The 67677-nt window shown below is 32.5% G+C and overlaps 6 protein-coding genes across 6 annotated transcripts; 4 read left to right on the forward strand and 2 right to left on the reverse strand.

Annotated features, from left to right (window-relative positions):
* Positions 1 to 6133: 6133 nt before the first annotated feature.
* Positions 6134 to 8358, forward strand: LOC141703376 (uncharacterized). Its single transcript, XM_074506906.1, has 5 exons — positions 6134 to 6511; positions 6619 to 6853; positions 7043 to 7344; positions 7452 to 8030; positions 8170 to 8358. Exons 1-5 carry the CDS (start codon positions 6134 to 6136, stop codon positions 8356 to 8358), a joined length of 1683 nt encoding a protein of 560 aa, XP_074363007.1.
* Positions 8359 to 12435: 4077 nt separating this feature from the next.
* LOC141703377 (uncharacterized) lies at positions 12436 to 13908 on the forward strand. Its single transcript, XM_074506907.1, has one exon. The coding sequence runs from the start codon at positions 12436 to 12438 to the stop codon at positions 13906 to 13908; it is 1473 nt and encodes a 490-aa protein (XP_074363008.1).
* Positions 13909 to 40901: 26993 nt separating this feature from the next.
* LOC141703378 (putative F-box protein PP2-B12) lies at positions 40902 to 44510 on the reverse strand. Its single transcript, XM_074506908.1, has 4 exons — positions 44259 to 44510; positions 43103 to 43209; positions 41274 to 41345; positions 40902 to 41184 (listed from the first exon to the last, which is right to left on the reverse strand). Exons 1-4 carry the CDS (start codon positions 44508 to 44510, stop codon positions 40902 to 40904), a joined length of 714 nt encoding a protein of 237 aa, XP_074363009.1.
* A 5255-nt stretch (positions 44511 to 49765) lies between these two features.
* LOC141703379 (F-box protein PP2-B15-like) lies at positions 49766 to 50230 on the reverse strand. The gene has a single exon (XM_074506909.1). The coding sequence runs from the start codon at positions 50228 to 50230 to the stop codon at positions 49766 to 49768; it is 465 nt and encodes a 154-aa protein (XP_074363010.1).
* An 8136-nt stretch (positions 50231 to 58366) lies between these two features.
* LOC141703380 (uncharacterized) lies at positions 58367 to 60673 on the forward strand. The gene is made up of 5 exons (XM_074506910.1): positions 58367 to 58859; positions 59052 to 59168; positions 59358 to 59659; positions 59767 to 60345; positions 60485 to 60673. The coding sequence occupies exons 1-5, from the start codon at positions 58367 to 58369 to the stop codon at positions 60671 to 60673; spliced, it is 1680 nt and encodes a 559-aa protein (XP_074363011.1).
* A 4077-nt stretch (positions 60674 to 64750) lies between these two features.
* LOC141703381 (uncharacterized) lies at positions 64751 to 66223 on the forward strand. Its single transcript, XM_074506911.1, has one exon. The coding sequence runs from the start codon at positions 64751 to 64753 to the stop codon at positions 66221 to 66223; it is 1473 nt and encodes a 490-aa protein (XP_074363012.1).
* The last annotated feature ends 1454 nt before the right edge of the window (positions 66224 to 67677 follow it).

Raw genomic sequence — 67677 nt, forward strand, 5'->3', positions numbered from 1 at the left:
TAATTTTTTTAATGGAGAAATTGAAGAAAATATGTCAATTTAGAACATTAATTACAAATAAAGAAATATTTAAATTTTTATGTCCTTACATTAATCAGGGTACATCTATAATATGTAAAATGCAAAAATGACAGGGAATAAATTTAAATATATGAGAAAATTTAAATATATGGAGTAATACACATGGTAAACTTTGGTCATCCCATCCCAGTCTTAAAAAGAATAATCTTAGCTTTCATTCAGTTGTTTCTATATATTATTTTCCAACTTTGACATATGATAAGCACTTAATTAAATACCAATAATGGAATCTCAAATAAATATTAAAGAAAATAATATTTTATATTTTAAAACTAATTTTCACGGGGAACAATTATTTTATAATCATATTTTAATTAAAATATGTATAAGTATCTTAATGTTAATTAAACACATATTTAATTTTTATTTATAATCTTTTCTAACAGTAATACATCTTTAAATCTTTAGTATACCTATTTTATTTTTAAAAACCTTATTACAAAACTTTACATTAATGAAATAATTATTGAAATTATATTTAATAATTATTATTATTTTACATACATATAAAATAAACACATATAACTATTTTAATTAAAACTTATATTAAGAGAAAAAATACTGGATCTAATATTTAAAAAAAAACTATCTTAATTGAAATACAATTAATAGACAAGGATATAAAAACATAAAAATATATCAAAATGTTAAATATTAAATATTAAAAACAATACACCAAAATAAAGTTAGTAAACAAATAATAAAATCGAGAAATAATTGAGAGAATTACCACATTGCCATAGTCGAGGAGGATAGCATAGTCACAGAGAAAAAAATAAAGTTGTTTTTTAGTGGTGTAAGTCAAGGTGGAGATTGATCTCCTGAGAATTTGATTAATATCAGGTGGTAAAAATTTGTTCCATAACTCATCCCAATCACTGGCAGCCCTCAATTTTGAAACACCTGAAGCTCTACATGTATCCTTGGGTGATGTGAATGATAATATATCATTAACGATAGGTAATTCTCCTTAAGGTGCTCAATCTTAGTTCTTTTGTGATTTATGATTTTCTTCCCCAAATCTGTCCTAAAGTTCATTGTAATGAAATAATTTGTTTTTTATTATCTTTACTCTACCTACCAGAAAGGTTTAGATGTTTCTAGATTTAAGCTAAACGGGCCGATACCTAAACTAGGTGACCAGATATGGTCCAAAAGGAGGGATAATAAAAAGTGTGACCCCCTCAAGGTCCATATAAGTGACTTCTCTTGACCCATATTTTTTAAGGTCCAAAATTTTGATGACCTTTCTACACAGCTCATTCGAAAATAAAATGTTCACAAATTATTTTAACTAGTAATCTTCCCGTGCTTCGCACATGTAAATTTCTTGCAATAATCAAAAGTATTAAAAACTATTGATTTTTCAAATAATGATTTTGCAATATACAAAAATATGAAAAATAATGATTTTCTGTAAATTTAAAAAAATTATAAGAAATTTAAAATTTGTATGATTTATTAAAAAAAGAAATATTATTATAAAATGCAAAATTTATTTGTGAAAATTTTATACCGAAAATATATCATTTCGTAATTGTATCTCGTACTTAAATTTCGATTAAGAAAAACTTTTATGTTAGTTGAATTAACAAAGTCGATGTTACATTTTTGAAATTTTTTGAAACTTATGATTCTAAAAAATGTTAAACTATTATACATAAACTGCTTGGAGAGTTTTTTAAAAATCATTATAAAATAATGCTTGGAGAAAAAATTTAGGTTAAAAAATCATTAAATAATAAAATAATAGTTGTGTCATGGTTAATATTAAAATAAATAGTTGACTATTTATGATATAAACATTATTGTAAAAACGACACGCCCCTTACATTGTAAGATAATGTTTTTCTTTTGCTCTAGAAGTTTTACTTTTTTAAAAAATTACTTTGAAAATTATAATTTAATAGATGTAAAATATTAAAGAAAAATACAATATTTAAAATCCGTGCAGTGTGCAAATGTTCTTCAATTAAAAAAACAATGACTATATGTTTAGTCCAAACCTAACCACATAATTAATTTTAAATATTACTATGTTTTAATTTGAACTCTATTAATATTTATATGCAACAATCTCAAGTTTATTTTTTTAGATCTTAGTTATAAGATTTAATAAATATACACATATGTATGTTTATCTAAAAAATATTTACAAATATGTATATTTGATCTAGTAATTTTATGTTTATTGTAATAAGATAGAAAAAACTTGTTAAGTGTAATTTCTACAAATTTGTGAGTTTATTTTCTCTAATTATAATATTTTATATTTACTTGTATTTGTCTATAGATTATTATTTATAATATCTCTTTTTGCACCATTTTTTTAACCTAATGATAAACATCAAATCATAAAACAATTCTACCAATTAAAATTTAGTACACACTATATACTTACAAGTATAACAACATGGCAAATTATTTTTTTTAAACTTAGATTAATAGAGCAAAAACACTATTATGCCGGATTCGATTGATCTTACATTTTCCAATTTTTTAATTTCAATAACAGCTTACTCTGGACGATCACGATTAACAACTTGAACAAAAAATGTCTTCTCTCTCAAAGATTAACAGCTATGGGGTTGCTGCCAACGGGAAAAAAATTTCAAAATGAGGGGACTAAGGAAGGTGAGTTGAAGGTAGCTAAGAAGGGGTTTAGTGCTGAGACAAGCAAGAAGGTTAAGCTGGAGAGCAGATTCTTAAGCATTTCATTTGGGCATACAAGGATATTCTAGACAAGGAAACAAGTAAGAGTTTTTTTGAAAGCGATAAACAGGCAATAACGGAAGCTTTAAATCAGATCCATTGGAGAAGCTTGAAAGCTAGGGGAGGGTTGGAATGGAAGGAGAAGAGTAGAAGTGAAGGAAAAATTCAAGGGGAAAGGGGAAATGTCAAGACTTATGCGCAAGCATTAAAGAATGAGATAGACAAGATGGTGGATGTCAAAAGAGTTGTGGATGAGGGGGAGTGGCAAATGGTGCAAAGGAAGAAAAAGGCAGGGAAAGCAAGAATGGAGTCAAGTTTCACGATTTTTCCGTATAATATCCCGGGAGAGTGCAAAGCTAGGGAAATTTGGAATTGCTTGAGGGTTTCAGGGGTTATTTTGGATATAATTCTGCCTAGAAAAAGGGACAAAAGAGGGAAAAAATATGGTTTTGTCAAGACAACTTCGGAGCTTGAAGCCGCTACAATTATTCTTAATGTGAAGGGAAAGGGGGTTTAGGATCTAATATTCGTATGAGTCTTAATGAAAAAAGGTTAGTAGAGATCAAGGAAAAGGAGGTTTTAGGGTGTACAAAAATAATGTGGTTGGGTCAAATCAGAAAAGAAATAGGGATGACTATAATAATATTAAGAAGGATGTGGTCAAAGTGAATGTTGAGGTTGGAAATAAGCATGAAAATGGAAATCAGGAGAAGGAGTTGGGGGTTGAAATGTTTGAATATATTGAAGCAGTAGTAGATAAAGATGTTGAGGAGGGTTTATATGATACCAAAGTGACTTTCTCAAGAACTGATGAATCAGCGAGCTCGTTGCAAAATAATTTATGAGGAGAAGGGATATAACAGGTCAATGTAATGGGATTAACTTCTCGAAAGTTCTTATTAGCTAGTATGCATGACAAGGGGTGGGAAGAATATGCAGATAAGCTTTTTGAGAAATAGTTTAGGAGTCTGAGAAAATTTAAAGATGAGGATCTGGTTGTTCCCAGGACAGTATGGTTACAAAGCTATGGGATCGCAATGAATGTGTGGTTAGAAGAAAATTTGAAGGGCTATACGAGATGGTTGGGGATTGGATTAGTTGGTTCTATCAGAAAGATAATGAGAGTGAGTTTTTTAATCCAGTCATTTGTATATCTACTACAAGAAGGGAAAAGATTGAAGAGTCCATGAATATATTAGTGAAGGGAAAGCTTTATCTAATTAAATTTGTTGAAATTGAAAATGGGAAGGAGCTGAAGAATAAAATGGGTTCAATTAGTTTATCTGAAGGAGGGATTATATCAAAAGTTATGAAGGAGGATGGTGGAATAGAGTCAAAAGATAAGGACTTAAAAGTAGATAGGGAAGTGAGTACTAGTCAGACTGTGGAATCCAAAGCTGTAGCAGTAAGTAAGGGGAGTCAAGGCTACTCGAAAGGAAATATAGGTGTTCTTCAGGAACTTGCATTGGGTAAAAGGGTGGAGGTGTTGGAGGTGGATGGAAAAGTGCATGAGGGGATGTTGGTTTTGTTAAATAGTCAAGCTACAGAAGAAGTGGTTAGAACAAACTCTAAATGAACTAGTAAGGATTCTTTAAGTGAGCTGAAGTCTTGAGAGACAAAGAACATAGTGGAAAAGTCTAATAGTTTAGAGTATGCTGTTTTTACTGGTACTTCACAAGGTACTTGTGTAATGAAATTGTTAAGCTCAAAGTCAAAGGAGTGGGTAGAGCTAAAAAGAAAGGTAAAAAATTTAACAATCCTTTTGACTTGAAAGGAGGTGTTAATTTAGGATGTAGGAAGTATCTTGGGAGAAATAATAGGTTAGGCCCTTATTTAGGGTTTGGAGGTAGTTTTGTGACTTTGTCAGGAAACAAAGAGGTAAAAAAGAAAGAAGCTGCTAGAGAAATAATAGATTGTGCTGAACAAATGGGGCTAAAGGTGTAAGGGGATAGAGAGAAAGTTATTATTGGGATAGCAGAGCAGCTGCAAAAAGGAGAATTGTAAGATTGAAGTAATAAAGAAGTTGTACTGTAGTAAAAGTAAACCATTATGTCAGTAAAAGATATAAGAATAATATCTTGGAATTGTAGAGGGTTGTGTAATGGTGTGAAGAGAAGAATGGTTAAAGATATAATCAGATCTAGAAGAGTTAATATACTGTGTTTGCAGGAAACAAAATGTATGGAATGGAAGAAATTTTGGGAGAAATCCATTTGGGACAGTGGTCAGGTAGGATGGCTTATACAGAATTCAGAAGGTTTGTCAGGGGGATTGATTTTAGCATTGGATAATTTGTGTTATAAAAATTTAGGCTCGGCTTTAGGAAAAACTTGGCAGTTGGTTCAGCTCAATGCATCTTAACAGATGAAGTTTTTCATATAGTCAATGTGCATGGTCCTTTAACTTAAAAGGTAAGAGGCAATTTTGGGATGAGATATCAAAAATCTTACTTATCACAGAAAATGATTTGGTGTGTGTGCTTGGGGACTTTAATAGTATTATGGACGAAAAATAGAGTGTCAATTGCATATATAGAAGATTATATGTGCAGGGTTTTAAAGATTTTATTAAGAATAATAATTTGCGTGAGATTCAGTTGATAAATGAAAGTTTTAATTGGTTTGGTCCTTTTGGAAGGTGTAGTAAGTTAGACAAAGTTCTGGTTAATGATAATTGGTATGCTCGAGATAACTGGGAAGTTATGGTAATTAATAGGATGATATCGGATCATAGACCTTTGTTGATGAATGCTTGTAAAATTCTGAATGATCCAGTGTCTTTTAGGGTGTTTAATTGGTGGTTGTATGATGAAGAGGTTAGGGTCAAAATGGAAATTTTTTGGAAGCTAGGTAAAGAAGCTAGAATGCAAGTGAATATTCAAGTTATGTTAAAGAAATTTAAGTTGGGAATGAAACAATGGTGCAAAGGAGCTAAGGATAAGCTAGAGATTAAGATTAAAGAGCTAGAAAACAGAATGGAATGCTAGATGGTAGTCATGTTGGAGGGGAGGAAGTTGTTAGGTGCCAAGTAGAATTAGCTGATAGTTATAGGAAAAGGGATTCAATGCTAAGGCAGAAAGAAAGGAATAATTAGAATCTGCAGGGGGACAAAAATACAAAATTTTTAATAAAGTGATTCAGAAAAGGAGATGCAGAAATAAAATTGATAGAATTGTTGTAGATGGAAAGGTTGTAACTGAAGCTCAGGAGGTCAGAATGATTTTTTACAAGTACTTTACAGCTATATTCAATTCAAAAAGATGGAATGTTTGGAGGTGGGGTCACTTATAGAGTAAGAGGTTAAATAAGGAAGAAGTTTTGTTTTGGAGAGAGATTTCTGTATGGAGGAGATAATAATTGCATTGAAATCATTCAATAGTGATAAAGCTCCTGGGCCAGATGGATTAAACATGAAGTATATTAAGGAGTTTTGGCCTTTTCTGAAGGATAAAGTGTTGGAAGGGTTTAATTGGTTTGCTAATACTGGATGTCTTCCTAAAGGCTTTAATTCTTCATTCATAGCTCTGGTTCCTAAGGTCAGGGTACCAAATAAGCCAAGTGAGTTTAGACCTATAAGCTTAATAAATAGTGTTGCTAAAATTTTAACTAAGGTGTTGGCAAATAGGCTAAGTACAGTTTATGATAAGTTAGTAGGGGTAAATCAGTTTGGTTTTGTAAAGGGTAGGCGGGCTGCTGAAAGCATCTTCATAGTAAATGAGGTCTACCACAGTATGAAGAAGTCAAAGAATAAAGGTTTGATCTTAAAATTGGATTTTGAGAAGGCTTTTGACTCAGTGAATTGGAGTTTTTTGTTCAAACTCTAAAGTGTTTGGGCCTGGGGATCAGATGGATTAAGTGGATGGAGGATTTTTTTAAGTCAATAAGGATATCTGTGCTGGTTAATGGTACACCTACTAAAGAATTCAGCATGTCTAATGGTATTAGACAAGGGGACCCTCTTTCTCCCATGCTTTTCAATTTAACGGGAGAGGTACTAAGCAGTATGTTAAATACAGCAAGTGAGCAAGGAATCATTGAGGGCTTACAGTTGGGAAAGGAAGGTAAGAAAATTACTCATCTGCAGTATGCTGATGATACATTAGTATTTTTACAAGGAAATGAGAAATCCATTCTGGGAATAAAAAAAGTATTACAATATTTTCAGTTGCTATCAGGTTTGAAGAAGAACTTCCAAAAAAGTAGCATATACTCCTGTCACATTCAAAATTCATAACTTAATTTTATGGCAGAAAGGTTGGGTTGCAAATTAGGATCTTGGCCTTTGGTTTATTTAGGGAGTCAAATTGGTGTTAGCTCAAGAAAGAAAGTTTTTTGGAAACCATTGGTGGAGAAGTTTAGGAGTAAATTAGCCAACTGGAAGAGAGATAGTTTGAACCAAGCTGGGAGGTTATCTTTGGTTAAGTCTACTTTGGATAGTTTACCTATCTATTGGTTTACATTACACAAAGTACCGGTAGGAGTATGTAATCAACTAGAAAGAATTGGAAGGGAATTTTTTGGGGAAACTCTTCAGGGGATGGAGAAGAGAAAGGTAAAAAGATGCATTTAGTAGCTTGGAGCTCAGTATGCAAATCAAGGAAACAAGGAGGATTAGGCCCGAGTTCATTGCAGATTAGGAACTCATTATTGCTTTGTAAGTGGTGGTTTAAATGGCAAGCTGAGAGAAAGATGGCATGGAATGTATGGTTAAGAGGCATGTATGGTTGTGGTCAGAGTGAGGGGTTAGAGTTGCTAGGAAAACAGAAATCATGCTTAATAATGGTACAGGGCATAATAAAGGCAGTTGCTAAACACTCTGAATCTGGTTTTTTTGGACCTAGATCTATGAGATGGGAAGTTGCTGATCGGGATTCAGCTCTTTTTTGGGAAGATCTTTGGTACAAAGATATAACCATAATGGAAAGATTCCCTAGGTTGTACAGTCTTTCTAAGTTACAACAGAAAGAAGTAAACATTTTTAAGACCTTATGGGATTGTTATGATAGGAGTGGTGAGGTATTTTGGAAAAGGAAGTTGACAATTTGGGAATTAGAGGATCTGAAGGAGCTTGAAGATATAGTAAATGCAGTGAGCTTCTTTGCTAAAAAGGACAGAATTATTTGGGTACCAGTTAAGGATACATACAATACTAGAGTAACTTATGAACTACTGATCAACAGTGAAGTAGAGAAAGGCAATGAATGGGAACAAATTTGGAAATACAAGGTGCCTGAAAAGGTAAAATTATTTTTATGGAAGGTAAAATCAAAAATTGTTCCAACAAAGGTTTGGTTAGCTCACAGAATGCCTGACTACAGTAAATGTATGGTTTGTTTAAAACCAATAATTATTTAGAAACCTAGTTGCTGGAAAGCAGGTTTCGGACTATCTTGACTACACAACTGCGAATGGGAAACAAGCCGGAAAAACAGCGAACCAAGGCGGCAACCTGAACACCGGAGAGGCGGCCGGAAAAATGAAACAGGAGCGGCGAACAGAGAGGACGGGGAGGGGCAAAATAGAGGAAAGAAAAACAGGAGAGAGAAGGGATTTAAGAGAGAGATGAGATTGTAGAGAGAAAGAGAGACAGGCGAGATAGATTGAGTGAGGAAAGAGATGAGGATGTTTATCATTTACCAGTTCTGTTTCTATTTTTTTATATGCCAACACTCAATTGTAAACACGTATAAAAATGAGAGACACGCAGCCTGAAAATCAAACACGTGTCCTTCTTGCCTGATTTTTTGACCCGTATTCGTAATTTTAACGAACCAAGTTGCACAAAAATAAACTCAGAAAATTATAAAAATAGTTTTAAAATTTTATAAAAAATCCCGAAACTAAAAAAATAAAATTTCCATAATTTTTAAAGCACTTTTGAAACTCAACTCGTACCCGTATTTCACAATTAACGAACCGAGCTGCACTTAAAACAAATTCAGAAAATCACGAAAATATTCTTAAAATGTTATAAATATTCCAAATTTAATAAAAACATAAATTTCGAAATTTTAAAATAATTTCTAAAATGTAATTTATACCCGCTTTTATCAATTAAACGAATCAACGCGCGAGTGAAACTAACTCCAAAAATTCCCGAAATAATTTTAAAATTCTCGGAATATTTCAAACTTACATAAATATGAATTTCATAATTTTTTAAAGAATTCTAGAATTTAATACAGATTTTTACAAAATAAATACAATCAGAAAATCATACAAGGTTAAATAATTGATACAATATTGATATCTAAATTTTGTAAAATCCCAAAAATAAGTATTGAAATTATAAAATCATAAAACTAATTTTAGAGACAATTCAAATATTTATGAGTTTTAAAACTCTAATAAAATCACCTTTAAAAATAAAACAGAACAATATAACTCAATTTTTAACTACACATTCCAATCCTTTATACTAACAAATCACAGACAAATAGTATATATCAACATACTGCTGCCAAAACCAAGACACATATTTTACTTAATTAATATCCCACAATTACTTATTTAAATAATTAAAAAATACATGAGTCGTTATAATATAACCCTGGAGTATTTTTTTTAATAAAATAATAAAATTATTGAAATTATATATTTATAATATTTAATTATAATTCTAATGCAAATAATGTATTTAACACATGTATATTATAATTTTTTATACTTTTTCTTAAATAATTGTAAATAAAAAATAAAATTAACAATGACTTTAATTCCTGTTTTGCTCTCACCTTTATTTTACCTTTAGTTTTATATGGTTTGTCCAATTCTAAATTGTTTTTCGATAAATTAATAGGATTATTAGAATTATATTGTAATTCCCTTATTTTTTTAATAATCAATTATACTATAATAGATAACATATATACATAATAATGGTGATGTAGAATGAGAACACGTACTATGCTACTTTTAAAACCGGATTTCCGAAAATACATATTACCCTAGAGTGAAGGTTAAATACCGGCCAACTTATGCGTACTAATATTTTGTTTTAACTATACACATGTTTTATGCGTGATCACCACAACTAAAATTTTGAGTTTATTGAATACAAATGTGTTCAACATGTGTATTCTATATTAAGAAAACAATTATAAAAACATGCATGTTTGGCATATTTATGCATAATATATACAAAATATATATCTTAATGATATACATTCAGTACACGTATTACACATATTCGTGTTACTGGGTATATTGGGCGGTCCTTCCCACCACTAGACAGTTTGGGTTGAGTTTTTTGAGTAAAAATTAGAAATTTTGACATAACACACATATTATTATGATATGTAAAAATTATCTAAACAAATTAACCTGGCATGGGTGATCAACTTGTATATAATAATTAATACATAGTTGACTTCTTATTCAACTTTTGGAAATTTTGGTACTATACACTATACGGTAATAATCTCAACTTATATGTATATAATAAACGTTACAACTTCTTATCCAACTTTTTTTTATCATAGCTAACCCGCACCCACTACCCTTTGGGTGCGCAGTGGATAAACCCTACGGGCTCACGCAATAGCCTGCAAACCACGTGAACCAAGGTAAACCGCATTTAAGCGACATGAGGCATAATTATAAATTCTCCTCATATCAGATTCGAACATGTGACCAAGATCCTCTCTTTAACCAGCTGAACCAAATTTTATTACTATCATCAAAACAATCTCAACCATTAAAAATATATATTTAAAAAAAGACGATATTATATATTGTAGAATAAGTGATACAATAATATCCTTATTCAATTATAAATAGAATAGAAAAAAATTACATTATTCTACTATTATTTAAACTAGCATTTTACCCTTGCTACACACCTAACCACAACCGACCTACAATTATCAATTGTCTTTGCAAAAAATAAGGATTTGGAGGCTAGTCTCGAGATCTTTTTCATGAAATTATGAAAAAATCATGTAAAAACTCAATCTTCACATTTATTTACTATCCTTTTTTTATTTTAAAATTAAGAAATTTAATATTTAGATGTTTAATAAAATAAACACATAAGTCAATGACTACCTTAACTTTTCTTAAACTCTACATCTAGATCTTTAAATTCACATTAATAGAAAAAATATTATTAATTTTAAAAAATTAATGAAAAAAATTAAAATACGGTGTTTTTTTTCATTATTACACTTTCTCTATCCTTTTTTTTTCAACAATATGATCCTCCGTCTTTTCTCTCATTATCCACACCCATCGTGTCTCTATCATCCTTCACCGTCATCATCATCTTTCATCATTTACAATTTGATATGCTAATTATTTTGCTTTTTGGTTGATTAATGAATCATGAAATTGCTTTTTTGTTAATTTAATTCACCTATTTCCGTTGATATTAACATTTTGACAAAATGGTATCATAAAAAAATATAATTTATTTTTTATTGATTCAGATTTCTCAGATACCGGATTGATACCGGATTGAAATTGATTTTCTTTGTAATATATGCAACCAAAATCAAATCAAAAAATAATGTAACAAATGCTACACTACAAGAAAATAAGGTTAAATACAACTGCACAAATACAACCGGAATCAAATACAACCATATCTGGTTGAATTTAATAGGGCCCGACTAAATTCAATCGCACACAGTCATATTTAAAAACTGGTTGTATTTAGGCGGTTGAATTTAGAAACAATTACAACCGACTAAATACAACCGCAATCAATTACAACCGGAAACGGTTGTATTTAGCCGCGCGGCTAAATTCAACCTCTTGCAGTTGAATTTAGCCTCTCCTAAATTCAACCGAACAATTACAACCGGAACCTTTTACAATGGCAAACGGTTGAATTTAGCCGCTCTAGAAAAATTGGAGGGAAATTATGCCGCCAATGAAATTTTCCCGCCAAAACAGTTAGAGGGAAAAATTGGAGCCAAATATCAGCTCAAAATTTTAAAAATAATTTTCTAAAAAAAATCAGAAAAATAAAATTAATATTTTCAATATTGTTAAAATATGTAAATAGACAATAATATATTAATTCTAGATCTTGTAATTAGTTTTTAATATTTTTACATTAGTTTAACGATTTTTGATTATTTTTACAAAACTTTATTGTTTTGTAATTTATTTTGCTAAATTCAACCGCAAGTGGTTGGTTGTCTATAATAAATACAACCGCTTTTAGTTGAACATTAAATACAACCACTTTCGGTTAAATTTCTAAATACAACCGCTTTCAATTAAATTTAGCCGCCTGTTTATCACAACTTAATTCGGTTGAATTTAGGATATCCATTTTAGCAACCCTACTGCCTCTTTCATTCCAGCAGCCGCAATTCTTCATCCTCTCCCTTCTTTCACCCCATTTTGCATTCATGTAATCATCCATTATCATCAAGTAAGTAAAATTATCGATTATTTTTTGTTGTATTTTATGAATTTTATAAGTCATTGTTTTTTTCATAATTGCATACCTTTAACATATGTAGAAATGATTTGATTAATTTGAATTTGTTCATAAATATCAAATAATTGTTGTGTACTAACTTTATTGATAGGATGATGATACATAGTGTAATATGTTGATATTATTTTATTTGACAAACAATATATTGATATTGTTAGTGGTAAATAATTACGTATATGTCTGCATTTGTAGATGGCATTCGATCGTAGTTGGATTGGTCGTAATCGATTTAATGAGGCAAAATATATAACGGAAGAATATAAGGCTGGAGTGGATCGTTTCATTAAATTTGCTATAGAACATGGTGAAGAAGAAGATAATGTTCTTATAAGATGTCCGTGCCAAGATTGTCGAAATAGGTATTTTAAGTTGCCTAATACCGTGAAAATTGATTTGTATCGACATGGTATCATGCAATGGTATACTATATGGGATTGTCACGGGGAGAAAGATATATCACAAGTCGAGGTTGGAACGAGTTCTAGATACAGAGACGACGACATGTATGATGCACATGATGATAACGATTTTGAGGATTGCGAGAATTCTGAAGAACCAAACGAAACAGCAAAATCATTTTACAGGATGGTGAATATTGCTTTTGAACCAATTTATCCAAACAATGTCAATTTTACAACATTGGAGTTCTCAATGAAGTTACTTGAGTGGAAAAATAAGCATAATTGTAGTAATAATGGCTTTGATGATTTGCTTCATCTTATTGGATTAGTATTGCCTAGTGATCATAAATTGCCCCAAAAGTACTACACCATGCGAAAGATGATTAAAGGATTGCATATGCAATATGAGAAGATTGATGCTTGCGAGAATGATTGCATGTTATTTTACAAGGAACATGGTGACAAGACAAAGTGTGATATATGCAATGGAGACAGATACCAGAAGCAGAAAGATCCTAAAAAACAGAAGATTCCACGAAAAATCTTGCGTTACTTTCCTATTACCATGAGATTGCAGCGTCTATTCATGGCCGAGACTACTGCAAAATGTATGAGATGGCACCATGATAGAATTGCAATTGGAGGTGAATTAAGTCACCCATCGGATGGAGATGAATGGAAACAATTTGATCGGAGATTTCAAAAATTTTCAAAAGAGATTCGAAATGTAAGACTCGGGCTCTCTACAGATGGATTTGACCCTTTTCGCGACAAGCACGCGAAGGAGTATACGGTATGGCCCGTGGTAGTTGTTGTGTACAACCTTCCTCCCTCTATGTGTACAAAGGCTCCATATATGTTCATGCCTCTTCTTATTCCTGGGCCGACAGATCCAACCAAAGACTTGCATGTTTATCTTAGGCCATTGATTGATGAATTGAAAGTGCTGTGGAATACTGGAGTTGAAACATATGACATGTTCTCACGTACAAATTTTATCATGAAGGCGGTACTTTTGTGGACTATTAGTGACTTCCCTGGACTTTCCATGCTTAGCGGATGGTCCACCAAAGGTAAGTTATCGTGTCCAGTTTGTATGGGAGAAGTACAAGGTAAACAACTCAAATATGGTGGGAAAATAAGTTTTTATGGCACTGCTCAATATTTTTTAGATGCAGATGATCCTCTAAGAAGGAGTACTAAATTTGGAAGTGTAGAGAGGCGATCAGTTTGTGCTCGACATTCAGGGGGCGTGCAAAGGTGATGTGTGAGCAAATACAGTTTCCCCCTCCGAGAAAGTCACATAAGAAAAAACCAAGAGATTATGGGGCAAATACAGTTTCCCCCTCCGCTTCCTGCCATTTCTGTTTATTATGATAGCCTTATAACTATCGACAAAGCTAGAAGTGTAAAGTATAATGCTAAAACAAAGAGACACATCCAAGTTAGACTAAAGTCTATAAGGGGTCTTGTGTCTGATAGGATTATTGCTATAGAGTTCATAGGACCTCTTGATAATATAACTGATCCACTGACTAAAGGGCTTGAGCATGCTGTAGTCCTTAAGTCGAGGTTGGGGATGGGACTGATAACCCATCATAATTCATCAATAGCGGGAACCCAATACACCCGAGAGGAGATCCCTCGAAGTGTATTCAATGTGGTAATAACAAATTATAAGGTTGAATTGGTAGTACATCTACCATATACTTTTAGATACTTATGTATCTGAGTCTATCCCCTATAAACCTTAAGAGGTACTTGGACCGCTAGTTAGCAAGAGTTTTAACAAATTCTGATTGTAACAGTTTTGGATCAGGATTTGATAAATTCTGATGGACCAAATAGTGTGTCAGAATTTGTAAACTCTGAATGGGGTCAAGTTGAAAGACGAGATGTTAGCATTACATCTTTGGAGATGCCCAGCTAAGCGAATGCAATTGTGTGGTCGCAATTAGAGGAAATCGTTATTCCTTGAAGCATTCAACGAACAGGATCGAGACAAGACCATATCGTCTCAAAGCCGTAGATCTGCACCATAGCCTTTTGACTTGTCGTCGTCTATGGAGTGTGGTTACACCAAACGGATAGAGATTCAAGGTGAAACATTCCATCTATATACGGTAGCCATCGAAGTAGGGGACTTATGAGGGTTCAAACTCGGAAGGGTACCGACTCTGAAAAACAAGTCATGATAAAATCTGATATGCATTTTTGTATGAATTTGTGGGGGATTGTTAGAAAATGGAAATTTGAAGACATATGTAATATGTCTTCTTGACGTAATTTCTGGTTAATAACAAGTGGAGGTTGTTCCTTGCTATAAGGACATAAACTTTCATATTTGGATCTAAGATATTTTCTTAGTGAAATCCATGTAGAATTAAGAGCAAGAATGCTTATTTGTACAAGAGTTGTTTCGATTTTAGTTGAGAAGCATATTTTGAAATTTATGCAATGTTCAGGACCTGAGGCTAGAGGTTTAAGACCTGATGATGTTCTGAGATAAGTTTCTGCAATGTTCAGGGCTTGAGGTTGGAAGCTCAGGACCTGATGGTATGCTGAAAACAATTCTGGAATGTTCAGGGCCCGAGGCTAGATGTTCAGGTCCTGAGGTGCTGAAAAGTTTTGGTTTATTTAGGGCCCGAGGCTTATGCTCAGGGGCTGAACTGGAAGCCAATTGCTAAAACTATATAAACATGTTTTGTATAAATAAGTATATTAAATATTAATATTTGAGTGAAGATTATTATTATTTTAATAATAATTAGACTCTTATACAATATATAATAGATCAGATTACATACGTTACTTTTGTAGAGAAGAGCAAAAGTTGAAGTGTTTGAAAATCTGAGAGGGAGATAGATTGGGGAAAATAAATAGAAACCCTTGAACATCATCTCTCTGGCTCTCTCCCACATATATATACATATATTCATTGATTTTATTGGTGAATTGAGGTGCTGATCGTTGTTGAGCCTTCTCGTATCTGTGAACGGATCGCTCTGAGCTGTTTTATCCTGTAAGTCATATTGTGGCAACCCATCACAATATAAGTGGGGCAATAATATCTTCAAGAACAGTCAAGTCTTCTTGAGGGCTTGGCGACTCAGTTGATTCTCTAATTCTAATAAAGCTTCATAGGGCTAAGTCATTTTCTCTAATTTCTTGTCAATTCGGTCTCTAATTATATATTGTTTGTGCCTTTGTGTTTGTTTCGTTACTTGGTTGAATTTGCCTGTTCATGTTAATTTGTTATATATAACTGTCCCATTGTTGCGCCTATAGTAATATTCCCAACAATATATACCATGTTTATGTCTCTTTCTTTTAGTCACAACCAGGGGTGGATCTGAAAATATTTACTTCGTGGTGCACCGAGTAAATTTTGGATGACACCCTCTTGTTTTATTTATTTTAATGTGGGCACTTTAATATGTTCTTAAAATTTTAAATGGTTAAGAAACGTAAAAGAATTCTTTAGGGAGGACGCATGTTCTTCGATGGCCCTTTACTAGAATCTCCCCCGATCAGAACTCTCTAGTGAGTCTTAAGATTTTGTTTGAGAACAAAATGCTGCAGTTTTGGAAATGTCTCAGGAAACTATAATCCATTTTTAATCGTTCACATGATTTTGTGTTAAATTTTGCACAGTAACATTTAAATTGAGCTTACTAATAAAATTAATTTTAGAATTTTCGTTGATTGAGATTTGTTTAATAGACAAACCAGAAAAACATAAAAATTTATTTTGCTAAAGTGAGGTGCTGCTGAGATGCTCATGCTCTTATCATATGGCCAAATTCCTTGCTACCTTTATACTGGATGAATGCACTTCATTTACAGTAATTATGGACTACTTTTGTAATCCTGCCTTTGTTTGAAGAATGAAACATATATTAAAGAAGGGTTCGTTCCATAACAAATATTGTTAATAGTTGCTGTTGGCACAATGTAAGCAATATACTATATATATATACGTGTGTGTTTGTGTATGACTGGAGAAAACAAGTATTTTGCCGAACTACTATTTTTTATTATGTTAAAGCAATTACAATATATAATGAAAAATAATAAGAAAGTGACTCCTACAAACTAAGATCTGGAAAATTGAAAGTCCTAAACAAACTCAAACATTAACATCTTATTTTGTAATGCTCCTATTTTATCTCGTTATGCTCACCAGAAACTGAAGACTCGGACAACATTAAGCACACACTAAACTAACAACTATCAACTAGAGTTCATGAATAAGGACAAGTTAAAATTAAATTCCAACAAACTCCCTCTTAATCTAAACTTTTCTGAATGCATTTCTTTACTCCAAGCAGATTCCTCATAATTTCAAAATTAACATAGGTCAGGGCTTTGGTGAGAGAATCTGCCCTTTGTTCTTCAGTACACGTGTGCTTCACAATTATTTCCCCATTCTCCACGCATTCACGTATAAAATGATACCAAATATTTATGTGTTTGCTTCTACCGTGAAACACCGGATTTTTAGCCTATTGCAGACTTATTGTCAATAAACAACGTAACTGGACCAATGTCTTGTTCAGTAACTCGAGACAACAGCTTTCCCAACCAAATAGCCTGACAAGCCGCTGCAGTAGCTGCCATGAACTCGGCCTCACAGGATGAGAGTGCCACACATTTCTGTTTATGTGAGGCCCATGTTATCAAGCTTTTATTGAGGTAGAAGACCATTGAGGTAGAAGACCATCCCCCAGTGCTTTTTCTGTCTTCCACGTTACCAGCAAGATCGCTTTCTGAGTATCCGACCAAAACTTCGTTGTCACTGTCCTGTGAGTAGATTAAACCGAAATCCAATGTCCCTTTTACATAGTGAAGTATAAGTTTTGCTGCAGCCTGATGTAGAAGAGTTGGTCTCTCCATAAACCTACTCACAATGCCCACATAATATGCTATATCAGGTCTGGTGTGGACAAGATATCTCAAACCTCCAATTATACTTTTAAACTCAGTAGAGTTGACTTCTTTTCCGCCTTCGTCTTTGTTGATGATTTCCTTGGGATGCATCGGAACTTTAGTCGGGCTGCAGTACAACATACCAGCTTTGTTAAGAATTTTCTTCGCGTACCCCGTCTGTTTTGTAGTAGGTTAGCTTGCTAAAATCACACATATCAAACTTACTTGCCATTTGTTCCTTGAACTCTGTGATGGCTGCAACATTTGCTCCTATTAGGAAAATATCATCGACATAGATGCCAATTATTATCACTTCCTTTCCCCCATTTTTTGTGTACACAGCCTGCTCATAAGCACACCTGACAAAGCCCAACTCCTCCAAACATTTGTTCAATTTTGAGTACCAAGCCCTGGGAGCTTGACGAAGACCGTATAGAGCTTTTAAGGGTTTGTAAACAAGATGTTCCTGTCCTGGTTTGACAAACCTTCGGGTCACCTAACATAGACCTCTTTCTTGATTTCCCCGTTCAAAAAAGCCATTTTGACGTCAAGATGGTGAACCTCCCAGTTCCCTTTTGCAACATGAGCAAATCAGTAGGCTTATTGTCTCAATTCGCGTGACTGGTGCAAAAACCTCATCGAAGTCTATGCCTTATTTCTGCACACATACTTTGGCTACAATCCTTGCCTTATGTTTAATAATATTTCCGTTTGCATCTCGTTTAATCTTGTATATCCATTTCAGATCAATGGGTTTTCAACCTTGAGGCAGCTCTGTTAACTCCCAGGTTCCATTTCTCTCTACTGCATCCATTTCAATTTCCATAGCTTTCTTCCATTCAGCTCCCCTAGCTGCTTGAGTGTAATTTGCTGCCTCATCTAACCCCATTAGATACAATTCTTCACTTTCCAAATCAATGGGTTCGGTTTCACCGTAAATCTCACTTAGTGGCATGTACCTTCGAGATTCATCATCAGATTCTGAGCTCGATATGGACCTATTAGAGTTTGAAGTGCCCCCTATTGACATTTCTCTCCCAGAGGCTGAGCTAGACATACTTGGGCTTTGCACATCACTTGCAGCAGTGCTACTGTGGTTGTCATTTGAGGCTGATAATCTTGTTCCGGAGTTATCAGTTTCTTCCCATACTTCATCACCTTCACTTGATGTTTCCAACAAGTTTGTGGCCACAGTAAATGATCCCAACCGTGTTGTTCCCTAAATTTCTTCTAAGTGCCACTTTCTTATTAAGTCAGGCGGAAAGTGTTTTAAATATAAGCCTTAGGTACTTAAAAAGAGAATGTCAATTGAAGTTATTGTTGCTCCTGAACATTTTTGGTGTGATAAGGCGAGGTCAAGTAGTTTTGTGAGGTTTTAAATAGGAGCAACACTAGGGATCCCAAAATTGTTTCCGGATGCAGAGTGTTGCATTTCAATTCCAAGTAGTTGTTGGTTATGAGTATTTATAACTTTGTCCATGTTAGCTGTACAATGGTCTGATCAGATGTCTCACTGGGCGACAATGTCATCCCTGTATTAGTGATAGTTGCCACATTATAGTCAGGAAAGGTTGTCATGCACACAGCTAGAGTGTTTTGATTGAAAGTGTTTGACATGAAACTATGACTACCTCTAGTGATCCTTAATTGTTCTGGATATCCACCTCGAACAATATCCTTATGGTAGAATCTCTTATGGTTTTATTCAAAACCCTTGCTGAGCGAGTTCTGAGAATGTAGACGAAACATTTGTAATTGGAATCAGAATGCATATGCAGATCATTATGCTAAAATCAAGAAAAGTAAGTTATGGCACATAGGTCCGGTATTTCAGTTCTTAAAAAAGGCTGAAACATCTAATGACTCATCATCTGAGCTTATTGTCCAGGTATCCCTTTTTCGATAAGAGAGAACAATGTAGCAGTGTATGTTAATGGAACATTGCACTAGATTGTATCTTGCAGTATTGGATTGTATCTGGGACTAATGGATTGTATCTTGCGATGATTGATGATAACTTCCTTGTTATCTTCACTAGGATGATAACTCCCTTGTTATCTCGAGTTGGTTTCGATAAGTTCCAGCTGCCCCCGATAGTTTCATATGATTTCGCTGCCAAGCATTTGAGAGATTTTCTCTTCACCAGCAGTGATCTTTTCTCAGCCCTTCCTTTTGTCGAGACTCTTGTGCTCCTGGATGAGAGTGAACCTTCAGTTGAGACTCTTGTGCTCCTAGATGAGCGTAAAGAGTGAGCATTTGACCTGATTACCTTCTATGCAAATACACTCTGTTTCATCTACCCAAAGATATGATAGTCATATGATTTTTTTGTTAATTGGCCTACAATGATTCTGATTTGTCAAGGATTTCTCTAACTGCAGGTTTATCCTTGCAATAGAATACTTACGGCTTTATTCAAAACCCATGCTCAGCGTGCAAGTTCTGAGAACATAAACGAAACGCTTGTTACTGGAATTAGAATACTCAAGAGAATGGTGCCCTGCATTATAGGGACAACAGAGAGCTTTTCTGAAATTTGTAACTATGAAGTGAAGTGACTTCCATGGTCCATATTTCTACTGCCACTTAAGGTGTAAGCATGAGAGTTATTTGAGGTCACCTCGTAAAAATATTCTAATTCGGCTATTGGATTATACGAATGCTTATCGAGTCTGTTTTTTAACGTATGTTCCGCTTCAGTAAAATAATTTTCAGAAATTAAATCACGTAGATAAAGTAGAAAGAGAAAAGGGAACCTGATATATTTGAGGCTTTAAATTTTTTTCTCCAACATTTTATTCTATCCCCACCAAGTGCATCCCATGTTCATGTCTCTTTCTTTTAGTCACAACTCTTCTGTGCCAGTGAGTCTTAAAATTTCTGTTTCAGAATAAAATGCTGCAGTTTTGATAACATCTCAGGAAAGGAGGCTGAGACATATCCCAGCTTACCGTTTTCTTCAACCATTATGAAATACATTTTCTTGCGCTATTTTGTTAGTATGAAACATTAGATCATCTCCACAATATTGATGGAGGCGCGTCCTGCTTATCACGGGATAATTGGTCGAGAATTGCTGCTGAATCTTCCGGTGCCCTGTCATATCTTCCTCTGCAGCTTCTATACCTGTAATTCATATAGATGTTAAATTAGCTAACATATTACTGGCTGATAATAATGTATCTAAAATTTCAGATTGTGGAGCTTTGAGGTTGGTACCCATGGATCAAACCAAAGTAACTACATTAGTCCAGGGTACTTTAGGATACTTGGACCTTGAATACTTACATTCAGGCCAACTGACCGAGAAAAGTGATGTTTATAGTTTTGGCTTTTACCTTGCAGAGCGCTTTTAATATGGAGAAAACCAATTTGCATGGCTAATCCCGAGGAAGAAAGAAATCATTAAGAAAATTTACTAAACATCCATGGCCAATCAACATGGGAATGAAGAGATGACGAGTTTAATAGGTCACAGTGAGATTCAGCTTTCTGATCTTTAGGAAAATCATGGCATATATTATGATCCTTAATAGATCATAGTTTGTTGCACATGTAGACAAAGCTCCTTTAAATATCTTAAGTTTTGTAATGTGTTATATGCATTGTATCCAATACATGATAATGCATTGATTTGTAAAAGTAATTATATGAAAAACTTATATCAGTATCTATGTCTTAAAGAATATCTGAATTGGCATGGATTCTTCTGTTGAAGAGTCAAAAGATATATAAAAAACTGAGAATGAAATCGATCGAGTGATGTTCGTGTCATTGGGATACGCGGGCAAGAGGTGTCAGACGACCCCCTTATAATTTTTTCTGTTGCAATCGAATGATGTTCGTGTGGATATGCGGGCAACAGGTGTCAGAAGAACCCCTTACAATTTTTTCGATTGCATTTTTAATTTTCCCTTTATTTAAATTTGGGACACCTAGCACTACTCATTAAATTTTTGATATATCGATGGATTATTGCATGTATTTTTTTCCTTTGATTGATTATTAAATAAGGTTAGAATTCCAAAATTCCTAATTTTTTTATGGTAACAAGAATACCAAACCCTGTTATATACAGACTATAGTTATTAGGACACAAAGGCTAGGGTTTTAGGCTTTTAGCCATTTTTTCAAATACCTTCAGTTGCTAATGGCTACAAAACCTTTAGGCCATTACCTACCGGAAGAAGTCTTTGAGCAGATTCTTGTGAAAATACCATGCATAAAATCTATACTAACATGCACCTCATTTTGTAAAATATGGTATTTTTTAATTAAATCATCTCGATTCATCAACACTCATCTCTCTAGTTCAAATAACACCAAGTACTTGTTATACCACAGTTCACCTTATCGCAACGAATATTCATTATTCTAATAGTGAAGCATATAGGAATTGTGTGAAATCAGAGTTTCTTTGTGGGCTTAATGATGTTAAGGTGCATGGTTGCTGCAATGGAGTGGTTTGCTATACCAAGCTTTACCAAAATCGCAAATATCGTGGACTTATCTATCTCTGGAACCCTTTTGTTAGAAAACTGAAAGTTCTTCCTAAGTTTGGAGAAAAGTGTTATTCTAGAGAAGCCAAAGAGGCTATTGGATTTTGGTTTGATAAAGAGGCCATTCGTTACTTGAAGTGCCAGAGAAGTTAATATCATTTTGATCAAACTGATCATCTTTTTCGTTACCGTGCTCTTTTTCGTACTCAACTTGGAATATATATTTGTATGACGGACCTGGATTTTAATGTTACATTTTTATGTATATTTTAGGGAAAGGCCCCGGCCGACGACGATGATGTTGATGATGGTGGGGGCAGTGAAAGGACAGAATCCGATGATGACAATGACCGAGATATGAGTGTGCCTTATAACGTAGTCTCTCGTGGCGGTCTTATAATTAGGGGTTAAATATCGATGTAATGGGTTATGAATGTTTTGCAGGATAATTTGAATTATCCTTGTGAACTAAATTTATGGGAATTTGTAAGATGATCTAAGCTAATGTCGGATTGTTTTAACTTTTTGTATAGTCGAAATGGTTTTCTGATAATATAAATGTAAAGTATGGTATCTTTCATATTTAGGTTGGTTTAAATGTGTGGATGATTTCTTAGTATTGGTTTTGCATATTTTTATATATTTTGGTGTTGAATTGTGCTACAATTGTATATAGATTGGGATTTGTGATTGGACAGGTTTAGAATTCAATTTGAAAGCCGAAAAAGGATGGAATCAGAAAAAATAGCAGGATACTGCTTCTAGAGAGAGAATTTAATGACGGAATTCTGGGTAACTTATGACGGAATTCTGGGTTATTTGGGACGATTGTTCTTTATGATTTTATTCATTTTTTGTTTTAAATAAATCCTGGCAAGCTTGTGGGCCCAAGATGATAACTTACGACATACAAATCGTCGTAAATTAAAGATAAAACGACGGTATATTCCGTCGAAAGTGTAATTATCAGCCCACTAAAAGTGGGCTCCACTTCCCTAACTTGCGACATTTTGCTTCAATTTGTGACGAAATGTATACTTATGACGAAATCTTTACTTATAACGAAATATGTACCTATGACGAAATATGTACCTATGATAAAATTGGGACTTGTGATAGAATTGATTTATGAGGGTTAATTATCAACTAGGTCACGTACTCTGTCCAAATGTATCAAGTGAGTCACCGATAAAAAATGGACTCAAATGAATCACTCATTTGAAAATTTGTATCAAAATTATCACTCTATCGTTAGTCAAAATTCATAAAAGTATTATATATTAAGTTGTGCACATTTTTTGTGAATGATATTACATCCAAATGAAAGGTTCCGATTTCTACTATTTTAGATAATATTGTTAGATTTTTAAAATTTTATCAACTATTTATTTTTAATTTTTGATTGTTTTATTTGATTTAAATAAAAATAAATAGTAGACAATTTTTTAAAAATCTAAAAATATTATTTAAAATATTAGAACTCAGAATCTTTCATTTGGATGTAATATCATTCATAAAAAATGTGTGAAACTCGATATATATTACTTTTAAAAATTTCGACTAACGATAGAGTGATGTTTTTTTATACAAATTTTCAAATGAGTGACTCATTTGGGTCCGTTTTTATATCGGTGACTCACTTGATACAGGTACTTAGAAAAAAGAATGTCAATTGAAGTTATTGTTGCTCCTGAACATTTTTGGTGTGATAAGGCGAGGTCAAGTATTTTTGTAAGGTTTTAGATAGGAGCAACGCTGGGGATCCCAAAATTGTTTCCGGATGCAGAGTGCTGCATTTAAATTCCAAGTAGTTGTTGGTGATGAGTATTTATAACTTTGTCAATGTTAGCTGTACAATGGTCTGATCAGATCTCTCACTGGGCGACAATGTCATCGCTGTAGTAGTGATAGTTGCCACATTGTAGTCAGGAAAGGTTGTCATGCACACAGCTAGAGTGTTTTGATTGAAAGTGTTTGACATGAAACTATGAGAACATAGCTACCTCGAATGATCCTTACTTGTCCTGGACATTTACCTCAAACTATATCCTTGTGCTAGAATCTCTTATGGTTTTATTCAAAACTCTTTCTGAGCAAGTTCTGAGAATGTAGAGTTTAATCCATCAGGTTTATGCTATCTTTGTGTAACACATAGTCCCTCTGTTTATGCTCCTTATGAAGCTGTTGAGTGTGATACAGAGAGTTTATTGGTTCCGAATCTCCCACACAAAATAGAGATGACAAGATGTCAACTGCCAGAACATGTCAAGATCAAAACCAGGTATGGTGAACTGATCAAATCAATCGAAGAGTCTGAGCAAAACACCTACGGTATGGTTCTCAACACTTTTCATGAAATTGAGCCTGCTTATGCAGATCATTATGCTAAAATCAAGAAAAGTAAGTCATGGCACATAGGTCCTGTATTTCATTATGCTAGATAAACAAAAACCTGACTCTGTTCTCTACTTAAGTTTCGGTAGTATGGTCAGATTTTCTGATGCTCAACTTACTGAAATTGCATTTGCTCTCGAAGCATCAAACACAAAATTCATTTGGGTAATTCCCAAGGGTGCCGAGAATCTAGAATCATGGTTGCCACCAGGGTTTAAAGAAATATGGCGAAAAATAACAAGGGCTTAATTTATTCAAATCAAACGCAATTAAAGAACAAGTTTAAAATTAGAATTTGAAATACTAACTAAATACTTGTCACTTCAAATGAAAGTTTTGCTGAAATTTCTTTCACGAATTTTTTTCCCCAGAAAATTTTATCGAGATTGGGACGGAAATTTTTTCCCAAGAAAATTTTTTCTAGAATTTTTTTTCCGGGAAATTTTCTCGGGATCGGGAGGGAAATTTTTTCTGAGAAACTTTTCTCGGAATTTTTTTTCCCGATAACTTTTTCTTGGAAAATTATCAGCGATTCTTGTCCAGGAGCCCCTTTTACGATAAGGGAACACGATGTAGTGTATGCTAAAGGAACATTGTACTTTTCCTGGATTTAACATTTTGCTAGATTTTTGGAGATGAGAGATGAGTAAGTATTGGATCCCATTTTCTAAAAGGCTCCACCTCTCGATATGTTATGCATTGGGGGGAGCGCGAACTAGTTCGGATCGGTTTTTGAATGAAATTGGAATCAAAATTGTATATTTTCGGTTATATAAATTGAAGACTGTAATTGTATAATTGGTTCGGCTTCAGTTTAAAAACCTAAATTTAGTTTTTACTGATTCAGGTTCGATTACAATTTTTACATGTCCAGTTGGAGTTTCGATCTTTTAATTGTGATCCAGTAATCTTCCAATCTTTTCTAAAATAAATGAGTTAAAATTTAAAGTTTTGCATTTTAATTTTGATATATGGATGGACTACTGCATTTTTTCTGTTGATTGAATGTTAAATAAGGTTATTACATGTTAATTTTAGGCTTAGGGTTTTAGGATTTCAGTTAATTTTTCACTAAACCTCTGTTTTGCTAATGGCTACAAAACCTTTATGCCATTACATACCAGAAGAAATCACAGAACAGATTCTTGTAAAATTACCATACACAAAATCAATATTAAGATGCACCTTAATTTGTAAACTATGGTAGTACTTTTTAATTAAATAATCTCAATTTATCAACACTCACCTCTCTAATCCAAATAACACCAAGTACTTGTTATGCCAGCACACTTCACCTTGTGAATCCTTTAGTAATTATTCACTATATTCTGATACTAAACCATCTAGGAATTGTGTAACATTAGTCTTTTCCCGTGAACTAGAACATGTCACTGTGCATGGCCGCTGCAGTGGAGTGATTAGCTGTACTGAGTTTCGTGAAAGTCGTGGAAATATCTATCCCTGGAATCCTTTTGTTAGGAAATGGAAAATTCTTCCTAAGTTTCGAGAGAAGTGTTATCGTGAAGATGCCTACGAAACTATTGGATTTTGGTTTGATAAAGAGAAAAACGACTACGAGGTTGTGAAACTTAGTCATACCAAAGTGGCATATTGTGTTGATTTGTATAGCCTGAGAAGTAATTCTTGGAAAATTATCAGCGATTCTTGTCCAGGTGCCCCTTTTACGATAAGGGAACACAATGTAGTGCACCTTTTACGATAAGGGAACACAATGTAGTGTATGCTAAAGGAACATTGTACTGGCTGGTGGAAAATGGGCAGGGCAGTAGGATTATTTCATTAAATTTGAATAATGCCATGTTTCGAGAGGCGTTAATAAGTACAAGTTTTCCGACTGCAGGTTTATTAATGAACCCATGGTGTCTTAAAGAAGTGGATGCTAATTCCCTTGTTATCTTGAAAATGAATGATCTGGGTTGGGTGTGTATCACGAAAGGACATCAAGAGAGTCTCGAGTTATTATACACAGACATGGATAAAAGAATGGTGCCCTGCATAGAATAACAGGGAGGTTTTCTGAAATTTGTAACTATGAAGTGAAGAGACTTCCATGGTCCATATTTCTACTGCCAATTAAGGGATTTTTTTGTTAAGTTTTACACATTAACATTTAAAGTGAGCTCACTCATAAATTTAATCCTAAAATTTTCGTAAAGACTGAGATATTTTTAGTAGAAGAACCAAAAAACATAATTTTTTTGCCAAAGTGAGGAGATATATAAAAAACTGAGCATGAAATCAAATGATATCCGTGTCATTGAGATATGCGGGCAAGAGGTGTCATGCGACCCCCTTATAACTGAGCAAGAGGTGTCAGGACACAAAGGCTAGGGTTTTAGGCTTTTAGCTCTTTTTTCATAAACTTTCAGTTGCTGATGGCTTCAAAACATTTAGGCCATTACCTACCGGAATAAGTCTTTGAGCAGATTCTTGTGCAAATACCATGCATGAAATCTATCCTACACCTCAGTTTGTAAATTATGGTATTTTTTTAATTAAATCATCTCGATTCATCAACGCTCATCTCTCTAGTCCAAATAACACCAAATACTTGTTATGCCACAGTTCACCTTATCGCAACGAATATTCATTATATTATTATAGTGAACCATATAGGAATTGTGCGAAATCAGAGTTTCTTTGTGGGCTTAATGATGTTAAGGTGCATAGTTGCTGCAATGGAGTGGTTTGCTATACCAAGCTTTACCAAAATCGCAAAGATCGCGGACTTATCTATCTCTGGAACCCTTTTGTTAGAAAACTGAAAGTTCTTCCTAAGTATGGAGAAAAGTGTTATTCTAGAGAAGCCAAAGAAGCTATTGGATTTTGGTTTGATAAGGAGAAAAACGACTACGAGGTGGCGAAAATTAGTTAGACTGAAGTGGCATCTTCTATTGATTTGTATAGCCTGAGGAGTAATTCTTAGAAAACTATAAGTGATTCTTGTCCAGGTGTCCATTTATGCCCGATATTGGAGCACAATGTAGTGTACACTAAAGGAACATTGCTCTGGCTGGCGGAAGAAAAGTCGAGACACTGGAAGATTGTTTCGATAAATTTGAGTAGAAGCATGTTTCAAGTGGCTTTAAAGGTACTAATTTTTCAGTCTTAGGTATATGGTATCAGTTTACGGGGCCCTAATATACATATACCATGAAAATTCATATATATTTACTTGAACAAGTTAAATATTTTTGGGGCTCTTGAGTGTCGGGGTCCTAGGCGCAAGTCTTGGTCACCTATAGCCAGGGCCACCCCTGTCTTCTGCATGAATGGTCTTCGTTGTGTTTGTATGAATGGTCTTCGTTGTGTTTGTATAGTGAAAGTATATGATGAGATTCTTGAATTGTTATATACGGATGTGAATGAGAGTTCTAGTAATTACTTTTGTCTGTTAGGTTTCAGAAATAACGGTGAAGCTCTCCTTCGTATAAGCAAATTTACTCAGTTTCAGCAACCCAGAAATTTGATAGTTTCATACGATTTTGGTGCCAATCAATTGACTGATTTGTTTTTAACCAGCGAAAGTCTGTTCTCTGCCTATCCTTTGGTTGAGACTCTTGTGCTCCTAGATGAGAGATGAGAGTGACATGAATGTGGTTGGATGGCAGAAAATGGTTAAGATTCTGAAAACGTTGTTTGGGAAGATTTCAAGGTATAAATAGGTGAGTTATTTAAGGTCACCTCGTAAAAATATTTGAATTCGACTATTGAATTATACAAATACTTTATAGAGTCTGTTTTTTTAACGTATGTTTAGCTTCAGGAAACTTATTTCAGAAATCTAATAAACGTATGTAAATCTCTTCTATATATAATAGGAGAACAAGGATAATTAGTGAGATTAAAAATTCTCATTAAAAAGACTAAACTACCCCTATTTTTAATTTTTATAAAAAAGATGTGTTTTGTGGAAATCAAACTCGAGATATTTAATTCATCTATATAACCTCATACCACTACACCATAATCTCACATATGTTTTTTATCATACACATAATATGTAAGTTTGCTAAATGAATATTTTATTTAACTTTAAAGATATTTACTTGAATTCCGCAAAAACAAGATAGTTACTTTATTATTTGTACAGTTAATTTTAAAGAATTAAATTTCGGATATAGAATTAGATATAGTACATAAATGAATTAATATTTTATTCATTTATCTTTTTTTTTGACTTTGAAAATGTATCTCATATATTTTTAACATATTTTATTATTATAAAAAGTAATTAAAATGTACATATATTATTTTTAGATAAAATATTGAAAATAGAACGCTTATATATAAATAATCTATAATGGTATTACATATTTAGATGAGTTCGAATTATAGTGAGTCAAAATATTTTATTTTATTCCAATTTAAAATTAGAACTTGGCCCATTCTTCAAAAAATATCCGAAATTTGAATACATGACTCGGCCGAAAAACATCGTCAATTCTACATTTAGTAAATTTAAATTACAAGTTCGGCGAGAATATCTTACCAATAATGTAATTTTTTTATATATATTTTATGTTAATATAAATTAATGTGTTTTAGGTGTTTATAAGATCAAGACAATTGATTATTTATATTAAAATTATTAACTTCACTGGTAGCACATTATTATTTTTGGTACTTGTCCCGATTTTAAAAATATTTGAAATTTGATATGAGACCTCACAAAATTTTTTAAAACTATGATGATATATTAAATCGATTTATTATTTATTTTTCACTTTAAAAAAACTAGCTTTTTAAAAAGAATTCTTCTAGATAAATAATATTCATTGATTAAGATAATATTGTACAAATATTTTGAATTATTTTTATATTTTAAATTATTTAAATAAAAGTTTTATCTATACTATATTGTGACATTTGATTCAATGTATTTTATATTATTTAAAGAAAAAATATATATTATTCACTAATTTGAATGAATTAACCAGTTCAACTAATATTTATAAAATTTTATCAAATTGAAAAATATTTAATTTTAGTATAATAGAATACAAGATTTTTAAATTATTATATGAAGAAATATTAGAGTAGTAATGAAAGGAACTTAAAAACAGTTTAAATAATGATATAATTATAATTTTTCCTTCGAATCCTTGAAATAAATCATGAATATCAATAATAAGTCTTTATAATATATAATTTATTTTTATGTTACAACCATGATTGATACTCAGTTGCGTAAAAACTAGTTATAGATTGTTTGTTAGTGATAATATGAATACCATATATAAATTATTGCAATTTATTTATTACATAATTTTAATTTTTGAATAATTATAAATGCATGTTATTTAAGTAATCATTTATCTCACTAGATATTAATAGTGATTAAAAATGTACATAAATCAGATATTTAGCATATAAATAATTGAAATCATCGTAATTTATTAAGAAATGTAGAATACGACAATATACATGCTGACACACACATATAACTTAGTGTTATTTTGGTAACCGTAGTGTAAATAAAAAACTAATATTTTTCCATGCATATATACGTTGAATTTCAAAAATGAACATTTTTTTAATAAATCAACTTTTATATTAACAATAGTGTAAATTTTACATTATTATATATTATGATTGCAAGTCATCCTGACTTCAATTATGCATTTTTTATCATTTTAAATTGAGTAAGTTAATTGTAAGTTAGTAGTGAACCACTACACCATAGATGGCCTATCGCAATGGTTTAATCATGCATGTTACAAAATTATGTTACCTTAGGTATGCTCATCTTAGCCTACCGCAACGTAGTATTTTTGATGTTACCATAGCCTTTAAAACATGTTACTATAGTTTCAAAGTGTTACATACGAGTAACATGTGACAATTTATGTTACAATAGGGTATTATTGGATAAAAAAGTAGTATATTTTACAAACAATTAAATATATATAATTATTTGACATGAAAATTAATCAATTTTTATAATATAATTAAGCAAAAATATTAATATTAGTTAAGATTGATAAAATATTTTTTGTTAAAAAATTTATAAACTGTATTAATTAATAATTGATAAATTTTTATCAATAAAAAATTTAAAGACAATTAAAACTTAATTTTTTAAAAAAAGAGATGAAATTAGCTGGGCTTTTTCAGGCGGGCTCAAATTTTTTGGAGAAGCGCTAAAATTTCAGACAAATTAACTTCTCCCTCTAATTTCATTCTCCCTCATTCTCTCACTCTCTCTCTCATTCTCTCTCTCCCAGTAGCTATTCTCTTTCATTCCTCTCTCGAGCTAGGGTTTCTAATTGGGGGTAACATTTTGGCGAAGCTGGTCACATTTTGGAGAAGCGGGTCACAGATTGGAGCTAGGGTTTCTAATTGGGGTTTCAAATCAGCTTGCGGTTCAACATTAAGGTACTACATCTCTCTCTCTCTCTCTCTCTCTCTCTCTCTCTCTTCTTTCTCTCTCGCTCTCGCTCTCTCTGATTTTGTGTATCTCTCTCTCTCTATCTCTCTCTCTCTCTCTCTCTCTCTCTCGCCCCCTCTATTTCTGTTAGTTTCTTCTCTAATTTGTTACATGCGTGTTTTTGTGTATTTTATACATGTATATGTATGTTACATGCATGTTTTTGTGTAATTTTAATTGGAATTGGGGTTTTTTATTTTTGTAGATCTGTAAGTGTGATTTTTGTATTAAATTTGTTTCTCGATATTTGCTTTTTATCCGGTTGATTTTCATGTTAGGCTTTAGTTATAACTTACATGTAAATCATCATAGTCAAGTGGATATAATTGATTGTGTAAGTAGATATCTGTTGTATCTATAATGCAATTGTTTATGAGTATTTACATTTATGTTAATTTGACCTTTATTCCTGAGAGTTTCAACCCTTTACGAGTATTTAAATTTTTGTTAACATCAACTGTCACAGTTCGGTAGGTAGGAGGAGTGGGATAATACGGAAATGGGTGTATGCACATGTATATTCATGGTCATATAACATGGATTCGATACGTATAATCTAATATGGATTTACGATTTCAGGGCTGCGTTGTTATGCTGTGTTGTTATTAATACATATAATCTATAATATTGGTTTAGGATTTCACTTCTGCGTTGTTATTAGTACGCATATCTAATATGGGTTTAGGGTTTCACGGTTGTGTCGTTATTAGTATGTACAACCAATGAAAATGAGAACATAAAATATTACCTCGGTCTACTTAGGGCTTCACGGCTGCGTTGTGTTGTTAGAACGTATAACCAATATGGGTGTATGGTTTCACGACTACGTTGTTTTCTTTTAGGAATATAACATTATTGTCCTGTTTTCTGTAGTGATGGACGATGATCTAAGTCAATGGATAACCCTTCCAAAATACAGTACACCTTACATTAAGGGGATAAAGGATTTTTTAGAAAATGCATTTCCCAAATTTTCCGTAGGCGATGAAATATTGTGCCCTTGCAAGAATTATAGAAATGGCAAGTGGCATACTCAAGATCTTATTTATGATCATCTTATTTGTCATGGCCCTTGTCCATTGTATGCGAATTGGATTTGTGAGGTTTCGAGCAAAGATCATAGGATAGATATTGAACGGGCAGAAAATATGGGTTTTGAAGATTCCTTTACCTTCGGAGATAATTTGGACGAGATGTTCCATCGTACTAATGATACTACTGGACCGAATGATGATGCCAAAAAATTTTATGGCCATCTTGAAGAAGGAAAGCAGCCCTTATATCCGGGCTGCAAAAAATTTTCCCGCTTAAGTTTTATCATTAGGCTGTACTCTTTAAAGTGCATTCATGGGATTTCGGAGTCGGGTTTCGGGGATTTATTAGAGCTGATAAAAGATGCTTTTCCAGAAGCACACATTCCTTTGTCTTTTAATGCGGCAAAGAATGTTATTAAAGATTTAGGGCTCGATTATCAAAGGATACACGCCTGCCCCAATAATTGTATGCTGTTTTGGGCTGAAAATGAAAAAGAAGAAAATTGTAAAACTTGCGGTGCTTCAAGGTGGGTCGTAGTGGAAAAAAAAGGCGCCGTGGACAATAATGGGAAGAAGTTAATTCACAAGGTCCCGGCAAACGTGATGCGCTACTTTCCACTCAAAAAAAGGTTGCAACGCATGTTTATGAGCAAAGAGTTATCAGAACTGATGTTATGGCATGCAAAAGGTCGAAAAAAGGACGGCAAACTTCGACATCCCGCTGATGCAGAGGCTTGGAAGGCATTGGATGCTCGTTATCCTCAATTTTCATCCGAGAACAGAAACATCAGATTGGGCCTAGCCGCTGATGGTTTCAATCCTTTTCGTACTATGAACATAAGTCATAGTACTTGGCCAATTATTTTGGTTAACTACAACATTCCCCCCTGGCTGTGTATGAAGCAAGAGAATCTAATTCTCTCGACACTCATATCTGGTCCCGAGTCTCCGAAGAATAATATAGATGTCTTCATGCAACCTTTAATTGCTGAACTGAATGAGCTGTGGGAAGTAGGCATTGAGACTTATGATGCCCTTACTGACCATACTTTCAACTTGCGCGCTTCTTTACTTTGGACAATCAGTGATTTTCCCGGGCTAGCAATGCTATCTGGATGGAGCACAAAAGGAAGACTAGCTTGTCCAGTTTGCAATTATGAAACATCCTCTATGTACCTAAAACATAGTCGGAAAATGTGTTACATGGACCATAGGAGATTTCTCCATCCCGAACACCCATGGAGGCTTGATAAAAGAAAATTTAATGGTCAAATTGAATTGAGAGGTTGTCCAGAGGTTCTAACTGGAACAGACATTGAAGAATTATTGGCAGGATTTGTAAATCATTTTGGGGGGAAGAAACCAGAGAAGAAAAGAAAGTGCCAAAAAAATAAGATTAAGTCGAATTCGCCTTTCAAGAAAAAATCAATATTCTTTGATCTGCCTTACTGGAAGCACAATGTTTCTCGACATAACCTTGATGTTATGCACATCGAGAAGAATGTGTGTGATAAAGTACTTGGCACATTGCTCAATATTGCTGGAAAAACAAAAGACCATATAGCAGCTCGCCTAGATTTGCAAGAACTTGGCATCAGAAAGGTCCTCCATCCTGTTCTATCAAGTGACGGGAAACACCTTGAAATAAGGGCTGCGATATTTGACATGACAAATGAAGAGAAAGATTTATTCTACTCTGTCCTTAAAAATGCTAAATTCCCATATGGAAGTGCCTCTAATATCAGCCGGTGTGTGCACATGAAGGAGAGAAAGGTATCTGGCTATAAGAGTCATGATGCTCACTTTTTCATGCACTACTTATTACAATTTACAGTGAAGAAATCTTTGAAACCGGAGGTTGCAGTCCCTTTTATCAGATTAGGGGCCTTCTTAAGAGGTATTTGGAGTAAAGTCATCGACTTAAGTGATCTTAAGAGGCTGTAAACAGAAATAATTGAAATTATTTGTCAATTTGAGACTATATTCATTCAGGCTTTTTTTGATGTGATGGTCCACCTTTTGATTCACTTGTGCCAAGAAATTGTATTTGGTGGACCGGCCCATGTTCGAAGCATGTGGCCAATTGAGCGCTATTTAAATAAATTGAAATCTTATGTGCGGAATAGATCTAAACCAGAGGGATGTATCGCCGAGGGTTACCTGGCCGAAGAATGCTTGATATTTTGTTCAAGATTCTTGGGTGGCCATGGAGGATCAAAATTTACCAAGGCTGCAAAATTTGAAAGTTTTCCAGAAAAAGTAGAATTTCCTATTGGTTCACGCAGAAATAAAGATGGAAAGGCTGTGAATTTAGTTGAAGTTGAATGGATGGCTATTCATCGTTATATTCTATTCAACTGCGGGAATAAAGAAATTGATAGTTTAATCGAGTAAGATTCTAGCTACTAATTGTGTTTAACTGTTATAGAATTAGAACCTGTTTTGTCTTGATTTTTAACTAGGTAATTATTGTAGGGAGCATCGAATCTTAATAGAAGGACAAGCCAAGTCAAAAAGATACAATCGTGAGAGAGAACATTCTGAAGATTTTTGGAAATGGATGAAGGGGGAGGTCGGAAAAAAAGATAACATTTCAAAGGAATTAGAAGTGCTTGCAATGGGCCCTAATCAATCAGCGAAGAAGTATAGTGGTTATGTACTTAACGGATATCGATTCCATACAAAGTACCGAGATGCTAAATGTACAACCCAAAATAGTGGGGTATTTCTAACTGCTTTGACTACTAGCTTTGCTAGTTCAAAAGATCAAAATCCACTGGTCGGCGATGTCAATTACTACGGAGCAATTGAAGAGATTTTTGAAGTTGATTATTGGGGAGAATTTTCTGTAGTGGTGTTCAAGTGTTGTTGGTATAAGGAAGAGAAAGATCTATATGGTTTAACTTGAGTTAATTTTAACAGATTATGTCAGAAGTCTGATCCATATGTGCTAGCTTCACAGGTGCAGCAAGTCTTCTACGTAGAAGATCCTACTGAAAAGATGATGTATAATGTTATAAAGAAATTGCCAAGGGATTGGTGCGATGTCGAAGCTGAAAATGCAAATGAAGAAGCCGGGGATCCAGTTTTACATGATTTACACACTAGTGTTCCTCTAGAAATAGACACGGATATTAACTGGTGCAGAGATGATGTCCCAACACGACAAGTCCCCATCAAGGCTAGAACAAACGAAGAAACTACTTAAATTTGTAATTCGAAATATGTAACTATCAAGGGCCTAGTTTCTGATGTATCAACTGTTAATGAAGTGACTTCTTAATTGCCTAATTTATCATGTTTTAATGTATTTTCTTTTAATTAATTAACTTGTTCTTAATATAATGTTCTGTTAGTTTTAAATCTGCCCTGCTCTTTATGCGATCGCTTCTTAATTTAGAGCATTATTAAATTTATTGACTTGCATACTGCTCTTTTAATGTTTCTTTTAAGTGTTTGTTTTTAAGTGTTTTTTATTTAAGTGCCATGTCTCAGATTATTTTAATGATTTCATCTAATTATACTTTCTCAATTTTTTGTAGGATGGCATACATAAATCTCAGGTTGTACCACCAGGGTGAGTTTCAGCCTACACGGTATGTCGGTGGTAAAGAACTGATTATAAGGAATGTCGAAGTAGATAGGTTTTCGTACCCTGTATTGATGGATTATGTCAAGGATGACCTTGAATATTCAGAAATTGGAGGGATTTATATGAGAAAAGGTGATAAGCAGGGGGGGTGGCAGTTGGTGTCCAATGATGTGGACTTGTGTTCATTAACTGCAGGAGCTGCAGACGGTGAAAATGTTGATTTTTATCTTGACAATGTCGTTGATAGCACTATCGAACCAATGGATCAGATGCAACCATTTGTAATAATACGGCCAAGAAAGGATATCTTAGCAGGTAATATATTAATTTCATTTCAGAAATATACCTTAATTGTAGGGGCATCAGAAATATATAGGTGTTACTATATTTAGATTTTATTCAAACTCATAATTATTGTTTTTATGTCTTTATAGCTAAAAAGCAAGTCAAGCGGCAGTTTGTAACCACTCATCAACTACAGCAACAGAAGATGAATAAGAAGGCAAACCAAGTTGATAAGGCTGGGAAGAGGAACTCAAAGAACTTTCCCCTAGAGGGTACTCGGAAGTCACCACGGCTTTCTAGAGTGCAGGAAATCACTGATGGTGATGATTGTGAAACTCCTCCAAGTGTTAGGAGGAAGTTGAGTTTACATGATACTCATGAAGATGAGCGTATGGGAGAAAATGAACTGGAGGTTAGCATATAATTCAGTAATACCTATAATTTTCTTGTTAGATTATTGTTGTTTAAGTACATGTAAGTACATGTATGTAACCCCTTTATTAATCCAGTAATTCCGTCATACCTATATTAACATGAATTTATGTGAAATTGCAGAAACTACCCCCTCCACCTCCTCTAACGGAGTATGAAAAACTGAGAGCTGTCACAGTAAAGAGGAACAATGAAGTATTTTTTGCCCTCAATCTTCCTACACTCTCTTCTGAAGTGAGAAACTCAATCTTAAAAGATAAATCCAAAAAAAAGAAGCATGTGCAAGAGGGGAGCGATGAGGAATATGATCCAGCTGTGGATCTTGAGGATGGTGGATCGGGAACTCAAAGGAAGGCTGCTAGTAAGGATGGTGGATCAGGAACTGAAAAGGTATGTCATAAATGTCATAAAGCTATCATTTTCACATTTTCTAAATTCTTCCCCAAATGTTTCATCGGGGTTGATAGTTGTAATTCATATATACACAAACATTGAGTTTTACATGATTTATGTTTCAGAGAGGGAAAACTGAGAAAAGCAAGGTGCTTATTGGACGTGGACCAACAACACGGTCACGAGCCAATACTGTTATATCATAGAAGGAAGGAACCGAGGATGCTACTGAGAAGGAAAATCAGTCATTATCACATATAGAACCTGCAGAACCTCTGATTCAGCTACCGTCAATTGAAGCAAATGGTTCAATGGAGGCTTTTTGGGCTATGCGAAAGCGCCAAAAGGAAGCAGCTGCAGCGAAATCGAAAATTTCTCCAAGTACAACTGCAACTACAAAGACTGCTACAGAAAATGTTGTTGAAGAAAATGTTTTTCCGGATATTGAAGAAGAGGAGGAAGCAGGTATCTTCTTTCCTTTATTTATGATTACATAAACTGATTATTTATAAAGGAATTATTCCTTTAAGGCCCCTTAAAGAATACTCACTTTGAGGCTACCCACATTCATATATTTTCCATAATTGATTAATTTGCATCAGTTTAGTAAATTACTTATAATTGAGGTTAATTGGCATAAGGTTATTTATGTCATTTAAGTTAATGAAATTGTGAAGTTAACCATGGTTAATTATGTGATAGATGTAAAACTTCTTGCACAAATTTAATTAGCATATGTAATCTATAATGCTGTTAATTGTTATTTATGTTTTTATATAATTATTAAAACACAACCCCCATGAGAATTAATGTATTCTTTATGACAGTAGGTCCTTTAGAGTGTCCAGAATCCAAGGTATGCGTTATCTATATTTATCATTTTAAAAATAAGGGCTGCTTATTATAAAGACACCCATTAAAAAAATATAAACTAAAAATAAGACATCTTTATAGACCAATCTTTGAAATACGACATATTAGAAAAACACCCATAAATATAATCAAATTTATTATAATATTCCTACTTTGTTTGATTTTCCTGCAAGTAATTTTTGCTCATATGTAGTTGAAGTTCCTATAAGGCTGAGAGGACCGACGAGGATGGATAGGGTTCATACCAGAAATATGGACCATCGAGTTGTCCTTCAGATGAATGAAAGGTTCCAGCCCGTTTCAGATGAGGACAAATTAATTTCTGAACTTAGTAACTTCTTGGGGACACTCGCAAAGCGATGCGTGTCATTTACCTATGTTTCTTGGCGTGATGTTCCGAAAACTTTGAAAAATACACTGTGGAATTATGTCAAGGTATCACATACATTGTTTAATTATCGTGATTTATTTTTCTGCAACATTACCTTTGATTAACTGTACTTGTGTTCTTTATTTTGTTGACTTTTTCCAGCAAAGATACATTATACCTGATGAATGTGAAACATGGGTGTTGAAAACCATTCAGTCATCTTGGAAGACACGTAAGAGCCGAATTAAGAAGGCGCATTATAAAGCATTTGAAACTGATGAAGAACGGATGGAAAATAGGCCAACTGATATTCCCCTTGAGAGTTTCAAGATGTTGCTGGAGTACTGGAATGATGAAAGCATTAAGGTTTTCTAATTCCCCTTGCACTTTCATATTTAATTATGTATTTATATTTGATCTAAGTGACATAAAGTTATTTCACATTTTTGTAGAAAAGAGCAGCGACAAATGCAAGAAGTCGATGTCAGTATACAGACACACACACTACTGGTCCAAAGACTTTCGCACAAATTCGAAACAATATGGTATGGCCAGAATCTCAATTACGCATATTAACCTCAATAAGCTAGTTGTTACGCAAATATATGAATGTGGGCAGCCTTCTGGTTACATATATTACTATATATCTAGAAATTAATTTCTATATTTCTTTTGGCTAACTTGTTCATTTTTGTCAGAAAAAAAAGGCAAAGAATCAGCGTCCACCACCTGAAGCAGAGGTTTTTGTTGAGACTCGTGAGCGTACTGATGGTCGTGAGTATAAGACCAACACTGAAGAAATAAAAAACAAGATTGTAAGTGTTTTTTATTAATCTTAGTGCTTCTGAATATCCATTAATGTCACAAGATGGTTAATTAGTTGTGTTTTATGATTTATTTGGTGTTTAGAAGTTTTATTTATGTACCTGCATGCATTTTTATTTAATGATTACTAATTGTGAATTTAATTGGATTAAATTATTCGGTTATTTTGAAATTAGTTAGTGAAGCATTTAAATTATTGTGTGACCAAGTGTTCGTTTGTTTTTCTGGTATGTAGAAAAAGATTAAGGAAAAAATCAGTACGAGCGAAGATCCCAACGAGGAACTACTTTCTGATGGAAAAAAACATGGGCCATCTTGGCTCCATGGAAGATGTCCTGATGCTGCAAAAGGTTACTCCAGTACTGCTGGTTCGACAAATACTTATGTACAGGAGTTGGCAGGAAAGATAAAGCAGACTCTGGTGAGTGAAGTCGAGGCATCGATGACAAAGAAGGTACAAGAAGAAGTGGATATGCAAGTCAACAAGAAGGTGCAGGAGAATATGGCCTGGTTACTTAAGAAAATAGCCGACGCAAATCCAGGCATCACAATCAACCATCAAGATTTAGCACAACCAGCGATAATGACAATTACCTCACACCAGTTACCGGAGGCTCTGGACTTTAGATTTCAGATGTGCACCTTTTTACATATCTTATTTTGCGTACTAGTAACAAGTGTTATCGTACTAGCTTTTGGATGTTTATTTATCGTCCTAGACTAAGTAATTGTTCTTTGGAGTATGTGGAGTATGTGGAGTTGGTGAATTGTGTGAAACCGCAGTATTTGGTGGGGGTTTGTGAAAACTGATATGGAGTTTGGTTGAAATTGTTTATTTGGTTGACTTGGATGAAAAACAGATTTTATGGCATGTTGAATTTACAAACCATTCCTGTCAATTTTTTTTTTGAAAAATATGTTACATTAGGTACTAAATATGTTACAAAGAAATTGGTATAATACAAAACATTACTGTTACAATATGCATCAAAGGTAACATTAAATTATGTCTATAGTATCACATTATGTATGTTACCTTTGCAAACAAATAGGGCCCCAAAATGGGGCCCACCAGTGGGCCCTACATGTGGGCCCCATTTTTTTTGAAATTCTGAGTCCAAAGGTAACATACATATTATGATACTATAGACATAGATTAATGTTACCTTTGACAGCTATTGTAACATAAAAGTGAATGTTACAGCAGGGCAAAAGTAATGTTACCTTAGGGGCCAAAGGTAACTCGAAAAAAAGCAACTTAATTTTTATGTTACCTTAGGCCTTTTTCTGGCTGTGGTAACACTTTTTTGGGCCTGTTGTAACATTTTCTTGGTGTTGCTGTAGGCCATTTATGGTATAGTGAACTCAGTAATAATATAGCCCGTACATATAGTTTATTTAAATAAAATTCAAAATTTTTGGTTAACTCTGTATTCAACATAAATGTTATTTTTTAACTTTTTATTTGTAAACATACTAACGGCATTCTACAGATTAAGTATAATCGTTTCGTTTTAAACGTACAATGACTACCCTATTTATATTCATTCATTAATGTAAATTATACAACACATACAATAATATATATATATATATATTTTGCTTAATGGTTTATATTTGAAACATTGTGTAATTTGTTATTGTCTTTTATGAAAATAATACACATTGATAAACAATCAACTTGTATTTGATATACGTTAGACATTGTACAACATTTACATATAAAAACCAATTAAGAACATTATAATTCTAGAAAATGACGCGTGTCTCGCACGGGTTATTATGCAATATTAAATAATAAAATAACACATACCTCATGATGTGTATGGAGGGATTGTGTACGCTGTATGTAATTATAATGATGTTTGAAGTAAATTTGAAATTATATTTAAAGTCATGATTGGAAATAAAATAGTGATTCAGGTTAAAAAGGTGAAATATTGCAAATGAAGGTATTATAAAATAAATTTATAATTGGAGATGGCCTAAATAAAGGAAACTGTATTCGGTTATGATATGGGCCTTAAAATTGGACACACCATGATACGAACAACATTGTCTTAAAACCCTTAAATTTTACATAAAACATAATTCATCAACATCCTTCAAATAACAGATAATTCATATTACATGAGAAAAGTTTTTAAAGACAAAATAAAGCATGCCAACATATAAATTCATTAAACAACTGCCATGGGTTGTTTAGGCCTAAACTCGAAACCTTGTACGATAAGGCCAGCCTTGAGTACATTTGTATCAGTTGACATAAATCGCGTCTCCACCTCATCATCATCATCTCTTGCACCAGTCTCAAACTCTGCTATCTTAATCTCCATCCATTCGTCCTTCCTCCACCGACTAAACTCTCCATTTCGTTGCTCAATGTTGTGTGCAGATGTTCTTGGATCAGGATAAACTATGCTAGCTTCATCATCAGGCACCTCCTCTCTTTCATTAACAAATCTAATGGATGTCTTTGCCGAATCAAGTCCGCAGGCATCCTCATATATTTTAAAGACAAGATATGTTCATAAGTGGTGTGAGGAGATAACATTCCAATTTTCATTTTGCCACGAATATCAACACACCGCCCCTTGTCAAGTACAGCAACCTCCTCTGAAAATCTGTTCACATGGATAATACATTGAGGCATGAATGCCTGATACATGCGATGAGAGGACAACTTTAATCATATTCATCATGCGTTCGGAATACGTGTAAACTAGTCAAACTGTTTGTGAGTTACTCGAACTCGGCTCGTAAAAAATTCCAATTCGGCTGGGAATTAATCGAGCCGACCTCGAGTTCGAGCTCGAGTTTTTCAAATTTGTAATCGAGTCGAGTTTGAACTTCTGATTACTCGGCTCGTAAGGTTCGAGCCTTATCGAGTCTCTTTTATTTTCAGTTATTTTTATTAAAAAAATATTTTGATATTTTTTATATATTATTTATTTATTATTCAATCGAACTTGAGCCAAACCATCCTATTTCGAATTTTTGTTAATATTTAGTGAAATAAATTCGAGTTTTCAAACCGAACTCGAGCCTACCGAACTTTTTACTTGAAATTAAAAGCTCGGTCGAGTTCAAAGCTCGAACCCGAACTATTTTTATTGAGGTCAAGCCGAGCCACGGTCTAGGACTCGGCTCAACTGGATTACACCCCTAGTTTGGAGTTGTTGCACACAAAACTACAGTTTGTTGCGCAAAATTAGCTCAAATCCTATTTTATTAAAATTTTAAAATCTGCTCATTTAAAAAGTGTTTTTAACAAAAAGGACGAGGAAGTATGCTTTTGAAAAAATACGACCTTGTAGTTCTAATTCTACTATTAAATCACATTTAAAATATTTTTTTTTCATAAAATATGTGTATATTAATAATATTATAAAATATTAAATATCAAAATATGTGCATATCGAAAATATTATTAAAGATTTAATTTGTGAACAAACACTTTCTCTATCAATACTACAATTTTTAACGGTAATTGCCTAAAGTGATTTACATCTTTTACAAGATAATGTCATAGTGACCTGCATTTCATAAAATTGACTTGCATTCACGAATGGAGACCGAGAATAGTTAAAATTTTTTAGATTTATCTTTAAATTGTAATTAGCTGGTTGGGTGTGACCGGTGAGGTGAAGTTATTCAAATTATTTAAGGTAACAGATCAGGCTACATGTAATATAGACTTCTTATTTGCATTCATATAGGAAATAAATATGCATAATGCTGTATTTAATTATCTTTATTAGCACTACTGTTTTACTCTTTTCTGTTATTTTTTTGACCAAAAAAGCCAATACCTAAAGAGATTGCAAATTCTAACAAAAAGGTTTCGTCTTAGCTCAAAATTTTGTTATTAAAATGTTATTATTAATAGATAAAAATGTGAATATTTTGAAAAATACCCTTCATAATATTGTTTTGCTACTTTATTTTCAAAAAAAGCATTCCATTTTATACTTTAAATAACATCTTTTATCAAAATATTAAGCAAAATTTATAATATATACATAATTTTTAAAAAAAATTGGTATTGTGGGTTAGGACTATAAACAACCCATTAATTTGTCTTGTCACCCTCATCCCTAAATGCTTCTTTTCAATTGAGGTATGCATAAAATATAATACTATATTGTACAACTCAACACACAAGCTAACAGTTCCCAACTAGAGTGAATCCTCTTGCTATAACCATTGACCATAATTCCCACACTTATTAGTTTGTTATACTAGAAAGAAAATACTTATAACAAAGTTACTATGATTATATAGAGTGATGCACAAGTATTTGTAGTTACAACCGGATTAGTATTTAGGAAAATGTACCTTTGCATGTATGTAAATAATGCAACAATAATTATTCACATACCTTGAGTTACTATCATATAACCATTGCCACCACCAAGGAACAATGGCAAGCTGCCTAGCAGCTACCATTAAACATTTTTTTCCGCTTCCTTTATCCAACCAAAAACTCTGTTAGAACAATAATGAGATCAAGTAATTAGACAATTTAATTAAAAGATTTTGGACCATTCTCTTTTATCATGATACAAATACATAAGTAATCCAAAAATCATCATGAATAGTTCTAACTTCTAATACTTATTCATAATTTTTGGATAAATTATTGTAAATTTTTGGTTGTCAACTATCCAATCTTTACTCCCAATCATATAGCTACAAATAATTCATCTAAACACTAATTTTTTTTAATGGAGAAATTGAAGAAAATATGTCAATTTAGAACATTAATTACAAATAAAGAAATATTTAAATCTTTATGTCCTTACATTGACCAGTCTTTGAAGATATAAGGGTACATCTATAATATGTAAAATGCAAAAACGGCAGGGAATAAATTTAAATATATGAGAAAATTTAAATATATGGAGTAATACACATGGTAAACTTTGGTCATCCCAGTCTTAAAAAGAATAATCTTACCTTTCATTCAGTTGTTTCTATATATTGTTTTCCAACTTTGACATTTGATAAGCACTTAAATAAATACCAATAATGGAATCCCAAATAAATATTAAAGAAAATAATATTTTATATTTTAAAACTAATTTTCACCGGGAACAATTATTTTATAATCATATTTTAATTAAAATATGTATAAGTATCTTAATGTTAATTAAACACATATTTAATTTTTATTTATAATCTTTTCTAACAGTAATACATCTTTAAATCTTTAGTATACCTATTTTATTTTTAAAAACCTTATTACAAAACTTTACATTAATGAAATAATTATTGAAATTATATTTAATAATTATTATTATTTTACATACATATAAAATAAACACATATAACTATTTTAATTAAAACTTATATTAACAGAAAAAATACTGGATCTAATATTAAAAAAAAACTATCTTAATTGAAATAAAATTAATAGACAAGGATATAAAAACATAAAAAAATATCAAAATGTTAAATATTAAATATTAAAAAAAATACACAGAAATAAACTTAGTAAACAAATAATAATATCAAGAAATAATTGAGAGAATTACCACATTGCCATCGTCCAGCAGGATAGCAGAGTCACAGAGAGAAAAATAAAGTTGTTTTTTCGTGGTGTAAGTCAAGGTGGAGATTGATCTCCTGAGAATTTGATTAATATCTGGTGGTAAAAATTTGTTCCATAACTCATCCGAATCACCCGCAGCCCTCAATTCTGTTGAAACACCTGAAGGTCTACATGTATCCTTTGGTGATGTGAATGATAATATTAACGATAGGCAATTCTCAGTAAGGTGCTCCATCTTAGTTCTTTTGTGATGTATGATTTCCTTCCCCAAATTTGTCCTAAAGTTGATTGTAATGAAATAATTTGTTTTTTATTATCTTTGCTCCCTTATTTTTAACGCTACCTACCAGAAAGGTTTAGATGTTTCTAGATTTAAGCTAAATGGGCCGATACCTAAACTAGGTGACCAGATGGTCCAAAAGGAGGGATAATAAAAAGTGTGACCCCCTCAAGGTCCATCATGACCCATATTTTTTAAGGTCCAAAATTTTGACGACCTTTCTACACAGCTCATTTGAAAATAAAATGTTCACAAATTATTTTAACTAGCCCCGTGCTTCGCACACGTAAATTCCCTGCAATATACAAAAGTATTAAAAAATTTTGATTTTTCAAATAATGATTTTGAAATATACAAAAATATGAAAAATAATGATTTTTTGTAAATTTAAAAAATTCTAAGAAATTTAAAAATTGAATGATTTATTAAAAAAAGAAATATTATTATAAAATGCAAAATTTATTTGTAAAAATTTTATACTAAAAATATATCAATTCGTAATTGTATCTCGTACTTAAATTTCGATTAAGAAAACTTTTATGTTAGTTGAATTAACAAAGTCGATGTTACATTTTTGAAATTTTTTGAAAGCTATGATTCTAAAAAATGTTAAACTATTATACATAAAATTCTTGGAGAGTTTTTTTTAAAAAATTTAAAAAAAACGCTTGGAGAAAAAAATTTAGGTTAAAAAATCATTAAATAATAAAAAAATTTAGGTTAAAAAATCATTAAATAATAAAATAATAAAATCATTAACTATTAAAATAAATAGTTGACTATTTATGTTATAAACATTATTGTAAAAACGACACGGCCCCTTACATTGTAAGATAATGTTTTTCTTTTGCTCTAGAAATTTTACTTTTTAAAAAAATTACTTTGAAAATTATAATCTAATAGATGTAAAATTTAAAGAAAAATAAAATATTTAAAATCTGTGCAGTGTGCAAATGTTCTTGAATTAAAAAAACAATGACTATATGTTTAGTCCAAACCTAACCACATAATTAATTTTAAATATTACTATGCTTTAATTTGAACTCTATTAATATTTATATGCAACAATCTCAAGTTTATTTTTTTAGATCTTAGTTATAAGATTTAATAAATATACAAATATGTATGTTTATCTAAAAAATATTTACAAATATGTACATTTGATCTAGTAATTTTATGTTTATTGTAATAAGATAGAAAAAACTTGTTAAGTGCAATTTTTACAAATTTGTGAGTTCATTTTCTCTAATTATAATATTTTATATTTACTTGTCTTTGTCTATAGATTATTATTTATAATATCTCTTTTTGCACCGTTTTTTTAACCTAATGTTAAACATCAAATCATAAAACAATTCTACCAATTAAAATTTAATACACACTATATTCTTACAAGTATAACAACATGGCAAATTATTTTTCTTTAAAGTTAGATTAATAGAGAAAAACACTATTATGCCTGATTCGATTGATCTTACATTTCCCAATTTTTAATCTCAATAACAGGTTACTGTAACCTGGACGATCACGATTAACAACTTGAACAAAAAAATATCTTCTCTCTCAAAGGTTAACAGCTAGCTATGGGGTTGTGCCAACCGGAAAAAATTTCAAAATGAGGGGACTAAGGAAGGTGAGTTGAAGGTAGCTAAGAAGGGGTTTAGTGCTGAGAGCTTTAAACGGAAGCTTTAAATCAGATCCATTGGAGAAGCTTGAAAGCTAGGGGAGGGTTGGAATGGAAGGAGAAGAGTAGAAGTGTAGGAAAAAGTCAAGGGGAAAGGGGAAATGTCAAGACTTATGCGCAAGCATTAAAGAATGAGATAGACAAGATGGTGGATGTCAAAAGAGTTGTGGATGAGGGGGAGTGGCAAATGGTGCAAAGGAAGAAAAAGGTAGGGAAAGCAAGAATGGAGTCAAGTTTCACGATTTTTCTGTATAATATTCCGGGAGAGCGCAAAGCTAGGGAAATTTGGAATTGCTTGAGGGGTTCAGGGGTTATTTTGGATATAATTCTGCCTAGAAAAAGAGACAAAAGAGGGAAAATATATGGTTTTGTCAAGACAACTTCGGAGCTTGAAGCCAATACAATTATTCTTAATGTTAAGGTAAAGGGGGGTTTAGGATCTAATATTCGTATGAGTCTTAATGAAAAAAGGTTAGTAGAGATCAAGGAAAAGGAGATTTTAGGGTGTACAAAGATAATGTGGTTGGGTCAAATCAGATTAGGAATAGGGATGACTATAATAATATTAAGAAGGATGTGGTCAAAGTGAATGCTGAGGTTGGAAATAAGCATGAAAATGGAAATCAGGAGAAGGAGTTGGGGGTTGAAATGTTTGAATATATTGAAGCAGTAGTAGATAAAGATGTTGAGGAGGGTTTATATGATACCAAAGTGACTTTCTCAAGAACTGATGAATCAGCGAGCTCGTTGCAAAATAAGTTATGAGTAGAAGGGATTGAACAGGTCAATGTAGTGGGATTAACTTCTCGAAAGTTCTTATTAGCTAGTATGCATGACAAGGGGTGGGAAGAATATGCAGATAAGCTTTTTGAGAAATAGTTTAGGAGTTTGAGAAAATTTAAAGATGAGGATCTGGTTGTTCCCAGGACAGTATGGTTACAAAGCTATGGGATCCCAATGAATGTGTGGTTAGAAGAAAATTTGAAGGGCTATACGAGATGGTTGGGGATTGGATTTGTTGGTCCTATCAGAAAGATAATGAGATTGAGTTTTTTAATCCAGTCATTTGTATATCTACTACAAGAAGGGAAAAGATTGAAGAGTCCATGAATATATTATTGAAGGGAAAGCTTTATCCAATTAAATTTGTTGAAATTGAAAATGGGAAGGAGCTGAAGAATAAAATGGATTCAATTAGTTTATCTGTAGGAGGGATTATATCAAAAGTTATGAAGGTGTTGGAGGTGGATGGAAAAGTGCATGAGGGGAGGTTGGTTTTGTTAAATAGTCAAGCTGTAGAAGAAGTGGTTAGAACAAACTCTAAATCAACTAGTAAGGATTCTTTAAGTGAGCTGAAGTCTGGAGGGACAAAGAACATAGTTGAAAAGTCTGACAGTTTAGAGTCTGGTGTTTTTACTTGTACTTCACAAGGTACTTTGTGTAATTAAATTATTAAGCTCAAAGTCAAAGGAGTGGGTAGACCTAAAAAGAAAGGTAAAAAGTTTAACAATCCTTTTGACTTGAAAGGAGGTGTTAATTTAGGATGTAGGAAGTATCTTGGGAGAAATAATAGGTTAGGCCCTTGTTTAGTGTTTGGAGGTAGTTTTGTGACTCTGTCAGGAAACAAAGAGGTAAAAAGGAAAGAAGCTGCTAGAGAAATAATAGATTGTGCTGAACAAATGGGGCTAAAGGTGTTAGGGATAGAGAGAAAGTTATTATTGGGATAGCAGAGCAGCTGCAAAAAGGAGAATTGTAAGATTGAAGTAGTAAAGAAGTTGTACTGTAGTAAAAGTAAACCATTATGTCAGTAAAAGATATAAGAATAATATCTTGGAATTGTAGAGGGCTGTGTAATGATGTGAAGAGAAGAATGGTTAAAGATATGATCAGATCTAGAAGAGTTAATATACTGTGTTTGCAGGAAACAAAATGTATGGAATGGAAGAAATTTTGGGAGAAATCCATTTGGGTCAGTGGTCAGGTAGGATGGCTTATACAGAATTCAGAAGGTTTGTCAGGGGGACTGATTTTAGCATTGGATAATTTGTGTTATAAAAATTTAGGCTCGGCTTCAGGAAAAACTTGGCAGTGGGTTCAGCTCAAATGCATCTTAACAGATGAAGTTTTTCATATAGTCAATGTGTATGGTCCTTTAAACTTAAAAGGTAAGAGGCAATTTTGGGATGAGATATCAAAAATCTTACTTATCACGGGAAATGATTTGGTGTGTGTGCTTGGGGACTTTAATAGTATTATGGATGAAAAAGAGAGTATCAATTGCACATATAGAAGATTAGATGTGTAGGGTTTTAAAGATTTTGTTAAGAATAATAATTTGTGTGAGATTGGGTTGATAAATGAAAGTTTTACTTGGTTTGGTCCTTTTGGAAGGTGTAGTAAGTTAGACAAAGTTCTGGTGAATGATAGTTGGTGTGCTCGAGATAACTGGGAAGTTATGGAAATTAATAGGATGATATCGGATCATAGACCTTTGTTGATGTATGCTTGTAAAATTCTGAATGATCCAGTGCCTTTTAGGGTGTTTAATTGGTGGCCAAGAGAATAGTAATCCCTTTTTTAACCAACTGAGGCAATTTTATTTTAGTTTGATGACATTATATTGATTCCGCAGATTTCCTTTCAAATTTTTATTTTGTTATAGTCCGGTCCAATAATATAATGTTTTTAGTGGGATCAATAATATATATTATTTTATTTTAGCCTGATTCTTCAATAATATAATTTTATTTAGCCAGGATGGGTAATTATATAATGTTTTATTTTATTATTTTATTTTATTATTTTTAGTTTTTTTAATTTTTATTTAAGATTTGATCAATAAAATAATTTTGTTTAGCCAGGCCAGGTAATTTTTATATATTATTTTATTTTAATGAAAACCAATATACATATCACAATTCATTTATGAATATTTATCTATTTATGATATCTTTTTATGATATCGTAATACATATCTATTTTGTTATTGTCTTTTATTAAAATAATACACATTGATAAACAAAACTTGTATTTGATATAAGTTAGACATTGTACAAGATTTACATATAAAAAAAATAATGAAGAACATTATAATTCTAGAAAATGACCCATGCCTCGCACGAGTTATTATGCTATATTAAATAATAAAATAACACATACCTCATGATGTGTAATGAGGGATTGTGTACGCTGTATGTAATTATAATGATGTTTGAAATAAATTTGAAATTATATTTAAAGTCATGATTGGAAATAAAATAGTGATTCAAGTTAAAAAGGTGAAATATTGGAGATGAAAGTATTATAAAATAAATTTATAATTGGAGATGGCCTAAATAAAGGAAACTGTATTCGGTTATGATATGGGCCTTAAAATTGGACACACCATAATACAAACAACAATGTCTTAAAACCCTTAAATTTTACATAAAACATAATTCATCAACATCCTTCAAATAACAGATAATTCATATTACATGAAAATTTTTTTTAAAGACAAAATAAAGCATGCCAACAGATAAATTCATTAAACAACTGCCATGGGTTGTTTAGGCCTAAACTCGAAACCTTGTACGATAAGGCCAGCCTTGAGTACATTTGTATCAGTTGACATAAATCGCGTCTCCACCTCATCATCATCATCTCTTGCACCAGTCTCAAACTCTGCGATCTTAATCTCCATCCATTCGTCCTTCCTCCACCGACTAAGCTCTCCATTTCGTTGCTCAATGTTGTGTGCAGATGTTCTTAGATCAGGATAACCTGTGCTAGCTTCATCATCAGGCACCTCCTCTCTTTCATTAACAAATCTAATGGATGTCTTTGCCGAATCAAGTCCGCAGGCATCCTCATATATTTTAAAGACAAGATATGTTTCATACGTGGTGTGAGGAGACAACATTCCAATTTTCATTTTTCCACGAATATCAACACACCGCCCCTTGTCAAGTACATCAACCTCCTCTGAAAATCTGTTCACATGATAATACATTGAGGCATGAATACATGATACATGCGATGAGAGGACGGCTTTAATCATATTCATCACTTACCATGCGTTCGGAGTACGTGTAAACTAGTCAAACTGTTCGTGAGTAACTCAAACTCGGCTCGTGAAAAATTCCAATTCGGCTAGGAATTAATCGAGCCGAGCACGAGTTCGAGCTCAAGTTTTTCAAATTTGTAACCAAGTCGAGTTCGAACTTCCGATTACTCGGCTCGTAAGGGTCGAGCCTTATTGAGTCCCTATTATTTTCAGTTTTTTTATTATAAAAATATTTTTATATTTTTTATATATTATTTATTTATTATTTAATCGAACTTGACCCGAACCATCCTATTTCAAATTTTTATTAATATTTAGTGAAATAAATTCGAGTTTTTAAACCGAACTCGAGCCTACCGAACTTTTTACTTGAAATTAAAAGCCCGGTCGAGTTCAAAGCTCGAACCTGAACTATTTTTATTGAGTTCGAGCCGAGCCACAGTCTAGGACTCGGCTCAACTCGATTACACCCCTAATTTGGAGTTGTTGCACACAAAACTATGCTCAAAATTAGCTCAAATCCTATTTTATTAAAATTTTAAAATCTGTTCATTAGAAAAGTGTTTTTACCAAAAAGGTGGAGGAAGTATGCTTTTGAAAAAATACGACCTTGCAGTTTTAATGCTACTATTAAAACACATCTAAAATATTATTTTTTCATAAAATATTTGTATATCAATAATATTATAAAATATTAAATATCAAAATATGTGCATATCAAAAATATTAATAAAGATTTATTTTGTGAACTAACACTTTCTCTATCAATACTATCCTTTTTAACAGTAATTTTCTAAAGTGATTTACATCCTTTACAAGATAATGTCATGTGACCTGCATTTCATAAAATTGACTTGAATTCACGAATGAAGACCGAGAATAGTTAAAATAAAATTGTTTAGATTTATCTTTAAATTGTAATTAGCTTGTTGGGTGTGACTGGTGAGTTGAAGTTGTTCAAATTATTTAAGGTAATAGGCTACATGTAATATAGACTTCTTATTTGCATTCATATAGGAAATAAATATGCATAATGCTGTATTTAATCACCTTTATTAGCATTACTATTTTACTATTTTCTGTTATTTTTTTGCCCAAAAAAGCCAATACCTAAAGAGATTGCAAATTTTAACAAAAAGGTTTGGTCTTAGCTCAAAATTTTGTTATTAAAATGTTATTATTAATAGACAAAAATGTGAATATTTTGAAAAATACCCTTCATAATATTGTTTTGCTACTTTATTTTCAAAAAAAGCATTCCATTTTATACTTTTAATAACATCTTTTATCAAAATATTAAGCAAAATTTATAATATATACATAATTTTTAAAAAATTTGGTATTGTGGGTTGTGACTCTAAACAACCCCTTAATTTGTCTTGTCACCCTGATACCTAAATGCTTCTTTTCAATTGAGTTATGCAGAAAATATAATACTTTATTGTACAACTCAACACACAAGCTAACACTTCCCAACTATAGTGAATCCTCTTGCTACAACCATTGACCATAATTCCCACACTTATTAGTTTGTCATACTAGAAAGAAAATACTTATAACAAAGTTACTATGATTATATAGAGTGATACACAAGTATTTGTAGCTAGAACCAGATTAGTATTTAGCAAAATGTACATTTGCATGTATGTAAATAATGCAACAATAATTATTGACATATCTTGAGTTACTATCATATAACCACAGCCACCACCAAGGAACAATGGCAAGCTGCCTAGCAGCTACCATTAAACATTTTTTCCCCTTCCTTTATCAAACCAAAAACTCTGTTAGAACAATAATGAGATCAAGTAATTAGACAATTTAAATAAAAGATTATGAACCATTCTCTTTTATCATGATATAAATACATAAGTAATTCAAAAATTATCATGAATAGTTCTAACTTCTAATACTTATTTATAATTTTTGGATAAATTATTGTAAATTTTTGGTTGTCAACTATCCAATCTTTACTCCCAATCATATAGTTATAAATAATCATATAGTTACAAATAATTCATCTAAACACTAATTTTTTTAATGGAGAAATTGAAGAAAATATGTCAATTTAGAACATTAATTACAAATAAAGAAATATTTAAATTTTTATGTCCTTACATTAATCAGGGTACATCTATAATATGTAAAATGCAAAAATGACAGGGAATAAATTTAAATATATGAGAAAATTTAAATATATGGAGTAATACACATGGTAAACTTTGGTCATCCCATCCCAGTCTTAAAAAGAATAATCTTAGCTTTCATTCAGTTGTTTCTATATATTATTTTCCAACTTTGACATATGATAAGCACTTAATTAAATACCAATAATGGAATCCCAAATAAATATTAAAGAAAATAATATTTTATATTTTAAAACTAATTTTCACGGGGAACAATTATTTTATAATCATATTTTAATTAAAATATGTATAAGTATCTTAATGTTAATTAAACACATATTTAATTTTTATTTATAATCTTTTCTAACAGTAATACATCTTTAAATCTTTAGTATACCTATTTTATTTTTAAAAACCTTATTACAAAACTTTACATTAATGAAATAATTATTGAAATTATATTTAATAATTATTATTATTTTACATACATATAAAATAAACACATATAACTATTTTAATTAAAACTTATATTAAGAGAAAAAATACTGGATCTAATATTTAAAAAAAAACTATCTTAATTGAAATACAATTAATAGACAAGGATATAAAAACATAAAAATATATCAAAATGTTAAATATTAAATATTAAAAACAATACACCAAAATAAAGTTAGTAAACAAATAATAAAATCGAGAAATAATTGAGAGAATTACCACATTGCCATAGTCCAGGAGGATAGCATAGTCACAGAGAAAAAAATAAAGTTGTTTTTTAGTGGTGTAAGTCAAGGTGGAGATTGATCTCCTGAGAATTTGATTAATATCAGGTGGTAAAAATTTGTTCCATAACTCATCCCAATCACTGGCAGCCCTCAATTTTGAAACACCTGAAGCTCTACATGTATCCTTGGGTGATGTGAATGATAATATTAACGATAGGTAATTCTCCTTAAGGTGCTCAATCTTAGTTCTTTTGTGATTTATGATTTTCTTCCCCAAATCTGTCCTAAAGTTCATTGTAATGAAATAATTTGTTTTTTATTATCTTTACTCTACCTACCAGAAAGGTTTAGATGTTTCTAGATTTAAGCTAAACGGGCCGATACCTAAACTAGGTGACCAGATATGGTCCAAAAGGAGGGATAATAAAAAGTGTGACCCCCTCAAGGTCCATATAAGTGACTTCTCTTGACCCATATTTTTTAAGGTCCAAAATTTTGATGACCTTTCTACACAGCTCATTCGAAAATAAAATGTTCACAAATTATTTTAACTAGTAATCTTCCCGGTGCTTCGCACATGTAAATTTCTTGCAATAATCAAAAGTATTAAAAACTATTGATTTTTCAAATAATGATTTTGCAATATACAAAAATATGAAAAATAATGATTTTCTGTAAATTTAAAAAATTATAAGAAATTTAAAATTTGTATGATTTATTAAAAAAAGAAATATTATTATAAAATGCAAAATTTATTTGTGAAAATTTTATACCGAAAATATATCATTTCGTAATTGTATCTCGTACTTAAATTTCGATTAAGAAAACTTTTATGTTAGTTGAATTAACAAAGTCGATGTTACATTTTTGAAATTTTTTGAAACTTATGATTCTAAAAAATGTTAAACTATTATACATAAACTGCTTGGAGAGTTTTTTAAAAATCATTATAAAAAAATGCTTGGAGAAAAAATTTAGGTTAAAAAATCATTAAATAATAAAATAATAGTTGTGTCATGGTTAATATTAAAATAAATAGTTGACTATTTATGATATAAACATTATTGTAAAAACGACACGCCCCTTACATTGTAAGATAATGTTTTTCTTTTGCTCTAGAAGTTTTACTTTTTTAAAAAATTACTTTGAAAATTGTAATTTAATAGATGTAAAATATTAAAGAAAAATACAATATTTAAAATCCGTGCAGTGTGCAAATGTTCTTCAATTAAAAAAACAATGACTATATGTTTAGTCCAAACCTAACCACATAATTAATTTTAAATATTACTATGTTTTAATTTGAACTCTATTAATATTTATATGCAACAATCTCAAGTTTATTTTTTTAGATCTTAGTTATAAGATTTAATAAATATACACATATGTATGTTTATCTAAAAAATATTTACAAATATGTATATTTGATCTAGTAATTTTATGTTTATTGTAATAAGATAGAAAAAACTTGTTAAGTGTAATTTCTACAAATTTGTGAGTTTATTTTCTCTAATTATAATATTTTATATTTACTTGTGTTTGTCTATAGATTATTATTTATAATATCTCTTTTTGCACCATTTTTTTAACCTAATGATAAACATCAAATCATAAAACAATTCTACCAATTAAAATTTAGTACACACTATATACTTACAAGTATAACAACATGGCAAATTATTTTTTTAAACTTAGATTAATAGAGCAAAAACACTATTATGCCGGATTCGATTGATCTTACATTTTCCAATTTTTTAATTTCAATAACAGCTTACTCTGGACGATCACGATTAACAACTTGAACAAAAAAATGTCTTCTCTCTCAAAGATTAACAGCTATGGGGTTGCTGCCAACGGGAAAAAATTTCAAAATGAGGGGACTAAGGAAGGTGAGTTGAAGGTAGCTAAGAAGGGGTTTAGTGCTGAGACAAGCAAGAAGGTTAAGCTGGAGAGCAGATTCTTAAGCATTTCATTTGGGCATACAAGGATATTCTAGACAAGGAAACAAGTAAGAGTTTTTTTGAAAGCGATAAACAGGCAATAACGGAAGCTTTAAATCAGATCCATTGGAGAAGCTTGAAAGCTAGGGGAGGGTTGGAATGGAAGGAGAAGAGTAGAAGTGAAGGAAAAATTCAAGGGGAAAGGGGAAATGTCAAGACTTATGCGCAAGCATTAAAGAATGAGATAGACAAGATGGTGGATGTCAAAAGAGTTGTGGATGAGGGGGAGTGGCAAATGGTGCAAAGGAAGAAAAAGGCAGGGAAAGCAAGAATGGAGTCAAGTTTCACGATTTTTCCGTATAATATCCCGGGAGAGTGCAAAGCTAGGGAAATTTGGAATTGCTTGAGGGTTTCAGGGGTTATTTTGGATATAATTCTGCCTAGAAAAAGGGACAAAAGAGGGAAAAAATATGGTTTTGTCAAGACAACTTCGGAGCTTGAAGCCGCTACAATTATTCTTAATGTGAAGGGAAAGGGGGGTTTAGGATCTAATATTCGTATGAGTCTTAATGAAAAAAGGTTAGTAGAGATCAAGGAAAAGGAGGTTTTAGGGTGTACAAAAATAATGTGGTTGGGTCAAATCAGAAAAGAAATAGGGATGACTATAATAATATTAAGAAGGATGTGGTCAAAGTGAATGCTGAGGTTGGAAATAAGCATGAAAATGGAAATCAGGAGAAGGAGTTGGGGGTTGAAATGTTTGAATATATTGAAGCAGTAGTAGATAAAGATGTTGAGGAGGGTTTATATGATACCAAAGTGACTTTCTCAAGAACTGATGAATCAGCGAGCTCGTTGCAAAATAATTTATGAGGAGAAGGGATATAACAGGTCAATGTAGTGGGATTAACTTCTCGAAAGTTCTTATTAGCTAGTATGCATGACAAGGGGTGGGAAGAATATGCAGATAAGCTTTTTGAGAAATAGTTTAGGAGTCTGAGAAAATTTAAAGATGAGGATCTGGTTGTTCCCAGGACAGTATGGTTACAAAGCTATGGGATCCCAATGAATGTGTGGTTAGAAGAAAATTTGAAGGGCTATACGAGATGGTTGGGGATTGGATTAGTTGGTTCTATCAGAAAGATAATGAGAGTGAGTTTTTTAATCCAGTCATTTGTATATCTACTACAAGAAGGGAAAAGATTGAAGAGTCCATGAATATATTAGTGAAGGGAAAGCTTTATCTAATTAAATTTGTTGAAATTGAAAATGGGAAGGAGCTGAAGAATAAAATGGGTTCAATTAGTTTATCTGAAGGAGGGATTATATCAAAAGTTATGAAGGAGCATGGTGGAATAGAGTCAAAAGATAAGGACTTAAAAGTAGATAGGGAAGTGAGTACTAGTCAGACTGTGGAATCCAAAGCTGTAGCAGTAAGTAAGGGGAGTCAAGGCTACTCGAAAGGAAATATAGGTGTTCTTCAGGAACTTGAATTGGGTAAAAGGGTGGAGGTGTTGGAGGTGGATGGAAAAGTGCATGAGGGGATGTTGGTTTTGTTAAATAGTCAAGCTACAGAAGAAGTGGTTAGAACAAACTCTAAATGAACTAGTAAGGATTCTTTAAGTGAGCTGAAGTCTTGAGAGACAAAGAACATAGTGGAAAAGTCTAATAGTTTAGAGTATGCTGTTTTTACTGGTACTTCACAAGGTACTTTGTGTAATGAAATTGTTAAGCTCAAAGTCAAAGGAGTGGGTAGAGCTAAAAAGAAAGGTAAAAAATTTAACAATCCTTTTGACTTGAAAGGAGGTGTTAATTTAGGATGTAGGAAGTATCTTGGGAGAAATAATAGGTTAGGCCCTTATTTAGGGTTTGGAGGTAGTTTTGTGACTTTGTCAGGAAACAAAGAGGTAAAAAAGAAAGAAGCTGCTAGAGAAATAATAGATTGTGCTGAACAAATGGGGCTAAAGGTGTAAGGGGATAGAGAGAAAGTTATTATTGGGATAGCAGAGCAGCTGCAAAAAGGAGAATTGTAAGATTGAAGTAATAAAGAAGTTGTACTGTAGTAAAAGTAAACCATTATGTCAGTAAAAGATATAAGAATAATATCTTGGAATTGTAGAGGGTTGTGTAATGGTGTGAAGAGAAGAATGGTTAAAGATATAATCAGATCTAGAAGAGTTAATATACTGTGTTTGCAGGAAACAAAATGTATGGAATGGAAGAAATTTTGGGAGAAATCCATTTGGGACAGTGGTCAGGTAGGATGGCTTATACAGAATTCAGAAGGTTTGTCAGGGGGATTGATTTTAGCATTGGATAATTTGTGTTATAAAAATTTAGGCTCGGCTTTAGGAAAAACTTGGCAGTTGGTTCAGCTCAAATGCATCTTAACAGATGAAGTTTTTCATATAGTCAATGTGCATGGTCCTTTAAACTTAAAAGGTAAGAGGCAATTTTGGGATGAGATATCAAAAATCTTACTTATCACAGAAAATGATTTGGTGTGTGTGCTTGGGGACTTTAATAGTATTATGGACGAAAAATAGAGTGTCAATTGCACATATAGAAGATTATATGTGCAGGGTTTTAAAGATTTTATTAAGAATAATAATTTGCGTGAGATTCGGTTGATAAATGAAAGTTTTAATTGGTTTGGTCCTTTTGGAAGGTGTAGTAAGTTAGACAAAGTTCTGGTTAATGATAATTGGTATGCTCGAGATAACTGGGAAGTTATGGTAATTAATAGGATGATATCGGATCATAGACCTTTGTTGATGTATGCTTGTAAAATTCTGAATGATCCAGTGTCTTTTAGGGTGTTTAATTGGTGGTTGTATGATGAAGAGGTTAGGGTCAAAATGGAAAATTTTTGGAAGCTAGGTAAAGAAGCTAGAATGCAAGTGAATATTCAAGTTATGTTAAAGAAATTTAAGTTGGGAATGAAACAATGGTGCAAAGGAGCTAAGGATAAGCTAGAGATTAAGATTAAAGAGCTAGAAAACAGAATGGAATGCTTAGATGGTAGTCATGTTGGAGGGGAGGAAGTTGTTAGGTGCCAAGTAGAATTAGCTGATAGTTATAGGAAAAGGGATTCAATGCTAAGGCAGAAAGAAAGGAATAATTAGAATCTGCAGGGGGACAAAAATACAAAAATTTTTAATAAAGTGATTCAGAAAAGGAGATGCAGAAATAAAATTGATAGAATTGTTGTAGGATGGAAAGGTTGTAACTGAAGCTCAGGAGGTCAGAATGATTTTTTACAAGTACTTTACAGCTATATTCAATTCAAAAAAGATGGAATGTTTGGAGGTGGGGTCACTTATAGATAAGAGGTTAAATAAGGAAGAAGTTTTGTTTTTGGAGAGAGATTTCTGTATGGAGGAGATAATAATTGCATTGAAATCATTCAGTAGTGATAAAGCTCCTGGGCCAGATGGATTAAACATGAAGTATATTAAGGAGTTTTGGCCTTTTCTGAAGGATAAAGTGTTGGAAGGGTTTAATTGGTTTGCTAATACTGGATGTCTTCCTAAAGGCTTTAATTCTTCATTCATAGCTCTGGTTCCTAAGGTCAGGGTACCAAATAAGCCAAGTGAGTTTAGACCTATAAGCTTAATAAATAGTGTTGCTAAAATTTTAACTAAGGTGTTGGCAAATAGGCTAAGTACAGTTTATGATAAGTTAGTAGGGGTAAATCAGTTTGGTTTTGTAAAGGGTAGGCGGGCTGCTGAAAGCATCTTCATAGTAAATGAGGTCTACCACAGTATGAAGAAGTCAAAGAATAAAGGTTTGATCTTAAAATTGGATTTTGAGAAGGCTTTTGACTCAGTGAATTGGAGTTTTTTGTTCAAACTCTAAAGTGTTTGGGCCTGGGGATCAGATGGATTAAGTGGATGGAGGATTTTTTTAAGTCAATAAGGATATCTGTGCTGGTTAATGGTACACCTACTAAAGAATTCAGCATGTCTAATGGTATTAGACAAGGGGACCCTCTTTCTCCCATGCTTTTTCAATTTAACGGGAGAGGTACTAAGCAGTATGTTAAATGCAGCAAGTGAGCAAGGAATCATTGAGGGCTTACAGTTGGGAAAGGAAGGTAAGAAAATTACTCATCTGCAGTATGCTGATGATACATTAGTATTTTTACAAGGAAATGAGAAATCCATTCTGGGAATAAAAAAAGTATTACAATATTTTCAGTTGCTATCAGGTTTGAAGAAGAACTTCCAAAAAAGTAGCATATACTCCTGTCACATTCAAAATTCATAACTTAATTTTATGGCAGAAAGGTTGGGTTGCAAATTAGGATCTTGGCCTTTGGTTTATTTAGGGAGTCAAATTGGTGTTAGCTCAAGAAAGAAAGTTTTTTGGAAACCATTGGTGGAGAAGTTTAGGAGTAAATTAGCCAACTGGAAGAGAGATAGTTTGAACCAAGCTGGGAGGTTATCTTTGGTTAAGTCTACTTTGGATAGTTTACCTATCTATTGGTTTACATTACACAAAGTACCGGTAGGAGTATGTAATCAACTAGAAAGAATTGGAAGGGAATTTTTTGGGGAAACTCTTCAGGGGATGGAGAAGAGAAAGGTAAAAAGATGCATTTAGTAGCTTGGAGCTCAGTATGCAAATCAAGGAAACAAGGAGGATTAGGCCCGAGTTCATTGCAGATTAGGAACTCATTATTGCTTTGTAAGTGGTGGTTTAAATGGCAAGCTGAGAGAAAGATGGCATGGAATGTATGGTTAAGAGGCATGTATGGTTGTGGTCAGAGTGAGGGGTTAGAGTTGCTAGGAAAACAGAAATCATGCTTAATAATGGTACAGGGCATAATAAAGGCAGTTGCTAAACACTCTGAATCTGGTTTTTTTGGACCTAGATCTATGAGATGGGAAGTTGCTGATCGGGATTCAGCTCTTTTTTGGGAAGATCTTTGGTACAAAGATATAACCATAATGGAAAGATTCCCTAGGTTGTACAGTCTTTCTAAGTTACAACAGAAAGAAGTAAACATTTTTAAGACCTTATGGGATTGTTATGATAGGAGTGGTGAGGTATTTTGGAAAAGGAAGTTGACAATTTGGGAATTAGAGGATCTGAAGGAGCTTGAAGATATAGTAAATGCAGTGAGCTTCTTTGCTAAAAAGGACAGAATTATTTGGGTACCAGTTAAGGATACATACAATACTAGAGTAGCTTATGAACTACTGATCAACAGTGAAGTAGAGAAAGGCAATGAATGGGAACAAATTTGGAAATACAAGGTGCCTGAAAAGGTAAAATTATTTTTATGGAAGGTAAAATCAAAAATTGTTCCAACAAAGGTTTGGTTAGCTCACAGAATGCCTGACTACAGTAAATGTATGGTTTGTTTAAAACCAATAATTATTTAGAAACCTAGTTGCTGGAAAGCAGGTTTCGGACTATCTTGACTACACAACTGCGAATGGGAAACAAGCCGGAAAAACAGCGAACCAAGGCGGCAACCTGAACACCGGAGAGGCGGCCGGAAAAATGAAACAGGAGCGGCGAACAGAGAGGACGGGGAGGGGCAAAATAGAGGAAAGAAAAACAGGAGAGAGAAGGGATTTAAGAGAGAGATGAGATTGTAGAGAGAAAGAGAGACAGGCGAGATAGATTGAGTGAGGAAAGAGATGAGGATGTTTATCATTTACCAGTTCTGTTTCTATTTTTTTATATGCCAACACTCAATTGTAAACACGTATAAAAATGAGAGACACGCAGCCTGAAAATCAAACACGTGTCCTTCTTGCCTGATTTTTTGACCCGTATTCGTAATTTTAACGAACCAAGTTGCACAAAAATAAACTCAGAAAATTATAAAAATAGTTTTAAAATTTTATAAAAAATCCCGAAACTAAAAAAATAAAATTTCCATAATTTTTAAAGCACTTTTGAAACTCAACTCGTACCCGTATTTCACAATTAACGAACCGAGCTGCACTTAAAACAAATTCAGAAAATCACGAAAATATTCTTAAAATGTTATAAATATTCCAAATTTAATAAAAACATAAATTTCGAAATTTTAAAATAATTTCTAAAATGTAATTTATACCCGCTTTTATCAATTAAACGAATCAACGCGCGAGTGAAACTAACTCCAAAAATTCCCGAAATAATTTTAAAATTCTCGGAATATTTCAAACTTACATAAATATGAATTTCATAATTTTTTAAAGAATTCTAGAATTTAATACAGATTTTTACAAAATAAATACAATCAGAAAATCATACAAGGTTAAATAATTGATACAATATTGATATCTAAATTTTGTAAAATCCCAAAAATAAGTATTGAAATTATAAAATCATAAAACTAATTTTAGAGACAATTCAAATATTTATGAGTTTTAAAACTCTAATAAAATCACCTTTAAAAATAAAACAGAACAATATAACTCAATTTTTAACTACACATTCCAATCCTTTATACTAACAAATCACAGACAAATAGTATATATCAACATACTGCTGCCAAAACCAAGACACATATTTTACTTAATTAATATCCCACAATTACTTATTTAAATAATTAAAAAATACATGAGTCGTTATAATATAACCCTGGAGTATTTTTTTTAATAAAATAATAAAATTATTGAAATTATATATTTATAATATTTAATTATAATTCTAATGCAAATAATGTATTTAACACATGTATATTATAATTTTTTATACTTTTTCTTAAATAATTGTAAATAAAAAATAAAATTAACAATGACTTTAATTCCTGTTTTGCTCTCACCTTTATTTTACCTTTAGTTTTATATGGTTTGTCCAATTCTAAATTGTTTTTCGATAAATTAATAGGATTATTAGAATTATATTGTAATTCCCTTATTTTTTTAATAATCAATTATACTATAATAGATAACATATATACATAATAATGGTGATGTAGAATGAGAACACGTACTATGCTACTTTTAAAACCGGATTTCCGAAAATACATATTACCCTAGAGTGAAGGTTAAATACCGGCCAACTTATGCGTACTAATATTTTGTTTTAACTATACACATGTTTTATGCGTGATCACCACAACTAAAATTTTGAGTTTATTGAATACAAATGTGTTCAACATGTGTATTCTATATTAAGAAAACAATTATAAAAACATGCATGTTTGGCATATTTATGCATAATATATACAAAATATATATCTTAATGATATACATTCAGTACACGTATTACACATATTCGTGTTACTGGGTATATTGGGCGGTCCTTCCCACCACTAGACAGTTTGGGTTGAGTTTTTTGAGTAAAAATTAGAAATTTTGACTATAACACACATATTATTATGATATGTAAAAATTATCTAAACAAATTAACCTGGCATGGGTGATCAACTTGTATATAATAATTAATACATAGTTGACTTCTTATTCAACTTTTGGAAATTTTGGTACTATACACTATACGGTAATAATCTCAACTTATATGTATATAATAAACGTTACAACTTCTTATCCAACTTTTTTTTATCATAGCTAACCCGCACCCACTACCCTTTGGGTGCGCAGTGGATAAACCCTACGGGCTCACGCAATAGCCTGCAAACCACGTGAACCAAGGTAAACCGCATTTAAGCGACATGAGGCATAATTATAAATTCTCCTCATATCAGATTCGAACATGTGACCAAGATCCTCTCTTTAACCAGCTGAACCAAATTTTATTACTATCATCAAAACAATCTCAACCATTAAAAATATATATTTAAAAAAAGACGATATTATATATTGTAGAATAAGTGATACAATAATATCCTTATTCAATTATAAATAGAATAGAAAAAAATTACATTATTCTACTATTATTTAAACTAGCATTTTACCCTTGCTACACACCTAACCACAACCGACCTACAATTATCAATTGTCTTTGCAAAAAATAAGGATTTGGAGGCTAGTCTCGAGATCTTTTTCATGAAATTATGAAAAAATCATGTAAAAAACTCAATCTTCACATTTATTTACTATCCTTTTTTTATTTTAAAATTAAGAAATTTAATATTTAGATGTTTAATAAAATAAACACATAAGTCAATGACTACCTTAACTTTTCTTAAACTCTACATCTAGATCTTTAAATTCACATTAATAGAAAAAATATTATTAATTTTAAAAAATTAATGAAAAAAATTAAAATACGGTGTTTTTTTTCATTATTACACTTTCTCTATCCTTTTTTTTTCAACAATATGATCCTCCGTCTTTTCTCTCATTATCCACACCCATCGTGTCTCTATCATCCTTCACCGTCATCATCATCTTTCATCATTTACAATTTGATATGCTAATTATTTTGCTTTTTGGTTGATTAATGAATCATGAAATTGCTTTTTTGTTAATTTAATTCACCTATTTCCGTTGATATTAACATTTTGACAAAATGGTATCATAAAAAAATATAATTTATTTTTTATTGATTCAGATTTCTCAGATACCGGATTGATACCGGATTGAAATTGATTTTCTTTGTAATATATGCAACCAAAATCAAATCAAAAAATAATGTAACAAATGCTACACTACAAGAAAATAAGGTTAAATACAACTGCACAAATACAACCGGAATCAAATACAACCATATCTGGTTGAATTTAATAGGGCCCGACTAAATTCAATCGCACACAGTCATATTTAAAAATGGTTGTATTTAGGCGGTTGAATTTAGAAACAATTACAACCGACTAAATACAACCGCAATCAATTACAACCGGAAACGGTTGTATTTAGCCGCGCGGCTAAATTCAACCTCTTGCAGTTGAATTTAGCCTCTCCTAAATTCAACCGAACAATTACAACCGGAACCTTTTACAATGGCAAACGGTTGAATTTAGCCGCTCTAGAAAAATTGGAGGGAAATTATGCCGCCAATGAAATTTTCCCGCCAAAACAGTTAGAGGGAAAAATTGGAGCCAAATATCAGCTCAAAATTTTAAAAATAATTTTCTAAAAAAAATCAGAAAAATAAAATTAATATTTTCAATATTGTTAAAATATGTAAATAGACAATAATATATTAATTCTAGATCTTGTAATTAGTTTTTAATATTTTTACATTAGTTTAACGATTTTTGATTATTTTTACAAAACTTTATTGTTTTGTAATTTATTTTGCTAAATTCAACCGCAAGTGGTTGGTTGTCTATAATAAATACAACCGCTTTTAGTTGAACATTAAATACAACCACTTTCGGTTAAATTTCTAAATACAACCGCTTTCAATTAAATTTAGCCGCCTGTTTATCACAACTTAATTCGGTTGAATTAGGATATCCATTTTAGCAACCCTACTGCCTCTTTCATTCCAGCAGCCGCAATTCTTCATCCTCTCCCTTCTTTCACCCCATTTTGCATTCATGTAATCATCCATTATCATCAAGTAAGTAAAATTATCGATTATTTTTTGTTGTATTTTATGAATTTTATAAGTCATTGTTTTTTTCATAATTGCATACCTTTAACATATGTAGAAATGATTTGATTAATTTGAATTTGTTCATAAATATCAAATAATTGTTGTGTACTAACTTTATTGATAGGATGATGATACATAGTGTAATATGTTGATATTATTTTATTTGACAAACAATATATTGATATTGTTAGTGGTAAATAATTACGTATATGTCTGCATTTGTAGATGGCATTCGATCGTAGTTGGATTGGTCGTAATCGATTTAATGAGGCAAAATATATAACGGAAGAATATAAGGCTGGAGTGGATCGTTTCATTAAATTTGCTATAGAACATGGTGAAGAAGAAGATAATGTTCTTATAAGATGTCCGTGCCAAGATTGTCGAAATAGGTATTTTAAGTTGCCTAATACCGTGAAAATTGATTTGTATCGACATGGTATCATGCAATGGTATACTATATGGGATTGTCACGGGGAGAAAGATATATCACAAGTCGAGGTTGGAACGAGTTCTAGATACAGAGACGACGACATGTATGATGCACATGATGATAACAATTTTGAGGATTGCGAGAATTCTGAAGAACCAAACGAAACAGCAAAATCATTTTACAGGATGGTGAATATTGCTTTTGAACCAATTTATCCAAACAATGTCAATTTTACAACATTGGAGTTCTCAATGAAGTTACTTGAGTGGAAAAATAAGCATAATTGTAGTAATAATGGCTTTGATGATTTGCTTCATCTTATTGGATTAGTATTGCCTAGTGATCATAAATTGCCCCAAAAGTACTACACCATGCGAAAGATGATTAAAGGATTGCATATGCAATATGAGAAGATTGATGCTTGCGAGAATGATTGCATGTTATTTTACAAGGAACATGGTGACAAGACAAAGTGTGATATATGCAATGGAGACAGATACCAGAAGCAGAAAGATCCTAAAAAACAGAAGATTCCACGAAAAATCTTGCATTACTTTCCTATTACCATGAGATTGCAGCGTCTATTCATGGCCGAGACTACTGCAAAATGTATGAGATGGCACCATGATAGAATTGCAATTGGAGGTGAATTAAGTCACCCATCGGATGGAGATGAATGGAAACAATTTGATCGGAGATTTCAAAAATTTTCAAAAGAGATTCGAAATGTAAGACTCGGGCTCTCTACAGATGGATTTGACCCTTTTCGCGACAAGCACGCGAAGGAGTATACGGTATGGCCCGTGGTAGTTGTTGTGTACAACCTTCCTCCCTCTATGTGTACAAAGGCTCCATATATGTTCATGCCTCTTCTTATTCCTGGGCCGACAGATCCAACCAAAGACTTGCATGTTTATCTTAGGCCATTGATTGATGAATTGAAAGTGCTGTGGAATACTGGAGTTGAAACATATGACATGTTCTCACGTACAAATTTTATCATGAAGGCGGTACTTTTGTGGACTATTAGTGACTTCCCTGGACTTTCCATGCTTAGCGGATGGTCCACCAAAGGTAAGTTATCGTGTCCAGTTTGTATGGGAGAAGTACAAGGTAAACAACTCAAATATGGTGGGAAAATAAGTTTTTATGGCACTGCTCAATATTTTTTAGATGCAGATGATCCTCTAAGAAGGAGTACTAAATTTGGAAGTGTAGAGAGGCGATCAGTTTGTGCTCGACATTCAGGGGGCGTGCAAAGGTGATGTGTGAGCAAATACAGTTTCCCCCTCCGAGAAAGTCACATAAGAAAAAACCAAGAGATTATGGGGCAAATACAGTTTCCCCCTCCGCTTCCTGCCATTTCTGTTTATTATGATAGCCTTATAACTATCGACAAAGCTAGAAGTGTAAAGTATAATGCTAAAACAAAGAGACACATCCAAGTTAGACTAAAGTCTATAAGGGGTCTTGTGTCTGATAGGATTATTGCTATAGAGTTCATAGGACCTCTTGATAATATAACTGATCCACTGACTAAAGGGCTTGAGCATGCTGTAGTCCTTAAGTCGAGGTTGGGGATGGGACTGATAACCCATCATAATTCATCAATAGCGGGAACCCAATACACCCGAGAGGAGATCCCTCGAAGTGTATTCAATGTGGTAATAACAAATTATAAGGTTGAATTGGTAGTACATCTACCATATACTTTTAGATACTTATGTATCTGAGTCTATCCCCTATAAACCTTAAGAGGTACTTGGACCGCTAGTTAGCAAGAGTTTTAACAAATTCTGATTGTAACAGTTTTGGATCAGGATTTGATAAATTCTGATGGACCAAATAGTGTGTCAGAATTTGTAAACTCTGAATGGGGTCAAGTTGAAAGACGAGATGTTAGCATTACATCTTTGGAGATGCCCAGCTAAGCGAATGCAATTGTGTGGTCGCAATTAGAGGAAATCGTTATTCCTTGAAGCATTCAACGAACAGGATCGAGACAAGACCATATCGTCTCAAAGCCGTAGATCTGCACCATAGCCTTTTGACTTGTCGTCGTCTATGGAGTGTGGTTACACCAAACGGATAGAGATTCAAGGTGAAACATTCCATCTATATACGGTAGCCATCGAAGTAGGGGACTTATGAGGGTTCAAACTCGGAAGGGTACCGACTCTGAAAAACAAGTCATGATAAAATCTGATATGCATTTTTGTATGAATTTGTGGGGGATTGTTAGAAAATGGAAATTTGAAGACATATGTAATATGTCTTCTTGACGTAATTTCTGGTTAATAACAAGTGGAGGTTGTTCCTTGCTATAAGGACATAAACTTTCATATTTGGATCTAAGATATTTTCTTAGTGAAATCCATGTAGAATTAAGAGCAAGAATGCTTATTTGTACAAGAGTTGTTTCGATTTTAGTTGAGAAGCATATTTTGAAATTTATGCAATGTTCAGGACCTGAGGCTAGAGGTTTAAGACCTGATGATGTTCTGAGATAAGTTTCTGCAATGTTCAGGGCTTGAGGTTGGAAGCTCAGGACCTGATGGTATGCTGAAAACAATTCTGGAATGTTCAGGGCCCGAGGCTAGATGTTCAGGTCCTGAGGTGCTGAAAAGTTTTGGTTTATTTAGGGCCCGAGGCTTATGCTCAGGGGCTGAACTGGAAGCCAATTGCTAAAACTATATAAACATGTTTTGTATAAATAAGT

The sequence above is a fragment of the Apium graveolens genome, unplaced genomic scaffold (genome assembly GCF_009905375.1).
Source record: "Apium graveolens cultivar Ventura unplaced genomic scaffold, ASM990537v1 ctg6595, whole genome shotgun sequence".
NCBI lineage: Eukaryota > Viridiplantae > Streptophyta > Magnoliopsida > Apiales > Apiaceae > Apium > Apium graveolens.

Bases quoted from the DNA above. Each gene is read 5' to 3' on its own strand.
- LOC141703377 (XM_074506907.1), top strand. From the start codon at position 12,436: ATGGCATTCGATCGTAGTTGGATTGGTCGTAATCGATTTAATGAGGCA.
- LOC141703376 (XM_074506906.1), top strand. From the start codon at position 6,134: ATGGAGGAGATAATAATTGCATTGAAATCATTCAATAGTGATAAAGCT. The intron at 6,512-6,618 runs GTCTACCACAGT...CAAACTCTAAAG, and splicing joins GCATCTTCATAGTAAATGAG to TGTTTGGGCCTGGGGATCAG. The intron at 6,854-7,042 runs GTAAGAAAATTA...ATTTTATGGCAG, and splicing joins CTTACAGTTGGGAAAGGAAG to AAAGGTTGGGTTGCAAATTA.
- LOC141703378 (XM_074506908.1), bottom strand. From the start codon at position 44,510: ATGGAGCACCTTACTGAGAATTGCCTATCGTTAATATTATCATTCACA. The intron at 41,346-43,102 runs GTATGTGAATAA...CCATGTGAACAG, and splicing joins TTATATGATAGTAACTCAAG to ATTTTCAGAGGAGGTTGCTG. The intron at 41,185-41,273 runs GTTATCTCCTCA...GACATCCATTAG, and splicing joins GGCAAAATGAAAATTGGAAT to ATTTGTTAATGAAAGAGAGG.
- LOC141703381 (XM_074506911.1), top strand. From the start codon at position 64,751: ATGGCATTCGATCGTAGTTGGATTGGTCGTAATCGATTTAATGAGGCA.
- LOC141703380 (XM_074506910.1), top strand. From the start codon at position 58,367: ATGGAATGTTTGGAGGTGGGGTCACTTATAGATAAGAGGTTAAATAAG. The intron at 58,860-59,051 runs GTTTGATCTTAA...TAATGGTATTAG, and splicing joins GAAGAAGTCAAAGAATAAAG to ACAAGGGGACCCTCTTTCTC. The intron at 60,346-60,484 runs GTAAAATTATTT...GCTGGAAAGCAG, and splicing joins AATACAAGGTGCCTGAAAAG to GTTTCGGACTATCTTGACTA.
- LOC141703379 (XM_074506909.1), bottom strand. From the start codon at position 50,230: ATGTATTATCATGTGAACAGATTTTCAGAGGAGGTTGATGTACTTGAC.